We start from the raw sequence: 53,556 nt of genomic DNA on the forward strand, positions 1-53,556 counted from the left end.
CACGCACTCAGAACTACAGAAATTTAAAATATGTGGAGCTATCAGTTTTACCAGGCATCACAAACAATTCCTATGCTTGATTTCAACAGAAAGCAACTTTGAATCATAGATTGCAGAAAGAGTATCAAAGCTCAGTGATTTTGTCAGAAAAAATATTGTTTGAGGAGGTATCATCTACTGGTTGTATATGCCTTCCTATTTTGCCCAATCTCTATTTCTTAATGTCAAGAAAAAAATCAAGCACTTGCTCTTGAGTTTCTACTTGTACAGTTATGCCAACAACAATAACAGCAATTTATTTAAATAATGAATGACATAAAATAGCATGCAAAAATGTTTGCTGTTATCTAGTTGGCAAGAATTCAATACAAAACATATCTAAATTAGATGATTTTGTTTCTGTGGCATTTCTGGGCTACTAAATATTAATTCAACTCCTGCACACTCTCTTTTCCACAGAAAAGTATGATGATTATTATCACAGGCTGTTCCACAGAGAAATAATTGGTCTTGTATTAAGGAGATGGTCTCATTAAAGGCTCGCAGTGACCTTGTTCTGAATTCCAGAATTACAGCATCATTAATGGTGTTGTTAGCATCATCTACCAAATTGTATTAAGTTCTGAAAACTGCCTTATGAATGTAACCCATACAAATTCTAGAACATCATAGCTTTGACCACTATTAACCAAAAGCCATATTCTCTGTTGCTTGGTATTGTGTAAAATTTCTAGTTATCCAAATGTTTTCAGTAACCAAAAGATGATGATCATGATGATCATGATGATCATGATCATGATGATGATGTACAAGCAACAAATTTGTTTCCACTTTTCTTCTGGTAAATTTTAACCAGTATATTTGGCAAAGCTGGTAGCATAAGAAAGAGCAAGGCTAATGGCAGATTTTGAATATGAAATTTAAATTACATGCTGATTTTTGTAAACATCCTGTCTACTGTAATGATTCAGAATTATTTGGAAAAGAAACCAAAAACATGACACTGCCCCATCAGATACTGTTCTCAGCAAGCATTTTGACAAAACAGGAACTACTAAATCACAGTTGAGACTTTCAACAGAGAGACTATTAATTGTTTTCACAAATCAGGATAATTCAAGTAAGCATCTACTATCTTTCTCAATCCCATCACACACGTATTTGATGATGCCCCTCCCCATCAGCTGATCATATCAGCTGTGCACTAGTAGATCTTTATTCAGATTAAGACCTTACCTGACTGCAGCAGGGAATTTTACTGTTGACTCAGTACAGAAATATATATGAGAACTAGGTACAGATGTACCAGAGGACTTAGGAACTCAGCACCACAGAAAGTACCTTATTTATCTGCTGTGATAAAGCATGACAAAAAACTGCAGCTATGGTCCCTCTGTGAGTGCAATCATCTGCAGTCCAACAAAAAGAACAATGACTAAATTCTCCTGATTTCTCATCTGAATGGCATATTGAGAGGAAAGAAATACATGCTTGGGACATTAAAAATCTGTCTGGCAGAAAGATGCACCCAGAACAAGATGAGGAAATGGGCTGGAGGAAACAGAATTTCAAGGACTGTAAAAATAAATTCATGCCTTTAGATAAAAAGTTACCAAACTCAAGTAAAACTGCACAAACCTGCTGAATTGTATGTGATTTATCAGTTGCTATCTTTGGTTTGTACCTGTTGGACAGAAAATAAAAGATGAAAATAATTAAATCGTGGATGTGAAGATTTTAAGTGTTTGAATCAATATTAGGACATTAAGCTTAGTTCTCAAGAGTCATTAGGAAAAAATCCTTACCTTGTCACACCTGTTGTGAAAAACTAGAGCATTAAGAATGATTGCTTTCCATGGTGAAGATATGAATAAATCTACTAGCCATACCTATCTATGAAGTAGTCAAACATGATCCCTATTTATAACCTTTATTTTATTGAATCAAATCTGCTACAGAAACATTTTTTAATTATCTGACCTCCTGCCATACAAATATTGCAATGTTCAAAGAGAAATTGCCAAAAGAATTCAGTGTTGGCACAGGAAGACAAATCCTCCAGCTGCTCCACTGGGCAATGATGTTTTCCAATACAATATCAAATCTCTAGAATCAAAAAGTGTTTCTCTTAAGAAATTACACAAAGTATTTTATAAAATCTTCACATCTTACTTTACACCCATGTGAATTAGAGTTGTGGACAGGCAGTATCTTCTATAAAAATAGCCTGGAAAAAGAAACTATGTTAAGCTGTTTCACTCCATCTCCTGTGGCTGCACAACACAGCTCTTTAAAGTACAGTTCAGTTCTCAAGATCTGGAGCTAAAAGTGATGCTTGAAAATAATTTGTCTTGGAAATTACTTTTGAGAACCACAGGCTGCTCTGTGTTCCTGTGCCCACCAGCTACTGGTGAGGTAGCTGGTGGGCACAGGAACTGGTAGCTACTGGTGACTATACTCTGACTAGAGTCTCCATGAAGATGTTCCCTGTTTTATTGCAGCCAGCTCTCAAATTATTTGTTTTCATTAGTATGAAAGGAAATGCTCTTAGCTTAGGCTCCTAACACAAATGGTCTGTGTAAGGCAAACCCACAGTTTTGTCATGGAGAGTTCACAGGTGCTCTGGCTGACAAGGGGCAGAGTGGATTTGTAGTACTGGGACACCAGTTAAAATTAGTTATCCACTGTGTGCAGTGCTGTGTAATCACAAAGCTGCTCCCCTCTGTCCTTGAGGTAGAACAAAGCCAGTGCTGGTTTAACTGAGTGCTGTGCTGCATGATGAAGCAATTCAGGAGCTGCTTCAGCCATCAGTGATAGTTCTGGAGATATCCTCACTGATCCATCCTGTGCAAGACATTCCTCTTGTTCAGAACAGCCAAGTATCACATATGCACAGATTAATCCAGACTGGATGGGGCCCTGAGCAACCTGGCACAGGGGGAGGTGTGCCTGCCCATGGTGGGGGACTAGAACTGGATGGTTTTAAGATCCCTCCCAACCCAACCTAATCTATGCTTCTAAAAATGTTTCAGGCTTTAACGGTCTATGAAATTATGAACTACAGACTACTTTGTCTCAAACTCTTACCTCACTTTGAATTGCTAATGCTAAGGGCATTTCTTTCCCTTTCCCTTTCCCTTTCCCTTTCCCTTTCCCTTTCCCTTTCCCTTTCCCTTTCCCTTCCCTTTTAAGGTTCAAAGTTGATAGGTCTAAAGCTATCAGGTGCATTTATTTCAGTAGGCATGAAATAATACCTGTTAGACAGAAACTATTCAATTTATTTTGCATTCTGCAGTAGAATAGGGGATTGTGTCCATAGGAATTTCGCAGGTACTTTAAAGCAAAAAAAAATCCCTCAAACCTTGAAACAATTTTTTGATATTATGCCCTTTTATGGTCTCCTCCTTCACTGACTAAGCCTTTTATTTCCTGTAATTTAGGTAAACTCACTTTCATGGATAGAATTTTAAATCTGTAAAGGGCTCCCAACATAAGAGCTAACGCTGAACAGCTGTTCTCCAGGAGATTTTCCTCATGTTTAACTTCTAAATTTTTACAGAGGATGCAAGCATGACTATAATCTAAAAATGGGTAGCATAAGCCTGAAACTAGTATTTTTATGGAACTGCATTCTAGAATAATATTCAAGCCACACCTCTCAAGTTCCTCCATTTCCTTTGCTTTTCTTTGATACTTATTTCTCCTTGGAATGCCACAGCTTTGGAGGGCCCTCTCTTAGATGTAATTCCAGCTGAGATTTGCCTAACAGAGTAAACACAGAGAGGTAAATGCTGCAAACTCACAGCAGATAAGAAAAACCTATCATTTGTTTTGCCATAGATCAACACTGTAAGACAACTGGTGAAAAGGCATGTACAACTATTATTTTTTGCATCATAATCTAGTAAAGGCATATTTCTAGAACACTTGTGCTTTACCTATGTTTTCATGTGAATAGTGATTTAAGGACAAATTTAATTTGTTTTAAGAATCAAAATCACACCTTTCCAAAAATACCAAGTATTTTTGGTAACCAGGTTAAATACTGCAAACAAATTCTGAACCTTAACAGAGTATTTTGACCTCATTTCTATTTAAATAAAGCAAGACTGTTTTATACTGTAATTGGAACATAAAAAACACCCAAACCAATAAAATAGTGTAACATCCTGCTATTATGTGTTTTAAACAGAGCAAAGATGATTTTTTTTATTATCTTGTTTGGATTTCAGTTTAAAATATCACACATATCACCTATCTTCATAATTCCCACTACTTGAGTTTCTCCCTATCTTGAGAGTTTTTTATACAATAATATTAGTAAGGTAATGAAACCAATTTTCCTTCATACTTTCACAACCAATGCTACACATGTCTGTAATGTGCCAGTCTCTGTATGTCTCGTCCTGTGTCTCAGATTTCTTCTTTATTCTGACTCTTTACTTCCTCCAGAAGCAATCTCCTAACCTGCAGAAGTGCTAAATGGACCATCTATTTCATCTTTTCCCATGGATTTCTTCTTTCATGCATTCTAGTCTGTACTTTAAATTCTCAGGTAGGCTTGGAGGCTCATTCTGGAAACATTCCTGCACTCTGTGAAAGCACCCCTTCACTTTGAGTTACAGAGGCACATAAACACTTGCAGAACCACATTTCATCCCAGCACTCCTTTGCTGTCCTTAGCTCATCTCTATGCACAACAATCTAGAGATGAAAACTACTCAGAATATATCTAATATCCCATTTTCTTTCCCTGAGGCTCAAACACTTATCCAATCAATTCATGTTCTGATTGTAGTATCTTCAAACTGGTAAAATTCACAACCTCTCCTTGACAAAATCAACATCTTAGCTGATTTTAGGTCTGAGCTTCTGATGAACTGCAATTGGCTACAATTTCCCTGAAGCCCTGCAAACCCCTCTAACTTAGGAGTTTTTGATAGTGCTGTTCAGGCTAGTTTTACTTTTCATTATGCAACATGTCTTCTATGGTAATATCTGAATAATCACATATCTCCTTCAATAACAGATCAGAGTTGAAGATATTAATTATTAGACATATTGTTAATTAATCTCAAGATAAACGTATTTACTATGTGTAGAAAAAGATGCCTATGATATTAAATCACTAATTGAACTTGAATATCTTAATTACTGTATTATTAACAGATTCTATTTGGTATTTACTTGACAAATTATATTTAATCAGTAGTATTGTTTATGAGAGAATTTTTTTCCTGTCTAAGCTTTTTGCATGAACTTAGATATTCTTGTGTGATGACTGATGTTTAACTTTTTCCAGCATTTTTTTATACCTGCCCTGTTGAGGTCCAGCCCTGCCCTCCCCTGAGCACCCCTGAGCTGTGACTGCTGACACTGTGGCAGCTGAAGGGCTCTGAGCAGCGTGGGGACACCGTGCACTCCCATGGAGACTGCAGGGCACTCTGCTCTGGCCCCTGCTTCAGCTCCATACCAGCTCTGAGCACAACCAAGCAGGGGCAGAATGTGTATCAGAGTCTGTGCTACCTCCTGAACCATTCTGAAGTGGGACTCTTTAATCCTGAATGCCTTTGCTTTAAAATACAACCACTCTGTGTAACACAGTCCACAACAATTTAACTCCATGGGAACAAGGATAAACTTTGCCTCTCTGCCTTGGGCAAAACACCTGCTCAAGTTACCCAAGTCAGAACTGGGGCTGGCAGCTCACTCAGAACTGATGGAACTGTTCATCCATCTTCTGCATTTTAGAAAATTCTTATTTCTGTTTTCTTAAGATAAACTTTCCAGCAGGAAAACACAGACTGTGAATTTTATTTTCATTCCTTTTTCAGTTGCACTTCCAATTTCCATAAAAACTTAATAAAATTCAAGTCTGTATTTTTATGGTACACTAACTGAATGTAGAAGCAAAAATAAAATAATGTTACAAAACCTGGTCACCAACTGGTTTATTTAAACATGTCCATTTTAGTTTTCTTTATTTCAGTGAGGATATGACACTAGGAAAAGTACTTGTGTTCACAACTGTTTGAATACAATTCCACTCCATTGCTTCTGAAGACCACCATTGGTTTACAGTCTGTATATTTATATTAAATTCATGTTGGTCTATGGAACTACTTGAGTTTTCAACCAATAAGGTGTAGAATAAACCATATTTACATAATTTCTCAATGATTTGATAAATTTGTTAGACTGGGAACCAATGCAGAAAAAAATCATTATCAGATCTCAATATGCTGTTACTGTCTGTAAGTCCTTTTAGATGCTGGGGACATCCCAAAGTCATCAATGTCAGTGCATAAACTCAAATTCAGCTGCATGCAGGGCTGGATACACTTCCTGTAATTCTTCACTTTTATGTCCAAACGAAGTTCTTTCCAACCTTCATCAGGCATCAGTCAACACAGACGGCTTCCATCAAAAAGTAGGGTTGTTAGAATGATGGAAAATCTAAACGTAAGGGGCAGATAAGCCCCGAGCTGAGATGAAAGACAAAGGAATTGAGGAAACAGAACAAGTGAAAGCCAGCATGCACTACTGGCATCAGCTCCTGCTCTGTGCCCACAAATGCCAACGCTGAGAGGCTGCCCAGGGCTGTTTTCTCTCACTTGCTCTGCAAGTCAAACACTGTAAATAACAAACACCTCCTCCTCCTTTGCTTAGTTTCTTAATGTAATGCCACACGGTATGGAATATCGCTTTGGTTAATGTGGGTCAGCTATCCCAGTAGTATCCTCTCCCAGGACCTTGCCCACTGACAGGGACAATGTCGCAGGGCCAGCGCAGATGCCGTGCACACCCCGGAGTGTCACCAACACCTCCGCAGGCACCGATGCAAAGCCGTGAGGGAAAGTGAGCTCCGTGTCAGCTCCGTGGCAGCCTGACCAGACACAGGCACAGGGCCCAAGAACTGGCACTGACCGCGGCCTGGGAAGGAAACTCGGGGCCCAGGAAGCATCTGCTTAAAAGCCGCGCTCCCAGGCAGCCGCACAGAATGATTCTGTTGTGCTAAATTTGTGACAGAACGCCAGCGGTAAAAGCGAACCCCGTTACTCTCTCGTTACTGAAGCGTTTCCACAATGCGCTTTCATCTTGCCACCACAAAAGACTTTTATTCTCCCGCGCAATCTCCTGATCGCTGCCAGTGGAGCCTCTCAGAAGAACCCACTGGAGCAGGCAGGTGAGGGAAATTTAACCAGAGGAGGGGCAACGGCCCTCAGCGCCCCGGCGCCCTCAGCCCCACGAGGAGAGGGAAACGCCACGACTGCCTCAACCCCCGGCCCCGCGGAGCCCTCAGGCAGTCCCGACCCCGCCCCTCAGCCCCGGCCCCGCCCCTCAGTCCCGGCCCCGCCCCTCAGCCCCGCGGCGCCCTCAGGCAGTCCCGATCCCGCCCCTCAGTCCCGGCCCCGCCCCTCAGTCCCGGCCCCGCCCCTCAGCCCCGGCCCCGCCCCTCGGCCCTCCCGCCCCACTGCGCACGCGCTTCACCCTAACGCCCCGAGCGCTGCCCGGCGCCCCGGCCTGTGACGTCATGCCGCCACCTGCCCTCGCTCTACGCGCCACCCGGAAGCGTCCGCCCGGGCAGCAGAGCCATTGGGAGAAAGGTTCCGGGCCGGTTGGGTTCCGGGGCTGCCGCGCTGAGGCGCGGCGCGGCCCGCGATGATCCCGGTGCCGGTGGTGGTGACCGTGCTGGGCGGCTGGTGCGCCGTGTACCTGGCGGACACGCTGCTCAAGGTGAGGGCCGAGGGCGCAGAGCCGGACGGGGCCGGGAGGAGGCGGCGGCAGCCCCGTTCCCCCCGCGCCGGGCGGCCCCGGGCCCCGCTGCCGAGCCCGGGCTGGCGGAGCGGCCACGGCCGGGCCGGGCCCGCTGCGCCCCGCGGGCTCTGAGGCGATCCCGGGCCCCGGAGCCCCTCCCGCCCCGCAGCCGGGCCCGCCAGGCCCCGCTCCCCTTCCCCCGGGGCTGCGCTCCGAACGCCGCCCGGGACAGTGCACGGGCTCCGGTCTGTGCTAAAGGACCGGAGCCGCGGAAAGTTGGGGAAAACAGCATTTAATAGATTGCCTAAGCGGCTCCGTGGCAGCTTAACGTGGTGTCTGGAGTTTATCATTAACTAAACCTAACATACAACCTTGTAAGTCTGCGGTATGTGCCTTATAATGATGATTTTCCTAAAAAATGTAAAAAGCGATGCATATTTATTACTTTTGAATGTCTTTAGTTCTACTGGAGAAAATTTGAGACAGAACTGTATACAAATACTTTTTTTTAAGAAATAAACTTTGCTCCTCGGAGAGTATTAGGAGAGTCATCCTTTTCCTTCTGATACAGAGAAGTTTTAAAAAGAAAATACACCATATCTGGTGTATTATATCTGGGATGCAGCTGTGCATTGCTCAAGTTTCATTAAGTGGTGTGGCATTGTTTTGCGTTTGTTCTTTTTTTACAGATTCAGAGGTATGATTTCTAAGATATGACCAAAATTGCAAAGAATGCATACAAAGTAGGCTGTGTGCTGGTTAAATATGAGGGAAAATGAAATGAGAGGTTTGATCTGTAATTTTTAATTTTACAGTCCAGGGGCTGCATCTGTTTCTGCCAAGGCAGATAAAGCTTAGTGATATGAAAGTACAAAATGTGCATTTTGTCACTTCTGTAAAATACAGGAAGAAATACAAGAAAATTCAGGTGCTTAGAAAACTTGGAAAAGTGTCTCCCCCTGCAGCTAATTGGAGAGCAAATGTAGCTCTGTTAGTGATGAAAGCTGATAACTGCAAAATACAGTCTGTACAATAATTACAATAACAAATAAAGTCATTTACCTGAAGACTTCTCAAATTTTCTTGCAGCAAGTCTATGTTAAGTATTAAAAAAACAAAACAAAACAAAACAGCATTGTTTTGAAACACATGAGGTTAGCCAGGTACCAGAGGAACGTGCTCTGACTGAAGGTCAGCCAGGAGGCTGCTGCTTCTCTTTTGGCAGCAGATTTGTGCCTGGTGGAGACTCCTGGGCTGTGAAGCAAGAACTGAGCTCAGGTGCCGGACCTGTTGTGCCATGGTGCTGAGACCATTTGCATCTCTGAGACTCTGAAGATCTCTTTCTGCATTAGACCATAAAATCATTTATTAGACCATAAAATTACTTCTGTAAATAAGGAGAGCCACTGCATTTCTTGCAGCAGCAAGGGAAGGAAAAAAAAAAAAAAACAAACTTTGCACTGGAGCCTTCTTAATCTGGAGCCTACTTAATGCCTGGTTTATGTTGATAAAGAAGTGGGGATGCCTAGAATTCTATAGCAAGCATGAGAATCCAGCAGTTAAACTTTAATTCTGATATTTTAACTAAAAGTTGACCTAGGTTATTAATCCTGAGGAATTATGTGGGAGCTGTTGAGTTTCGGTGGTAGATTTCCTGTACATCTCAGTTGTAAGTTTCACTGTGAGTACCACAGCTGAAATAGAGTTTGGATTAAATAACCAGATTTATATCATTAGAAAGCTCAGGTTGCTTGTTTTTCTGCTGGTACTGTAAATCTCCACCACAGTCACAACCCAAGGCTGCCAGCAACCACAGCAACATTGTACTGTTTAATTAATTGTACTGTTTGAATCTCAAATCGCTTTCAGTGTAATTACACCAAGAGGATGTACAGAGCATGAGTGAAAAATAACATAGGAGCACTTTTCTGTGTGTGATCCTGTTGATATTTTTGGCAAGAGCAGGATGTGTGCTGTAACTTGCAGTTAATGTTTATTCTGTAAACCTGTTCAATGTGCAATATTTTTTTGCTCAATTTGTTCCCTTACTGGTTTTGTTGAGATTTTAACTATTTTAATTTGGCAGTCTCACTCCTAGACTACAACATAGAAAGTAAAACTGAGTATAATGTGTTTTTTCCCAGCTAAATCCACATTTTATAATATTCCTAGAACTAAAAGATACATTTGTGTCAAGAAACTAAAGCTATGCCAAATCAAGCTGGAATTTTGGATGTTAAGTCCCCCTTGTTGCTCCTCCTTGTACCACTGCCACCAACATTTTCATTGAAGCCTGAATTCTGTAAGAGGGACTCACTCAGACCCCTGAATTCCTTCTCCCCAGCATCCTAAGTCTTCACATTCCATTTTGCCTGAAGGATCAGGAGTGAGTGAAGTGCAGGAGGTTGTCCCTCCTTCTGCTGTGGGAAATAAAGGATGCATTAGACACGTTCAGTCAAGGTTGGTTCTCATTTTTTAAGGTCAGGAAGCTGAAATGATTCAGAGCTCCTGAGCAGATTCTGCCAGCAGAGAAGGATGTTAAGGACTCCTGCTTGCTGGCAGGTTCCTGTGGAGCTCCTGGGGTGTTTAGCAGGTGTCCAGCATTTTAAAGGCTGCATAAATAAATAAGTGCTGCTTTTATAGTAAAACTAATCTAACAAAGATCTCTTAGATCTCAAAGAAGCAGGGCCAAGGCCTGTGTGAAGCAGCTTGAAATGAAACAAGGGCATGAGGGTGTTTGTTTAATGTGGTGATCCCACTGGGATCAGGACAGAAGGAGCAAAAATTTGCAAAGAGCTTTTTAAGTTATTTTGCAAAAGTTTGCAGCCATTTAGTGATTATGAATAACATTTACACAACTTGTGAGGAAAATACAAAAGGAGAAGTTTTGGTACCTTTTCCATATTTGACAGCTGTATGGTCAGTGATTCCATATTCCTCATGGAAAACTTTATACTTGTTTGTCTTGCTGGGACAGTGGGGCTGTGATGTTGGAATGAATTCAAAAGGATGAATTTGTGGCAATTCTAGGGAAAAAAAGTGGGGTTTGCATGAGATAGAAGGAGCACATTTTCAAGTGTCTAATCAGTGTATCTGATTAACTTTATTAGAATAATGTATTTGGGTTGTTCTGAGGTTTTTTTGACTGTGAATGAATAGGACTTTTTTTTTTTTTAATTCACAGAAGACAGTTTCTCACATCAGGGGTTCTTAATGATATATGTATTTTTGTTCTTAATTATCTGGTAGATTATGTGAGGTCTTTTTCTTTGTTTCCTTGGCTTATGTATCACTAATTGTGTACAAGTCCAATCATCTTTTTGATCTCCTCTGTTAAAATTAGCAAAAGCTGATGTGATTGTGAGCACTAAACTTAATGGTGCCATAGGGAGTGAGTGGTGTTGATGGGAGTGCATTACAGTGAAAATTTCTGTTGGTGCCCTCAGCTGACAGAACGAAAATGTGGCTGAAATCAGTAGGGTGAAGAAGAAGGAATATACAGAAATATATAGGCAGAAAGGATAAATGGTGTAATAGGTGATATGTGAACAATGGCTCAAGTAAATGGGTCTCACAGCTGAGCAAATTTGTTATTTGAAATAAACTTTTAAGTGTTCAAGATTTAATTCATTTGACAAAATGAGAAAATCTGACAAAATGAGAAGTGTGCAGCATGAGATCCTCAACCCCCAGCACCACTGTGGTGCAGGGCAGGAGGAATGCAAGGCATTGGCAAGTTCTAAGTTTGTTCAAAGGACCACAGACAAGAGCCAGAAACTGTGGAGTTCCTTGTTGGGGAGAGAAGGGAGCCTGTTGTGAACTGCACACTTGGATGTCTTCAGTAGGTGCTGCTGCTTGTGGGGATCCTTGGGAACAGTGCTCCAGCTCAGACAGCTCCAAAGACTTGTCTGGGTTTTATCAGAGACACTCCTGCCTTGGGAGCTGCCCAATGTCAGAAGGCTCAAAGCTCATCTGTGCTTTTCCTGGGCTCTGAGTTCCTCCAAGGAAAGCATTCCTTCATCTGGGAATGACACAAGCTTCCATGAAGCAAGTGACTAAAGCCTATTGAGAATGCAAACACCATAAAGTAAAGTTAGCAGCTGCAAAACCCATGTCTATAATTCCAGATAATGCTGCAGATAGGTATTCATAGGTCACATTAATAGGTCACATCTCTCATCAAGAGAAATCTTTGGAACTACTAGAAGTACCTTGAAATGCTGGAAAGTTACCATAGTGAAACTGCTATTGCAATACAGGTTGATAATTTTAAATTTCTTGTGGTGTTTTGTCAGCCTGATCAGATATTCCAGACTCTCTTTAGGCATAGTATTTGTGTTTGAAAAATAGACCCTGTTTTTGTCCTTACTAGCAGGTATCTGCAATAGTGAGCCATATCTCATCTGTATTAGAAAGTTTTATTCAGCTGGAGACAAAGAAGCATTTTTCATTATTGTAGTTTTTAAAATGTTTATTGGAATATAATTGCATGTTGAAAGACTACCATCAACAGTCTCTAGTGTTCTAACCAGAAGGTAGAACTACTGAAAGGGATTTAACACTAGGAAAGGTGATGCAAGACCTTGTTTGTCAGATAACTGGATACCCAGTCTCTCTCCCAAACCTACAATTGTTGGAAATAACATCAAAACAGTGACATAACTTTTATGACATTACATGTGACATAACTTTGTCACATTACAAGTCACACCTATATGTCAAAATGCAAGTAAGGTGTAGGACATTTACTTGAAATTATATATCTGTTTTTATACAAACAGATCACATTTGCTGCTTGGTCACATTACAAAATCTTCCCAGAATGTTTTGGTCAAGCTGCTTTTCTGTTGTTTTGCAGTCCTCCAACTCTCTGAAGGCGTCCTACGAGGACTGGCTGCTGACGTACGGCCTGAGCGTCTCTCCCTTCCACCTGCGCTGGCAAACCGCGCTCTTCAACCGCCAGTTCTACAGCTGGGGCAGATGGAAACCCAAATTCCTCTACTTATGGTACCAGTTCAGCCTCCTTTCTCTTCATCAGAGTCAACAGCTGAACCACCTTGGTGCCTTTCAGCATTAGAAGGGCAGTGGGTAGACATGGATATTTTAATAGGCTAATGATAAACCCAATTGGAGTGGTTGCTCTAAGCCAGTATAAGTATTTAACCTCTTCTAAAAAATACATAAATGTAATACAAGTTGCATATTGAGTTTCTATAAAACCAGAAATCCTTAAACTATTTTTATCTGTGGTTTGAAGTATGCATAGTTCTGAAGAGTACAGCTGTTACATGCAATACTGTATACAGAAGTAGGTCTGAAGGCGTTTGCTCAGATCCTAGGTCATTCCCAAAGCTGTAGACTTAGCTCTCCCAATCACTAGAATTTACAAAGTATTCAGGGCCAGCTCTGTACCTGTAGTTAATAACTGCCCAGACATTCAGCAATACCTGCTCAGGAGCACCTTGCTTACCTTCTGTCTTTTATCTGCCTACATCTTTCCATGCAGAGGTTGCAGAGTCCTGGGAATGGGTAGATAGTAGGGTGGTCTAATATGGGTGCTCCTGGACTGGTTTAGAAAACTATTCTTCAATTGCCTCCATAGCATTACTTTGTATCTGAAAATATAAAATGAGTAAGGTTTGAATTTCTTTTCATTTCCTGTATTGCTACCCTCAGTGAGAGAGTAATAAAAGAGAGGTCTGCTTCAAATTGGTTTCTCTAGTATGTAATGATTTTGTAATAATCAGTCTGAAATAGCTCTATATCAATTACAGTTTTTAATGTGTATAATTTATTACAGTATAATGTTTCCACTAGTCTCTTTAATTAACATTACAAGTACATGTTGCTTAAAATAAATCTACTAATTCCCAGTGAGCTTCATTAAGGCTGATAAGAGAACAGTTGAGCTGTTATGAGAGGAGGAAGGATTGGTAGTGAGGTGTATGTGCTGGATTTACATCATGGAAGTTTTTTTTTGTTAGAAAAAAGAGTTATCACATCCTTCAGCTATAGGACAGTGTAAAATAAGAATAATAATATTAATCCTGAATAAAAATTTGTCATTAAGTGGAGTGACATGAATTGAAATTATTTTCAAAATTGATTTTAATGAAAAATTGGTGAGAAGAACAATGTAGCTTAAGAAATCGGTGTTAATGTGGTCTTGCAGTTGTACTTTTTAGTTACTCTTTAAAAAAGATTGAGTCTCATTTATTGTTCCTTAGCCCATTTTATTGTTTGTGAGAATGCTGAAAAATGTACAAAAGAAGCTTATATATAAAAGTGCATTAGCTGCCCCATAATTTGATCCAGGTCTCTAAATATGTGATGCTGTTGTGCAACATGGCCAATTATGCATTGTTAGTTAAGTTTCTGTATTCTTATAAACTTATATATTCATTGCTACAGGCAAGTTACATGTATTGGGTAACAGAATAAAAGTATTTGAAAGTTGATCAGGAGAATATAAGGAGAATAACAAGGAGAATTAAGGTATTTGTGTATATTGTTGTTCTTAGTTTCCTTTAGCATTTTTGTACTGGATTGTTGGTGAATTGTGGTAGCATCAGGTAAGTTTTGCCCTGTGTTTTGTGCAGTAACTTGTGCTGTAAAGCAGAGATTTGCATAGCCAGAGATGACACCCTTTTTCTCTTGGCTGTGCATTGCTGAACTCTTTGCTTCTCTGTGTAGGTTCAGTGTAGGAATGGTGTTTGGAATCATTGCCATGTTTGGCTCTGTTATCCTGCTTGGGAAGACCCTGCTGCAGACACTGACCCAGATGCTCACCGAGGCTCCGAAAGCCCAGAATGATCGAATGCTGCAGGTTGTGGTGAGTGTTCCCCCCTCAGGTCTTTGTTTGAGAGCTGTGTACAGATCTAAAGCAGCTTCTTAATGGGGTATGGGGTGCTAAAATATTCCTATGCAAGAATAACCCAACTCCTGGTGTTCATCTACATGAAAATGTGCTGGTTTTTTACCAGCCTTAAAAATGGGAGAGTGGGTATAGAAAAAGGGAAAATGAAGGCAAACATGTGGAAGAGTTTATGTTGAAAATCCTCAGGAGTGGGAATTGGATAATCATTTTGAAAAGCCCTAAATTATAGTACTAAGAATAAAATTATAGTACTGAGCATATAAAACTGAGTTAAGAACTCGTTTCCTGTAAGCTGTGCAGTAGCTCTGGTGACCTTACAGTTTGCAGAGCTCATACCTATGTGACAAGAGGAGACAAGTTCTGTTTCTTTTAATACAATAGAAAACAGCAGTGGAAAAGGAAAGAAGGGCAAAAAACTTTGTGTGATAGTAAAAGCAAAGAGTCAGTGAGGAGTTATTTTTTGATTCTTCAAGGACTTAGGACTTAATTTACTATGTGAAATTTCAAGTGCTGTTTCTGGCAGTATCAAAGTCCAATGATATATTTAATTGTTCTGTGCATTTCTGGTGCTGGACAATATATTGTATGGTTTCAGAATGTAATATTTCACAGGATGGGGGAGATTTCAAATACTGTCTTTTTAATCTCTTTGCAAGGCAGTAATGGAAGAACTGACATTGCCTTGCAACAGTTTTAACCTGGAAGGATTCCTAGTCACCTTTTTTATACCAGGAGGGCAATGTGGCCAAAATGTATGGTCATTTTCCTGAAATTCAGAAAGTGTTATGGGGTTGCTCTGCCTTCTGCTACATGGCTTAGAGCAGAGGTGCCCAGCCATGTTACTCTATTTCAGTACTCAGCTATTCAAGTGACCAGATGTTGAGAATTGTGTGCAGACACAATAGACCTTCCTGTAAGCACTAAACTGACTGCATGCAGCTAGGCTGGCATGAGTGCAGGAAGCCTGTTTTAGCATCTGCCATAAACACAGTGCCTTTGGATGTGTCTGTTTCACACAGGCAGAGTGAATATACAGAGTTCAGTGTGTGTTGGAAAAAGCAGGCAGTGAGACCTGAGGGGGAACCACTGTCACTGCCACTGCCGTCCCCTGTCCAGAGCCTGCTCCTGAATTACCTCCAGGGGCAGGCAGGAGTGGGCAGTCTGTGCATCTGGGAGGGCATGAGCTGAACACGAGACAGAAAATTTTGTAATTTACATTCCAACAGGATCTGTCCTAACTTTTCTGGAGTTCTTTTACATCTTCATTTTCTGAGGTCATTGTATGGATCCATCCACTTTTGTGACACCAGAGTACAGTGGTCATTGACAATATATTGCTCTTTGGAGAAAATAACACAGACACAAGCAAAGTAAAGATGAGCCTTTGGAATCAATCTGGTGTGAACTGGAACAGCGAAAGCAGAAATGTAGGATAATGTTCACAATTTCAATGTGGACTTGTTTCCTCAGTGACTGCCTCCTGGCAATATCACTGCATTCAAACCAAGGATTGACTGGCTCTGAAAACAGCTTAATAGATAGGGATAAAGTAATGTCATGTGTGGGGATGAGGTTACTTCTCCTAAGTGGAGTTGTGGTTCTCTTTCTTTCTTACCTCATTCTTTCAGTTTTGAATGGTCACAGTTGTATAATTCTGCCTTTAGCAAGTTTCAGTATTCTTTATAAGGGGAATGTGCTAGTGTAAATTGACACCAGAAACAGATTTATGTGGTTGCAAAGAGGTGAAGAATGACTTAGGAGGACCTTCCCATTAAAATTGTTTCCTTGTATTTGACTGCCTGGAAGAGAGCAAATTAGTTTTAAAAAAACCCAACAAAATCCCACTTTTTCTTTTTAAACTTAATTTTAGCCTGTGGCATAAAGCTGTTTAGCCTTTACCCTCTGGGTGTGGAGAGAGGGAGAAACAGTTGTATTTATATTTTATTAAGGTTTTTGTATGCTTCCTCTTTTGTTCAGTCATGTACTTGATGTAAAATACCTGTCTATAGGTAACTGGGCTGTTTCTCTTCAGCTGCCCCCTCCTGTGTTGGTTGCCTACTTACAAAAGTAGGGAAGAGGCAGATTAGTTACAAGCAAAGGATCTTCTTTTACTAAAGGCATTTCCAGAAGGCCATAAAATACAAGCCAGCATGCTTTTTAACAAAATCCTGCTATTGATTGCAGAGCCCTTCATGAGAGATAACTTCTGTTTTAGGTGAATCTTAAAATAGCTCCATTGACGTAAAGTCTGAAAGCATCTGGTGCTGTGTTCTAGCAGGCTGCAGTCATGGTGGAATGGAGATGGCAGCTCTTGCTGCTGCCATCTGTCCTCCCACTGCAGAGAGAGGCAGCACCACTGAAGTGATGCATTAGTGCCACCAGCTGATGCTGTAATGCAAGCAATGGTGTTTCAGAAGTGAAGTGTGGCTGTCTTTCATACTGTGAGGTACCACAGCTGAGCTAGTTAAGGTAAATTCCTTGGTCACCATCACGCTGGACAGAATTTGTGAGGTGATTAACATTAATAAATCCTTTTGAAGGATTTAATTCAGCTAGATTGTGTCAACCAACTCTTGTAGAATTCTGCTACATGGGTAGGTAAATGCATATAAGTGAAGAATGTGCAGGACTGAACAAAGGTAGAATCCAACCTACCTAGCTGGATGTGCAGCATTTTGTTTTTCATGATGCTGGGTTTTACAGAGTTCTATAGACAGGCCAGGAGTTTTTGCCCACAGCATCTGTTTTGTGAGGCTGGATTGCAATTCATGTTGTGTTCACATCAATTGTTTGTGAGCATACTGGAGTGCAGCCTGCTATGGGTAGAAAAAGCTGCAGATCTGACAGGAGGAATGTCCCAGAGCAATCCCACTGCAGCCCAGCAGCTGAGGGTGATGCAGCTGAGCAGGATGAAGGTCCATCAGGAGGAAGGAGGGGATGGCTCCTCATGCTTTCATTAGTGACCACTTTGAAGCCTGTTTGGAAGCAGTTGGTGTCTCATGACAAGCACAGTGAAGGACCTGGGAGTGGTGGGAATCCACAGCAATGGGAAGAATACGAGAGGCCTGCATATTATGTCTTAGGTAAATTAAAAATCATTTCAAGATGGGTTTTTTTTAAGGTTAAATTGCCATATGTAGACTACCAAAGCCTGAAGAATAGATGAAAATTACTTTTTTTTTTTTTTTTGACACTGTAAACTGAAATAATTTTGTGATTTCTATAGGAAGGGAGAAGGAAGAGACTGACTGTTCAGCTGTCAAGTCATTTTTGAATTTTTCATGTTCATACTTTTTGGAGTGCCTTACAATTGTTACTATTTTCTTTTGAAAGGTGGATCTTTTCTGTAGCTACGTGAGTGGTGGCAGGAAATTGTAAACTAATGCTCACAGTGCCAAGGCTGTTTCATTTGAATGGAAGTCTGTGTACATTTTTATAAACTTGTTGAGCTTAATATAGAGTAGGATTTGTTTGGTCAGAGCTGTGGAGAATATATAGGGCAGGGAGAGGGCTTTTGTGCCTGGAGAGATTTTTCAAGTTCCACAAAATAATATATATTTAACATACTTTAAAATACACTGAATAAGTTGGTAAAAGAGGTGCAAACTGATCGTGCTGCATTGAGAACAGCCCCTGGTCTGCTATGGATGTGAAGGAGTGAGTGAGAGCAGCAAATTTAGGAGCAGAATGATTTGTCTTTGTACCTCTTGTTTTCCTCCTGTGTTTTGTTTTGTTGTCATGCCCACATCAACAGGTGCCTGGTGTCAATTTGCCCATCAGCCAGCTGACCTATTTCTTCTCTGCAATCCTCATCAGCGGTGTGATACATGAAGTCGGCCATGGGGTGGCAGCTATTCGGTAATTTCTGTTTTGCTTTTCTGCTACTCTTGACAACAAAGCCAAATACTCCAGAGCAGTTACCTGGCCATGAATGTTGTTAGCTCTGCTTTGTTTTATCTAGAGAGTCTGTAATTCATAGCTTCCTTAGATTTGAAGTTTGGAAGGGTGTACAAATTAGGGATAGAGTTTTAATGCAGTATCTATTATACAGATCATGAGAAGGGACTTCTGCTGTGCAAATATAGCATCAGGTTTAAAACAATTTTTTTTTAAGTGGCCCAGTTTTTTACACAGCAGTTTAATTTCTGTGCTTGTGGCACTTGAACTCATACTATTGCACAGTGAAAATAGATTTTTAATTGATTTGTTTAAACATAGCTCATGAAATATGATACAAACAGATTGAAGCAATAACTTGGTCAAATGTGATTTGTCCCTGTTAACCTCAATGATTTATTAGCTTTGATCAAAAATTATATTTTTAATGTCCTTAACTATGATGATTACTTCACCAAAATTATTTGACAGATTAGTCATTACTGTTAAATGCCACTTTAGCATAAAAAGGTTAAGCAGTGATTAGTGGACTGATGATCAGGGGTCCTCCACATTTCTCCTGGGCAGTATCATTTTCTCTTCTTTGAACATAAAGCCCTAAGTTGTTTCTGTGATTTTCCTGAGTGTAGGGAGTCATGACTGCATTTGAACCCATATGCTACCACAAAGGAGTGTTTTGAGAACTTCTGTCATATGCTCTACTTGTCTTTCAGCTTTCTTGTCTCAAATATTCACAGGGAATTTTCTGTGGAGGGTGAACCTTTTGCTTATCCCATCACAGGAAGAAGCAACAAAATTTTCTTTCTAGTGCATGTTGCTGGCAGACTGCAGAGAAGCTAGGAGTTACTACAGAGCTCTTTTTATGCAGAAAGGAAGAATAATTCTTGTATCGTAATTGTGTGATATCTTTATTCAAGGTCTAGAGCAAAGGCTTTGAATATTCAATTTTGGATTATATTTTCATCAAAAAATTATTTTCCAGTATTTCCAAAGGAGAAATTAGTTGGTCCAATGTACATTGGCAGCTGATGTTGCTGCTGCTGTTTTCTGCTTGACTTTTTTATTCTCCTTCTAGCACAGGTTGGGTCTATAGCACTGTTACTGTAAATTCTCAGGGTTTCAGCTTCACTAAAAAGCTGTGCTGTGGGCAGATTTTATTATTCTGGCAAGCCACTTAGCCTTCCTGAAATCTAATACACTTTTTGCCAACTTAAGTTCTAGAAAGCATTAGCTGTGAGCTATAAGAGCTTAAATATTTGAGCCTTAGTTTAGTCAAGGTTTATACCAAACAAGTCTTTTTCTTCCTCCCTGTGTGTCTTCTACCCAAGTCATGAAATCCTGAACAGGCATTAAACTACCTGTTATTAATTGGTAGCATGGGCTGAGTTAACTCCACAGTATTAGTGTGAGAATTAATTCTGAATAGTTTTGTATAATTGTCTTCTTTTGGTGTATGTACACATTAAATAGATAAATGTAAATAAGGAAAAGGTTAGACCCAGTATATTGTCCAAGTAAAGATAGGGGATTAGCTGATCTGTGCCTGGTTTGTCTTGGAATATGATTTTGCCATGCTCCTCTTAAGTCCCTTGTAAAATTTCTAGCTTAAAAAAACCTTAATGTGTTTGTTAAAAAAAATCCATTTAAAAGTAATTGCAAAACCCTTGGGAAAAATATTATCTGTGTAATAGTGTCAGCTACTAATATATTTCAATAGAATCATGGAGTGTTAAGGTTTGGAAAGGCATTAGCATTTGTCCTTTTAACCTCTTGACTTGTTTTCATTTTTTCAGATGATATTTTTCACTCATTTTGTTAGTTTACAATGTACTCTAAGGTCCATTTATGAGAAACAGAGGAATTAAAAATTCCAGAACTGTGGAAGTATTTCATTAAATGGAAAGCAATTGATTCTTGCAAGTATTTTTGCATAGATGAGTTTGAAACTGCTTACAACAAGCTGCCATTTTTTTACTTAAAAGAGCTATTACCCTAAATGTTGAAATATATGTTAACATTGAAGTTAGGTAGGTTTTTAAAAAGTATTTTATGTGTAACTGTTACCAGGAGACAGAAAAGAAGTTTATATTTCTACCAAACTTAAAAATGTATACTGCTTAGAAGTGACAACTACTGCAGAAAACATCCTTTAGTTTCAATACCTTTCAATTACTGAAAATATAAAAAATAAATTAGTTTTATAATTAAAATTTAGTCATTCTTGTTGTCAATAACTGTGTGCTTTGTAGACTCTCTCAGTTTTTCTTTTGTTTGTTTGCAGTTACACCACTTCACTTTTCTTTTCTTCTTTTTAAGAGAACAAGTACGATTTAATGGATTTGGAATTTTTATCTTCATTGTCTATCCTGGAGCCTTTGTTGACCTCTTCACAACTCACTTGCAGTTGATATCTCCTGTTCAGCAGTTAAGGATATTTTGTGCAGGTAATAGTTTGTGGTTTTTTTATTAAATCTTTGCTTAGCACCATTCCAAGGCATCATTGTGAATCTTTGATTGACTATTTAACGTTTAGAATGAATAAGTACCAAAGCTTCTCTTTACCTAATGGTGATCCTCCTGTTCTGGACCTGTGTTGGCATTTGATCATTACTGCCCTCATTGAGCTGCTTTCTGGGCTAGAGATGTCACTTTCTAGGATCTTAAACAAGTGCAAATTTCCTGTCTTGAAGAACTTTATTCTATTCTAGATCCAATTCAGAATAGTTGTGCATAAGAAATTCCAGTTGTGTGGTTGGCAAAAACTGATTTCTGATGTTCCTCTCATTAGAAAGAGCTCTTGCACTAGGTGCAGAAGTTCCTCTGTCTTTTTTGTTTGTTTGTTTGGGATGTTTCTGCACATTGTATGGCCTAAGTAGTAAAACCTTGGAGCACACAAGCTGGGAAATACTGAGCCAGAATGGTGCTATGAGGAAAGCTACTTCCTGTCAACACAGGTCAACATCCTCGAACAATTCATTACTGTTTTCTGCAATAGGAACAATCTATTTTTCAAAAGTATTGTGATTTTCACTGACCTGTGAGTTGTGTTATTGTACAGGTCACTGTGTTTTGATGTTCAGGAGGAAATAAAGAAACTGTTGTAATGTTTAGTTATTAACATTGTTTCTTGAATATTGTATCTAAAACATCGTATAGAGGGTGAACATACAGAAGCCTTTAGCATGCGTGTTTTCAAGCTTTCATAAATCAAGTAAATAATTACAAATATTAGGTAAGTAAATATATCTGTATTCCAAATACCCAAATCAACAAAAGTCATTCACATACAATAGGCTAACTTCTAGGAAGCCCTGTTTCTCAAATTAATCTGTTTCCATTTCCATCTACTGGGAACAGAACTGAAAGAAAAGGCATACTGAATTTCAAAATTGTTTGCTTACATAGATTCCTAAGACATTATCTAGAAATATAGAATTCTCAGCTGTAATAGAAAATAATTGCTTGCTTGTTTTGATGACAAGCAAACACCTGTAATAATTTCTCATGTTTCTCAGGAAACCTGAGATAGGGGAATACAAGGCAGGAGCAAACATGTTGCAAGACTGGTCAGCATGAATGGCTTGCTTTCAGTTAGGTATAATAAAGAAATGCGTTTTTTCACAGTTTATAATAAATATGCTTCAGAACTAGGATGCTTGATAATGATAAAATGCAATATTCAATAAACAACCAATTTCTTTTACTTTTATTTGTCAGAACAGTTGAATGAACCTGTTCCTGGTGTTCAGAAATCTGAATTTAGGGAGATATGCTCATATTTTTGTATAGCAGCTAAGTAACAGAGCTAGACTAGAGCCCAATACCAAATATTCTTTTTGTAGTCCAGCTATAGTCTGGAGATTAAAAAATATATTTTTTGTACAGCAGATGGCATCATATGTTCAAGAATAGAAAATGAGTGTTCTTGTAAGACTTGTGATATTTATAGCATAATTCCATGCCTACTAGATAGATGAAAAGGGATTCTGTGCAGCACCTTCTTGTAATTAGTTCAAGTATTTGTATTACTTTCTGAGATAATTTTTAATACATTTCATCTTGTCTTTAACAGGAGTTAAATGTTTTTGGTTTTCTTTTTTTTAATTAAATAATAGTTAATAAATTATTTTAAGGTGTTTTAGGGTTGTGTAAAGTGTCTCTTCTCAGATGTAAGGAATTAGGTATCCAAGGATGAGGTTTTTTTAGCAAAATGAAGTGGAAGGTAGACTGAGCAGTGTGCCTCTACAGGTATTCTGATTTAGAGCATGTCTATTTTTCTGTGGATCACCTGGGATGAGTTTATAAACCTTTCTGTTTTAGACTTCTTGCTGTATTCCACACAGCAAATGGTGTCAATTTTGGTAGCAAGGCCCTTTTTTCCTAACTGAAAATATTCCTTGTCACTCTCTAGCAGTTCCATTACCTCTTATTATTATGGTTGGGATTTTTTCAGTTTACTCTTTGTGGCTGCCACACTGTTGAAAAGAATTTTGTTTCCATTTTCCATTTTTTGTGTTTTGTTAAGCTGAAAAAATATTTTTAAGATAAAAAAGTTAAAACAATAAAGTTAAAATATTTGCTCACTACTTCTAGATTTGTTGCAAATAAATGTGTGTATGTGAGATAAGTAGGAGGGATTACAAAACATTTCCTCTATCTGAGTGCCTTTCCATGAGATAAAATTAAAACTATTGAAAAAAATTACTGTAAGAAGCATGTACCAGTGGAAATGGCAATTTACTTCAAGGACTCCAAAAATGTCTCTCCTTTCTGCAGCAATATAAATGTGAAAGAAGGTGAGGTGAGGTGTGGAGATAGACAGGGGACATAAGTCTGCCATATGCTATGATTTCTGTGTTATATAGACTGCAGGAAAGATAGGTTTAATACATTTGTGAATATATTTGATTGAATTCCTGTGCTGTAACTGCACTGTGAGTACAGAATTGAATCCAACTCCTCACAATAGGATGAAGCACTGTAAGAAGGAAATAAAGACTCTTCAACGCTGAAAAGTTTTCCTGCATTGTTCATACAAAACTGTTTGTGCAAGAACACAAACGAATGAGAAAATTTGTGTAGTGCTGAATGTGGAAAGCCACAAAGCTTTGATGATGAACACCAGCTGTGCCTTATAATAGTGGTTCATTGCTCTTATGGAGAACCACATACTTTAAAGATGGCAATTGCAAATATGTTCCCCAAAACAACGTGTCAGGAAGTGCTGCTATTTGGTTTCTTGATGGGCTTTTAGGTCCATATTTTCTTGTAGAAGAAGCCATTTTTTTCAAATAATTTCCTAAATTCATTTGGCACATATACATGTAATAATTTTAATTGAAATAATGTAGGTTACCATCATAAATACTGAATTGCAAGTAAATTTCAGACATCTTGCTCTCTAGGACAAACAGTATTTTTTCAAAAATAAGCCCATGTATTGAAATTCTTAATTTCAACAGTTTATTGTGTTAGAAGGTAACACGTAATGTATTTCATTCCACTGATTTTTTTTTTTTAATATTTATGATTGAAGACAACTCTGTAGATAGAAACTGTATTTTAATAATTGATTCAGAAGCCCAGTTTCTCTTCTGGGTACATGACCCTCTCATAGTTAGAAAAGTAGTGGTACATGAAATCTTACTCTGGTGGAATGACACCTTAGAAATGGACTTACTGCTCTCCTGTCTTTCTTGATAGTATAATTCTCAGGGGCTTAGAGTTTTCTCTAAAACTCCCTTACAAAAGGGCATTATAGAAGCTGAAGTTTGTAATCTATGTACTCTTCTTTTATGCCTATGTTCACAAATTAACTTTTCATTTATTCTTGCAGTAATAATTTCAAGAAAGTTAATTAGAAGGCAGCTGTAGGATCATTTAAAAAACAGCTTTTTGTTATTAATGTTTATTTAGAAACTTTTTTTGCCTTCTTTTTAGGGGTGTGGCATAATTTTGTTCTTGGTGTTGCCAGTTTCATGGTGTTGTTTCTGCTGCCAGCCATTCTTTTTCCTTTCTATTACACGGGTGTTGGGGCACTTGTCACTGAGGTAGCAGAGGTAAGAAGGATATTTGCTGTTTCCATATTATATGCTTTGTGATCTGAAATGTACCTGTATCTCTGATTATCACAATCAGAATTGGTCAGTGCAGGTCCTTGCAGAATCCAATATAGCGAACTTCTTGCTGAAAATTTTCCTTTCAGTCTCATGTATCTTAGTATTAGTAAATAAAGGAACATGGTGTGAGCAATAATAGACTAATTAGCATACTATAAAACTGTTGAGACATTTGAGATGAGTTTGCAGGTTTCTTTCTGGTTTTAACTGTTTTTTAGTATTAGCACAAAGCAAATCTACTGGAAATTGTGTTATCACCCAGTTACTGCTATCTTTTTTCAATGTTAAAGATTATTTTGAGCTGATTTCCTTGTTTGGTCAGCTGGAAGCAAAGTAGAGATAGATTTCTGGGATTCTGGAAAGGAATTATTTTTTTCTGACTTAATCAATTAGAGCACAGTTGAACAGCAGAGCTGAAAGGATTCAATCTTTCTTGCACCTAAAAGTCAATTGATAAAACTCAGGAGAGAGTGACATTTATAATGCTTTATTACTTTTGAAAATATAGGTACACCTGCTTTCTTGAAAAGTTCAGGGTATTAGTTTAAGTTACTTGAACTTAATATGTTGTGGATTTTCTTAGCATTTTGACCCATATGAAAATGATTACTCAAATCTGAAGATGTGTCCAGGACACTTGAAGAGTTCCCTTTCCCTCCCCTTCCCCCACATTTTTTAGTGTCTTAACCTAAAGATTTCATAGTATTCAGTGAACTGTAAACTAATCCTTGTTTATCCTCCTATAGTAATACGATTGACTTCACTGTTCTTCTCAGGATTCTCCTGCCAATGGACCAAGAGGTCTTTTTGTGGGAGACCTTGTCACTAACCTACAAGACTGCCCAGTCTATAATGTGGAAGACTGGAATTCCTGTCTGGGAGACATTTCAGAGAAGTCACAGGTCGGCTACTGTGTAAGTGCAGCCACCCTACAGCAATTAAGCTTTCCAGCTAGAGGTATGACTTAAGGTGCTCTCCTCATTATTTTGTATGTTAATTAATTTCTATTTTAATCCAATCATGTCTTAAAAGACTTTTTGGATTTAGAATTTGTTGTTGGGGTCAGATTTCTTGTAAGTCAAATCTGCTGTCCTGTCTTAAGCAATTACCAATGTGCCATGCTGTTCTGTGAAATCTGAAAGTGAGAGAGGGCTACACATAGGAATTTCTCTTGTCTTTCAGTCATCTTGTACAAATATCCTGTATGATCTGAATAATAAAATTTGCTTCTTCAGGATATTGCAGAACTTGGTTCTTAGCAGTAGTACAGTTATCTCCTCTATTTAAGTTCTGTAAAATAGATCAACTCAGTGATCTTTTGCAGATGTAAATTTCATATTACCTCACAGCTTTGATCAGCATGACACTGCAAATTGTATTATTTAACCCAATGATGTGCTTCATTATGGTCATTTCTTCATATGTGTCTCCCTATAGGGTTTTATGTCATTGCCCATGAACTCAGTTTTGTCTGGATTGCACATACTGCTTCTGGAAGTCAGTGTGCTTCCTTCTGTTTCCATTTATACATTAGAGTGCTTGTTGCTATATGAGCTTATGCCCAAGAAACCGAGAAAAAAACCCAAAAAACTGAACTGAGTTAGAACAATAAACAAAAATTGAGTGGAACAAAAAAGAACAGTCAAGTTAAATTGGCTGAGTGTCTTGTGACATGCCCTGAAGCTCTCTAAAGTTTCTTTCATGCAAGCACTCATGGAAACTGAATTCCAGAGGTAAGGGGCTGCTGCTGAGCAAAGCTTGTGGGATGTTAGTCAGAGCTTTAAAATTGTCACTGCATTTTTCCATCATCCTGGAAATAAACAGGAGGTCAGGCAACTCGACTGTCCGTGGTTTTGATGCACTACAGAATTTCTGTGACACTGGAAAAGTTGGTTTTTTTAATTATGTAAAGAAAGTGATCTTATAGCTGATACTGAGATAAATATTTAAACTGGAAACTAGTGGAGTATGGGTAAGAACCTGTTTTTAGAGGTCTGACACTTTGGGTTATGCCTCTGAAGAGGAATGCAACTTTGGCCCATGCTTTCAGCTGGGCAGGGATGGCAAGAGCCAAATCTCAGATTTTGTAGGTATATATATCCTCAGATTGTGCTGTTCTCTGAAGTGCAATTTTGGAGTCATGGGTAATAAAACTGCATATTTTGCAGATGAACTGGTCCTGTTTAGATTGGAATACTAGAGGCTTACTGCTGGAGATTCAATATTGCTTCCAAGCCTGCTTGCTGTATTGTGTTAGCAGCCCATTGTCCCCATTGCTGCCTTCTAATCAGACCAGTCTGTCTGCATTTTCAGAGTCATAAGCCTCCAGCAGTGAGAAATATTCCTCTGAAATTAAATGAACTCTCTTTGGTGTTGAGCAGCTGTCATTTTTCAAAATCTTGACAGTTCACAACTTGACATAAATGCAGAGTATTGATAAAAATGTATATAGCAAATGGACTCCATCTAGTTGACTATAAAACAAATGGAGAGTGAACTATCTGAGTATTGAAGCTAGAGAGAAAACAATGCCCTAAGGAACTTTTTGAAATTAAAAAAAAGTGGTTTCAATGTAGTTTATAAGAATACTAATTTCATGGTCATTTGCTATTCAAAAATATCTGTGGTTTCTTAGCCTCAGGGTACTTGAAAAAAGGTTTGTACGGTACAGTGCTTGCACCTGTAAGCCCCAGGCATAGAGCTCCATGTCAGTGATTGCAGGTTGTGCAGTGATAAATCAGCAGGCAGTATCACAGGCTGGATCTGCCTGGGAAGGGACTGCCCTTGCTGTGATACAGATCCTTACCCTGACCATTCTTCTGCACCTGTGTGTGTTTCAGCTGGACAGCAAGTTAGGCTTAATTCATTTCAAGAGCACATATACAAAGGTTCTTTACCAGACTAGTTAAATCAAGGTTTAAAACATCATTTGTTCACTGCTGCAGCCTTCAAGGCTTGGAAGACTTTCATGATGTAAAAAGTATGTTTTGAGTCTTGGCCATTTCCATAGCCAGCCAGTGAAATCACTACAGTAGTAGCTAACAAATTTCCATGCCAAATATTGGTGCAAGTTAGGGGAAATGGATATAGAAGTGTTTTGCAACTTGTAATAGTCAAAACAATGCAATGTTAGATCTCCAGTATCTCAAGGAGGTTTATAAAGGTGAAAAAATCAGTATGGCACGTGACTGAAATCATGGGACATTCACATGGTTGTGGTAAAGCTTTATTTTAGTTGTGACTGAGCCTCAGCTAGACTGAATTAGTGTAATTCTTGAATGCTGCAGGACAATTAATAATACAAATAATTGTTTTACTTCATTCAGAGACTAATTTTTCCAGCAAATAATATTGATTATTTGCTCTATGCCTATGTTCTTTAGTTTACAGAAGACTTGATGGCACAGTAGAATGTTGTAGTAACAACAGCCTCACAGACATTTGCTTTTCATACAGCAATAAGTTGGACAGCCACCTGGTAAGTTACTTAAACTGCGGATTCTCTTTGGTAAATCTAATTTTTTTCTTGTATTAATTTAGTAATATTTGCCCACACCTATACAGCATACTCAAGTGTTTAAGGGTATCTACAGTTTGTAATAAAGGTGTGCATGTATACAATTTTCCCAATTACAGCTTAAAAAACTACAAAATGCTAGTTACAATTTTTCCCATAATCAAACAGGAAGTCTCTGGAAGAATCATAAAAAATCTTAGACACCTCATTCCTTTAGGCAGAAAGACACCTCAGTCATTTTCAGTATTCTGGATGCACAATACTTGTGAGAAAAAACAACTTTTGAGAAGAAGTCAAAATTGCTTATTTTGGTGTTTCAGTCTTCTAAAAGTATTCAGCCCTACAGGGAAAGCAAAGCCCTGGACTGTCTGTTCAGTTATTTTGTCTGAAGCCAGCAGTGCTGCTCCCTAAATTTAAATAAAAACATGCAGGAGAAGGTCCCAGTTTCTCAAAATAAGGGCCTATACTTTAATTTTTTTTTACTATGTTGAATTTCTTGTCACATAGAAACAAAGTTTATCAGTAGGATTTTGCCTTACTCCCTTAGAAAAGGGTTTAGCAGCATTCCAGTGCTTAAAGGGGCTACAAGGAAGCTGAGGAGAGACTTTTCACAGGGGCATATAGTGATAGACAAGGGGGGATGGCTTTAAACTGAAAGAGGGCAGGTTTAGATTAGATGTTTGGAAGAAATTCTTTACTGTGAGGGTGCTGAGCCACTGGCACAGGTTACCCAGAGGAGCTGTGGATGCCCCATCCCTGGAAAGGTTCAGGGCCAGGCTGGATGGAGCTCTGAGTAACTGGTCCAGGGGAAGGTCCCTGCCCATCACAGGGGTTGGAATGGGATATCTTAAGGTCCCTTCCAACCCAAGCCATTGGGTAGCCATTCTATGAAAATACATCAGTGTTTTTTAAAATATGTTTTCCATACTGACAGTGATGGAATATTTCTGTTGGCTCTTTATAAGCAGCAGAACACACGAATCAACTGTGTAAACTTCTACACATACCAGTTTGTTATTGTTCTGACTCTAGTGATAAATACCTGAAGAAATTAAAATAAATTTTTTCCAAATCTGCTATGTTTACAGTTTCTGCAGTGGTAAACTTCCCACTCCAGGGTATTTAACCACTAAGAGCTGAACATGTTCCAGTGGTTCATTTGAAATATGACAGTGGCAGCAAGATTTGATAAATCACTATCCCATTGAGCCTGGGCATTCTTAAGCTTGTAGTTGCTACTTATAAACAAGGAAGAAATAAATGCATCAGGAAGCTTGAGACCTTGTGACTTTCAGGTGTCTTTAGACTGGCTGTGATTTTTGAACTTTTTTTTAATGGTCTTTGCAGTGCTATGCAGCAGTTTTTGAAAGTGCGTCTTCTCCCTCATTAGAGTAGAAGGAATTTATATCAAGGTTAATGGTGAGGGTCTGACACTCATGTGTTATGGGGAGTGCAATGATCAGGCTGAGAAGGCAGAAATTACTTTTGCTTTTCCTCCTAAGGCAAATAGTAGATTATGATTCCTTACTACTATTTTTAGAACAAAAGGAAAAGTGTCACTGAGATTTTTCCAAGAGACAAAGAGACATGAAGGGGAAAACTAATTTCCTGTTCCCTCCTGCTGTACTGTCTTTGGCCCATGGGGAGCAAGAAAGCTCTGGTCTGTCAGAGAGTGAAAGAGTGTTACAGGCAGGGATTGGGGCACAGCAGTGCACTGAGTCCTGTGTTCATCTTAGTTGAGAATGATTTCTTAGCCACCACACACCAAGCATGTTTGTTGGTTTATTTGCTAAAACTTCATCTTGAACAGGTAAGTCACTAGGCTGTTAATACAGGCTCTGTCCATTAGAAATCACTGACCTATGTTTAGATGCCATGATGTTTTGTTGTGCATATGTGTACTTTGCTAGAAAAAGTTTGCTTTTATCTTGGAATATGTACATACTCTCTCTTCCACACTTCAAAATATGGAATGACAGGTTGAATATGCATCAGGTAGAGATTTGTCAGGATTTCAGAACAAAAAACCAGGGGGAAAAATTAGATTTTAGCTCTTCATGGACTTATATCAGTGAGGCATTTCTTTGCTTAAAAAATGAACCTTTTGTTCCTTTTAATTTGATGTGCTGGAAAATAGCTTACCTTTACCTTTCATGATGAATTTGAATGCCCTTTGCAGTATGCCTGTCTGCCAGCACGAAAAGTTATTGAAGCCAGCAAAGTTTGTCGAACCAACATGGACTGCCAGAAGGACTTTGTTCCAAGCTTTTGTGTGACTCCTTCTTTGGAGAACCAAACAAGGCTCATCAGGGTAAAGCATCCTCCCCATATTGACATGCTCTATGTAGGACACCCCATGCATCTTCAGTACACAGGTTGGTATCATTTATTGGAAATTTAGCAAAAGCAATCTCTAATATGGTTTCCTTTGCCTGCCTGCTTAAACCAGGTCTTAGAGTGCTTCTCAGTTAATTTGTTTAAAGCAGAATCCATTTCTTGTTACAGCCAATGGAGAGACATGGACTACTCAGACCTAAAATAAAATGTTCACAGTGCAATGAGTTATGAAGGTAATAGAAACCATATGTGATATGAGATGGTTGTTTTTTCAGAAAACTATGAAAGGGCTATTTCTGGAACAGATCCTATTCAGGTTAGTCATAGGAACCAGGTGCATGCATTTTCCTAGCACACAAATGTCTCAAAATGCTATGGTAAAATCTCTAGGGCACCTTGCTGCAATGCCTTGCCTGGAATATTAGCATGACAGCTTAAATCACGCCTAATATCCAAATATCTGTGACAGATTCCCATAACTGCTGAGCCACAAGTATTATCACAACATTTATTTTTTTTTATCTGACTGCCCTAAATTAAGTAACATATAAAATTTTAGTTCCTTTCTTTGAAGTTCACTGTGACTCTCCTTTGGGCATCTCATATAAATAAAAAGTTATTCTGCTTCTGAAGTGAGTATGGAAAGAATGAACAAATTCATCAACATCTGACTTGATAGCTTGAGTGGCATGGTGAAAATTAGCTGCAGATGGGCTTTAAGAAATTTGAAGTGTTAAATTACTATCCCTTCTTGTGAGGAAGGTATCTGTTCCTCACAGACAGCTGAAACTCTTGAGGTGAGTTTAGAAGTACTACCTTGGAATTATCTCCTTAGGAAAGCATTGTACTTTTCTGAATAAGCAATGGAATTAGTTGCAAAAGAGTTTTAGAAACAGTGATGAAATCTGCTGGGGTAAATCCAATAACATTCTTGGATATCATATTTTTAATTAAGTCTTTATTTTTCCATACTGGTAATTTGATACTCTGTGAGGAGTTACTTATTTCAACTTTTTTTTATAATTTAAACTTTTTTTATAATTTATAACTCTAATTTAAGCCCAAAATATAATCTTCATTTGTTACTTCTGGCCTTGTGCCATTTAAGAGGAAAACATTTTTCACTTGTGTGTTACCAACACACACTACTGTATCTGATGATATTTATTTCAAATGCGGCAACATATTTTAAGAATAGTGTTTTATAATTATTCAGAATTCCTTTTCTTGGTCTTTAACAATACAAACTATTGGTACTGAAGATCAATTGATGTTGTTTCCTTTTCAATACATTGGAGCAATGGAGTTTTCATTGGTGTGATAATTGAACCTGGCAGTCTTTCAGAATAAGAACAGAAGTCAGAAAAGAATGTTATTGCATTTAAAGGGGTAGTTCTTCTTTAAGAAGTTATTTGTAAAAAACTGTTTGCATACACACATAGGAGTAGAATTTTAAAGTGATTTACCCTTGGAATCGTGCACTTAATGTATTAATTTGAAAGCTAGAAGTTTAATTTTATTAACAGCTTTGCTGCAAATGTAATCTGTGCTCTTATGTTCCCTTTGGAAAAACACTAGACCAAAATGATAGGATGCTGGCTTGGGTAGCAGGCAGTCTGCTGTGCCATTGTAGAGTTTCATTCCAGTGAAACAACTTCTAAATATTTCAGGCTTAGCATTGCACTGTACAAGACTGGCTGGGGCCAACAGGTTTGGTGTGGGTTTTTGATTTATTTTTTTCCCCCAAATGTGATTGATCAAAATGTGGTAACTGTTTTTTACAGTTAAAAAAAAGAAAATAATTTCTTCCTGTACTGTGTGAGCTTTGAAATAGGAATATGTTTTAATGAAATGCCTATTCTGTAGTGTGATCTTTCTATCTTCAGGAAATGTTACTTTTTAGAGTGGTGCTATATTTAACAACATAATATGGGAGTTGTAGTACTAGTGTGTACTATGACTATACTTTCTCTAGAAATGTCACTGAAGCAATGTTTGAATAACATTCTAAAATTATGCATGCATTATTTTCTGCTTAGGCTTGTATTGTTGTCATGGTAGTCCTGGTTTATGGAAAAGCAGTAATTATTTCATATTTTCATTTGAAGGTAACTTCAGATGACATGTATTTTTTTAAAAAGTATATCTGTATTAGCTACTTAGAAGAAATAGTCTTAACAGTTTATTTCTATTAAATCTTTCTGTTGCCTCAAATTTAAATATCCTAGCAAAAATACTTTTGTTGTTATGGAGGCAATAGATACCACTTGTTTCCAGTATTTAAAAATAGCAAAATTTTCAAGGATTATAATCCTAAATTAACTTACAGGGATGGAGATTTGGCCAAAACTAAAACAGAAGCATGATTAGGAGTGCATATTGTTTGGGGCAGGCACGTTAATGCTTTTAATTAGCATTCTTTCTGTAAAAAGTATCTAATGTTATCCAATATAAATTCATACTGCCAGTTCAAAACACATGGTATTAAGTCCTTTAAACTCTTCCTATTGCAGGCCAGTTATGTTCTAAAGTCCCTTCCTCTGTTGGACAGTTGCTCTGTAAGGTTGAAATGGAGAGCCCTGTCAGTACTGCCATGCAAAATTGCAGTGTTTCTTCTTTATTATATATGAGGGATTTTATTTCCTCATGTCATTTCTAATAGTGCAACATTTTTGCTTCCTTTTCTGGCCCTTGTTGGTTGGGAAGAATCTGGTGACTAAGATTTATATTAGGAATTCACACTACTTGAGGAAACATCATATCCCTGAATGTTACTCTTACCCATCACAGACCAAAACTGTAAGATTTTCTTCACAAAAAGAAGGAACTTACCTAGAGATCATTTCCTCAAGCTTGACCAGCCACCTACTTCTGTTGTATCCAAGTCTTTTAAAATGAAAAAGGCACTTCCTGGCTTTGGGCGTGTTTATGAGCAACGACAATCCATGGTGAAGGTCTTTCTGGTACAGCCTGCTCTCTCAGTATTTCCATGCTTGTTTACCCTTATAACTGAGGATGATCCTTCATTGCTTTTAACCCAGGCTTAAAGGATTACACATACAGTTCTTCAGGAGACCACACAGAAGTATCTCATGCCGTGCTGTCTGTCTCTTCTGTGGCATACATGCCCTTTCCCCCATGAAGAAGTTTTGAAAAGCTCTTTGGTCAACCTAGTCTACAAGTCACTTCCAATTAAAATTGTATCTGTTGTGAATCCTTCTCGATATTTGCCAACACCATCTAGCATGAGTCAACAAAAGAAATGTTATTTCCAGGTCAAAGGATTGTTTAATTAGAGTGGGAAAACAATGACTGTTTTCTCTCACCCAGGCTCATTGCTGTTCACCTCTTCCCAGCAGTGTCTTTGATTATGCCTGTGGAGCATAATTTCTGTAATTCTTTTGTTATTCCTCAGAGGACAGGTTTGACTTCTACCATTAGGTTTGATCCATTACAACCACAAAATTCATTGCTTAATATTACAGTCTCTAAAGGTCAGTCCAGCAACTTCCTGAAGAGTTTCTCTGTGTTTGGAGCTTGCTTCAGCAGCAAGGTTTGGAGTTTAGATCCATGCAGGTGGCTGTCAGTGACAACAGTTTATTGTAACAGGAGGGAAGAAGGGCAATGATCCATTCTCAATGTAGACATAATTTCAGGTTCAGGGTGGTAGTAGCCATTAAGTGTTTGTCAGGAGACAGTCAAGCTTTGAAACTCAAGTTTTGCAGTGTGTGTCTTTTGAAACCTTTGAATACACTGGCTGTCTGAGCCATTTTGCTATTTTGGCTCATGAACAGGAGTTTTGATCAGATGTTCTGATACCAGTCTTCAACTTGACAAGTGGTTTGCATTGGATATCACTTGACCTCTGCATACAGACAAACTGTGTAATGCAAGGTTGTAGAGCAGCCCCGCAGGAACACATCTGGGTGTCTTGGTGAGAGGCAAGCTGAACTTGAGCCAGCAGTGCCCTGGCAGCCAGGAGGGCCACCTGTGTCCTGGGGCCATCAGGAACAGCATTGCCAGCTGGGCAAGGGAGGAGAGGATTGTCCCTCTGCTCTGCACTGGGGCAGCCTCACCTCAGGTGCTGAGGGCAGTTTTGGGCACCACAATATAAGAAAGATATAAAGACATTAGAGTGCATCCAGAGGAGGGCTACAAAGAGGGGGAAGAGTCTAGAATGGAAACTATTTGAGGAGCAGCTGAGATCACTTCCTCAGCCTGGAGGAAACTTCATCATGGTCTACAAACTCATGAGGGGAAGTGGAGGGGCAGGCATTAATCTCTTCTCTTGGTGACCAGTGACAGAACCCCAAGAAATGGCCTGAAACTGTGCCAGGGGAGGTTTAGGTCAGATATCAGGAAAAGGTTCTTCACCCAGAAGGTGGTCAGGCAGTGGAACAGTCTCCCCAGGGAAGCAGTCTTGACAGAGACTGTCAAAACACCAAGCTTGACAGAGTTCAAGCAGCATTTGGACAATGCTCTCAGGCACATGGTGTCTCTCCTGGGATGTCTTGTGCAGGGCCAGGAGTTAGACTTGATGATCTTTGTGAGTCCCTTCCAACTCTGGATATTCTGATACTATACAAATACTTGTGTGAAGACTGTCCCTTTTATTGAGACAAAAAGCCAATCCCTGAAGCTGTTGGTTGTGTTTCTGTCAGTTCAACCCCTACACTGGCAGGCTCACCTTCAGCTTTGTCCAGAGGGCTGGGCCAGCAGGTTTGGGGGTGGAGGGGGCTGTTTCTGTTGTGGCTGGGGCTGGACAGTTCCCACACCTGCTTGAGGGCAGCCAAGAGGGGGCAGGGGAACAGGGACAGCTCAGGGATTAGATGTGTGAGTTTCTTAGGGCTACTGCTGGGCAGGTTCAGGTATACTGGTCTGGCTGTCTGAGTGTGTGATCAGGCGGGCGCGTTCCTGCTGGTCCCCAGAGAGTTGCCTGTGGAGAGAGGAGGTGGCTGAGCTGCGGGTGAGGCACAGGGACTCTCCTCCACAGCAGGGCCCAGAGCTGGCAGGGCTCACTGCTGTGAGTGGAGCTGCTGGCACACCTTGGCAGAGGCATCACCAAGCAGAGGGACTCCTTCAGGCAGGTTCACTGGTCAGCAGGAGGTGCCAATGCATCTCTTGCTTTCTAGAGCAATATTACCCCCACTCTTTCTCATCCTGACTTTGTTTTGCCTCTGCCTGTCGCTCATGAGAGCTGCTCTTATCCAGGCAGGCTCAATTTGAGCAAACACTGGCTCCAGTCCAAGTAGGCCCCCCAAGAGAAGACCCAGAAAATAAGAGGCCAGTTAAAGCTGCCGACAGCTGCAAAAGCCTCAGCAGAGTTTTTCAACCAGCCACTAACTTGCTCCTGCACAGCAGTCTGAGTAGAAGCACTTTGTGGCTGTGAGCTGCCTTTGAGGGAAGCAGGAGCTGTTAGGGGATTGATGACTCACCGTTTTTTCTCACACCAGCAGATTGCGAGAGAGCACACCAGTATCCCAACTGTCATAGCAAGCACGACTAGCACTATGGCTACTGTGCAGGCTGTTCCACGACAGAAAACACTTCCCATGTGGTACTGGCCATTAGGAGCTTCTTTGGTTGTTTCTACAGCCGTTTCTGCAGAGCAGTTCAAAGTGTTAGCCTGTCTGCTGCCTATTTACCACTTGTGAACTTGCAGCATGTTCGATATCACCAGAATGTTCTTCTTTTCCCCCAGTGCTGGTCCTGGAGGCATACTCTGGAGGCATACTCCCACCCATTGGGGATGGTTGTCCCTCTGAACAGGGCTCAAATGATCAGGAGTGGGGGGCATTGCTGCTTGGCCAGTCACTTATTTGGCAAAAACTCATCAGGAAGTTCCACGTGGAATTCTCCCTCTCTGGGCCAGCTCCCACGCCCCAAGGGGATGGAGTCAGGCCTTCAAAAGAGATCCTCTCCCTGTCTGTCTTTTCCCCAGCATGTGCACCCCTTGCAGCCACTCTCAGGTTTCAGGATGTGTTTCCCCATAAGGGACCCCAGCAGGACTGCTCAGTACCTGCATGCTTTTGGTCTGCTTGAGGAGATTCACCAGCTTTCACATTCTTTTTTTTTCTCCAGACTTTGGTAGTACTGCCAAAAAGCAGATACAGGTAGAGCCTCAGCATGGCACAGGCACTGAGGATATAGGAGGATGAGGAGGTTCCCTCTATCTTCCTTGCCCAATATACAAGTCAGAACACTAATGTGGACCTCAGCTCATGAGAGTGATCCTGCCTGGGGCTACTTTGGTAGCTTTGGTCACCTAGGTACTCAGGACAAGCTCTGGGATGGAGCTGCAGGGGAAGCGGTAAATGTACTTTTTTCTAGCTAACTTACCTGTGGGATTATGCATATGCTTGGTGGCTGCAGATTTCTGTGAGCCATCAGCCTCAGCATCTTAAAGAAAATTGCTCATTAGTAAGCTATTGACACATTAGTGATAATTGTTCTTTTAAAAGAAGGGACATTGAGAACTTACATGGTCCAAGCTCGCCCAAGGGCTCCAAACCATCTTTCCTCCAAGCTGCCAGAGAATCTGCTAGAGAATCAGCTAGAAGCAAACACAGAGAAGTGTTTCCATTGTGTGTTGGGATCTTCTGCTCTTATGTACAGAAGCCCTGGATGGGGGTCAGGTAACAACGTGGGAGCCAGATGTCAGTGGATTGCCAGAGCTGCAGAGGACCTGGGGACCTCTGAGCTGGCAGTTCAACACTCTTCAAGCACAATGTGCAGCCCCCCTGCAGGAGAGATGAACCCTTGGGACTCTCTTAACAGGAGAGTGCTCACACAGAGGAAACCCTCACTAAAGCACTGGAGGGAAGACCCCACTAGCCCATGAAAGGCTGGACCAGTGCTGGCAGCTTACCCGCTTCCTGTGATTTCTGTGGAGCATAGTTGGCAGCCCGAGAATGCAGGACCATCAAGAGAACAAGGAGGGAGAGGAAAAGACGCTGGACGAGGGCCATGGTCCCCCTTCCGCCACACTGCTGCTGCTGCAGTTGGGGTTGGGGGCTGAGCAGTTGGTTGTTATGGCCAGTGCAGTGCCATGGAGTTCTGTGACCTCATGGTCTTCTGCAGCCAGGGCAGGGCTGTGTGGGGGTGGAACTTGGGGTGCTCCTGGGAAGCTGCCCTCCCAAGCAGGGAAGCACATCCCATAGGGCAGCTCCATCCAAGGGCTGGGACACGGCCTTCCCACTGCAAAATCAAGTACACCTTCTACAAGTCTGCAGACAATGCCAAGCTGAGTGGTACAGTTGGCACACCTGAAGGATGGGAAGTCATCCAATGGGACCTGAACAAACTTGAACCCTCATGAGGTTCAATAAGACCAAGTTCAAGATCTTGCACCTGCTCTGGGGCAATCCCCTGTATCAAGCTGCAGAAGGCTGTAGTGTCTGCTTGGTTAACAATAATTTTTAAAATAAGACTAAAAGAGTATTTTAATAAAATATTGCATTTAGTTGAGTAATTCTGTATGTAGAATAGGTAAAAGAAAAAAAAATGTATCTTTGGGGCTTTTTTGTGGTTCAACTATTTTTTTATTTGATACTAAAAACTGCTCAAAAACCACGTAGAATGTTTCAAAGAACTTCCCAGTTGTATCTCTGATAATCAGTAGCTTATCATACAGGCTTTCTTCTAGAAAGAGATTAGATACAATGAAGAAATTTTTCACTAAAGCGGTGAGGCACTGAAACATGTTGCCCATAGAAATGGTGGCTGCCCCATCCCTGGTAGTGTTCAAGGCAAGGCTGGATGGGGTTTTGAGCAACCTGGTCTAGTAGATGCTCCTGCCGGTGCTAGGGAGGTTGGAACAGAATGATGTTTAAGGTCCCTTCCTACCCAAATCATTCTGTGATTCTGTGATTGACTTGACTTTCTGACTTTCTGAGCTGGGTAGTATCCAGGATTTCTGTCTGTTGTGGTCTTCACTCTGTCATCCAACAGACTTATTTTCTCTCAGTTCCCCTAAGTCAAAGGTCAGTCTTAAGCTTTGAGCAAAAACATGACTTTCAAGCACACTGGCAGTTTGGATACTGAATAGCTCTCTGCTTGCTGCCACACCAAGCCCATTCTTTTTTTGGTTCTCCTTGCTGTCCATATCTTTCCAACCCATGGTGTGTTTGTTGGCTGGACCTCTCAGAAGAGCATCTATTAACAGAAGAAAATGTCTATGTGGCTGAATGGACAATATTCTCTGCCTTATGTGACTTTAGAACTGCTTTCCCCTGTCTTTGTTACTGTGTCCTTGAATTCTTTAGTGAACCTGAAGAAATCTGATCTCACTCTTAAGGAAGACATACTTAGCAGTACTTTTGGTATGTTATGTTCCCAGTGTTCTCTTAGCCTATGGTTAAAATTTCTCCAAGGGTGGGTTAAACTGTCCTTGGAAGTTCCTTTCCCAAGGGGTGTTTATATTGAGTGGATTTGAACTCTTGCCTTCAAATATCTCTCTGTGAGGTATATATTTCTTATGGTTATAACTATTCTCCACATAGGTAGGGAAAATTCAGGCCATTGTGGCTGGCAACTCACATCTGAAGTCATTCTTTAAAGACAGAGAGTATTGGTGATACTCTGCAAGTTTATTCTCAAGGTGGTTTTCTAATTCTGCATTAATTTACCCTAACCTCTTCCTTCTAGGGATAAGAGCCTGCTGTGCCTTCCTTTTAGTAGGAAAGGCATTCTTCTTGCAGCTATCACAGAATGGTTCTCAAATGGTCCCTTGTGCTGGGAGACCCTGAATGGGTGGAACATCCCTGTACTAACATAGTGCCTTCTGGCAGGTCTCAAACTACTGCAATTGCCCTGAAGAATGTCTCAGAAACATTTGACATGCAGTCTACTGAAGGTTCATGTACACCTTCAAAGAACAGTGTGCAGAGTAATATTCAAGATTATGTGATCCTTGACACTGCAATTTTCCAGTCACTATTTTTATGGATGCCAAGTCCCACCTCCCAGGTTTTTGAGTTGCACCAAGATATATCTTGAAGTCACTTATCATCTGAACAGAAGAGAAGCTACTTATGTACTGACTATGATGCCCTGTGAAGGCTGATCTAGAACAGAGGCTAGACAGAGTTAAAGAATAAAGTAGGGATTTATTAAAAGGCCTCAATGGATACACCTTGGGCAGTACAAGAGCCCAGCCAGGACTACAACCAAGATGAACCTAAAAGGGTCACATAATGGATGACAGGTCACAAGGTCTCTCACTTTTATGAGTTCTGGTCCATTGGCATATTGGAGTTAATTGTCCAATTATAGCTTTAGATTATGAAGTCCTATACTGCTTGTTTTTCTCTCTTCATTCCACCATTGGTTATGCTCTTGGGCCTGAAATTTGGGTCTGTTGTCCTTGGTCCCCAGCTAGAGAAGGAATTGTTTTGTCTACCTACTCTGTGAAGAGAGCTTACTATCCCCTGATATGAACCCTAGACCCAGACCCGTACACTAAAGCAGTACAGAATTTGAAAAATATAAAAGCTAAAACCTGAGGCATCAGCTAACTGGTGGTGTGTGATGCAGCTGTGAATCCCCTTGTAGCCTTTGCTTTCTCAGAGGGACTTTGGAATTCTGCTCTCCATCTCCCCCTCTGCTGGTACACTGTGAGCTTGGCCTCATGGGCTGGGGGGATCTTCTGCAGGTACTGCTAGAGAAAATTTTTTCTGGCCAAAAAATACACTCACTATGTGCACCCACTGTATGCATGTGGACTGCATATGTTGAAAAAGTCTGGTAACTATAATGTCTTTTCTTTGAAAAATACTGGAGTCATACAGTTGGGTCTTTATGACTAAGGATGCCTCTGAAAATATGTACTTTAGATCTAGTTTTACTGAAATGCTGATTGTGCTTTGTGTAGTGACTTTACTGTGACAGTGGACACATTTAAGAAAAATATAATAGCTGCACTCTTGTAAAAACAAAAAAACCTAATCAAACCCTTATTGAGATTGATTATTTGTCCTGGAAGAGGGTCATTTCACATGTGATTTTTCTGAAAAATTGTAATCTAAAATTCATAATTTTATAACCCTGGAATGACTTTTCCTGCTTTGTGTATTTTCATTTCAGTAAGTCTCAGCAGTTTTGTACCACGACAAAACTTTCTAAGTATCGATCTGCCTGTGGTGATAGAGACATTTTGCAAGTATCCTTTGAAGTATGCTTGTTCTTTTAAGGTAAGAAGGGAGCTGTTCAGAATTCAGTGACCTAAAAGCTTCAGTTGGATGTCATTTTAGACAGGATGCCCTAAAATATTTCTGTAGAGATTTGACATCTTTATCCCATCTCTGCATTGATTATTGTCCATGTGCCAAGCTAAAAATGAAATCTCTCACTTTCTTGTGCTTAAGAGCATATTTTTGGTCAGTGTTTTTTTTAACTCTTGAGGGTGAGCCTTAACAGATGTGACAAGAAAGCCAAAGTAAGCCTGAATTTAAGTCAGGAAAAAAGCTATGTGCTTGCTAGCTTTGCAATATCAGAGTTTTATTATTTTTGTGTCATTATACTGAACTAAATAAGAGGATATGGCAGTTTTGTTTTTTTCTTCAAAAGAAAATAGAATAGCTGTTCAAAAAACAGGATAATTCAATTAACTCTTGCTTATTAATGAACAAGATTATATATATACACATACTTATAGATTAGTAGACTTGAATGTGGGTAATCTAGGAATCCTTAGCCTTAGGAACTGAAATGTTTATGTATGGCCATAGAATAACTAAACTGTATAGTTCAGTTTGATAAAAGTCCATAGAAGCAGAGGAAAGGTACCACATAAGCTGCTGTTTTCTGAGAGCACATCAAGGTTCACTCTGCCCCAGCTGCTTTCTGGCTGTGTTCTTGCCAGGCTGTTCAGGATGGAGGTGGGTACTGCAGTTAGCAAGCCTTTAACCAGCAGTGAAAATTGCCTGCCCGTGCCTCATTCCCACGTGCACACACATGTACAGAAATCCACTCAGCTTTTCTGGCCAACAGGTAGGTAAGAGAGATAGGTCAGATTTCTGATGATATTCTAGTCATTTACTAGGGAGTGTTTTGGAAAATATTCCTAATCATGATTTCATACTTGGGTCTAGAATACCTTCTTAGTTCAGGCATGGCATCAGAGCTATAAACTTCCTCCAAAACCACACAAAGCAATCAAAGAAGATGGTGGTTTTGCTGTCTCCTGCTTTCACTCAAGTTGTGAGGAGTGCAGGTTTAAGTATCCCAACTTAGCTCTTAAAAAACAAAACAAAATCTGTAAAGGCAATTCCCTGAGTGGGTATGTTATGGCATAAAACTAATTTTACTCATATAATTTCTGTGAAAAAGAATGGTAGCTAGAAAAATAATCTTTTCATGTCACTTTCTGAATACTAGAAATACAATACATATATCTCTATTTTTTATTATTGTTTTTTAGCATTTTCTCAGATACTTTCAATGAACCTTAACTAATTCAACCAGGTACCTCATCTCACTATCAGGAGCACTGGCAGTTATCAATGCTGTGCCCTGCTTCGCTTTGGATGGTCAGTGGATATTAAATTCCTTCCTGGAAGCCACACTGAGCTCCCTAATTGTAGAAAAACAAAACAGAGAGCTTGTTGGCTTTTTGATTTTGCTTGCTGGGAGTGCACTTTTGGCTGCCAATGTTGCACTGGGACTTTGGATGGTGACGGCGCGATAGAACATCGGATATTCTTCCATCAGTTCTCAAAGTACACAGAAATAATGAATACATTACATTTCAAAATGTGTCCAGTACTGAGATTGAAATAATTCCCTTAATATGACACCGAAAGAACAATCAACTGCTGGTTGCTGTTTTAATTTAAAACTTTATAACACCATGCCTGTGGTCATGGGAAATGTAGTAGGAAAAAGTAGGGGCCTTTTTATTTACTCTTTAAGCTCTGTATTTATTCTGGAGAAATTTCATTTTAAGATTTCATAGGAAAAAATCAGACTTCATTAATTCAGATCTCAAAATAAGGGAATTATTTTGCCTCAAACATTTGTAAAGTGGGAGAAAAAACCAGTTTTGTTTTATAATTTAAATAATTGTCTGTGTAGGCTTTGATAATTTCTTAATCAGCATAGTCTTCAGTGGCTTGTTTTGGTTTTTTTTTTTAGTCTGGTATTCTACCAAACTGGATTTTAAGAAGCCCTAAAGTCTGTTTTCAAAATGGGGAAAAGCTAGGTAAATGCTTACCATGTGTTAATGGGGAGAGAGCAGCCATTTGGGTTAATGGCTTTCCTTTCCACCTGGCCAAAATGACTGGAGGAATGTTGTCCTCAGGATGTAGATGAGAGGTGCCAATGTCTGCTAAAAATGAAGCATGTGGGGGGATAACAAAGCCCACAAGCCCACATGTTCGTGTTGCTTACACTTTCAGTTGTATGTTATCAAACACAGCTGAAGTTTTTTTAAAGGCAATATTTGTCAGCAATAGCTACAAGATAACTGAAATTTAGTTTCTGAGTGCTGAAGTATGCTGTGCACAGTTTTCCTAAGTGATATGTAATGTTTGTGGTGTTTTACTCAGAAAATAATACTGTATTCTACCTGTTCACAGTTGAAAGTGAAACCTGTTGTTTTTATGGTGTCTATCTTCTAATGCTATGCATGCAATATGTACAGTAACTCACTGATGGTTTTCTGTATTTCAAAGGGTAATTTTCCTTTGCTAGGATTCATTCTGTTCAAAGATAGCTAACAAAGATATTTAGCTTGTCTTAGACATGAATTATTTAGAGGAAGAATATGATTGAGACTTGTACTATTTAAACATTTGCTTTGCTTTCTGAGATGAATACAGACCATTTCCTTGTTCTTAAATCAACAGTGGAAGGATAGTCAGTGTTTTACTGACTGGAGTATGTCTGATGTGCTTTGAAGTTCTTTAGGTTTGCAATGTTTTGTACCCAATAGGATTATATATTTCATGTCTTTTCCTCCTGTGATATATTGCCTAGTTTATCTAAACCAGGTTCAGTCAGAGCCTTGCCTCAATATAGGCTGATGTCTAAACAAAAATGCTCTGGTTTGGGAGCCTAAATATTTGGAATAGAAAATTTTAGAAAAATACCCTGCAACTTCTGCCTCATACAGTGTTCCCCATAGGAACTGCTGCAGCTCAGAGTTCCTTTACAGAATGGCCTTTCCACCAGGAACTGAAGTGGAACCAAAGCTCACAGATCCTGGCTTGCAGGGAGCACTGAAACATCCAGGACCAGGTAAAATAGATTCTTTTGGCACTTGAGGTGAAAGCCTGGATATTTTCAAAGGGGGCTGAGCCCAATTCCTGGTGTTGCTGCACAAATTTATAACTCTATGATGTTTGCATTTGCCCACTGATGTGTACTTTTGCACAGTAACTTTCACACTTCAGATGCACTCCTTTCCTACAATGATGCAAGCAGTAATGATTAAATAAACCATGTTTATTTCTTTGTTGTTGGCTAGTTTGCATCCACTTCCAGCACTGCCACAGGCTGGGTGGCCCCTTGAAGTTCACCTCTGTGGGGTGGCTGGCCTGTGCCTCTCCTTTTCAGTCATTTCAACCCAGGCAAACTGGGACAGGTCCTTGTAGGAGAGAGTGAACCCTTCAGTCCAGTGTGAGCTGGCCCCTTTGGGGACCATTAAAAGTAAAACAAAGTGCAAGAAAGGAAAAGCAAACTACACTCGTTAAGTCTAACTTGTCATCACTCCTGGAAACACAGAGAGGATTCAGGGTAGCAGATGGGCCACTCTGCCATCCCTCAGTGGGCAGGAGGACAGGAGCAGCCTGGTCCTTGCACAAGGCCTGGCTCTGAGACTGTTCCAGACTGCCCTCTCACCTCAGTGGCTGTTTACTGACCTGAGCTCTTCCTTTCAGTGGCTCTATAACACTTTCCTCTGTATCATCCAATCTACAGTGCAAAATAATTTGGACTTAGAAGCTTTAATGTAGTTTAGTAAGACAGGATATTGACTTTCAAAACATGTCAAGTTTGATATTTATTTATTCATGTTGACTACAATGGCTTGGAACAATCCTTTAGCATAGTGCCTCTCATGGAAATGTAGGCAACAGATTTGGGAAAACCCAAAGCTTCTGAATTGGCATGCACAAATTTCATCTGCTATAATGAGGCTGGCTGGCTGTTCCTGGTTATTTAGTGTGTTACCAAAACATGAAGTTTTATCAAATGAAGCAAAAGCCAGTGTACTTTACACAGTCAGTGAAAGCCACAGTTCTACTGAGTAGAACTTCAGTCTGTGTCTGACCTCATGAGGAAGAAGAGGGTGGAGAAGCCATTGGTCATGGCTTTAGCAAAACAAACCCACTAGTGCCCTGTAAAGACCCTAGATACCATGTATGGAAGAGAGAGGACTAGAAGTGCTTAAAAATAATTCATGAGTCCATTCCTCCACATGCTAAAATTTGACTGAGTAAGGGTTGATTTAGGTATGTACAGGATCTTTACATAAAGACTTTAGGCAAACTGAGTATGAATGGTGACCCAGCACATCTTAGATTAGTGTAGACAAAAGTAATAGTCAGGTTGGACTACTCTCTTAAGAAGAAGTTGTTCAGTGGGTCCATTTCATTCTCTATAATCCTGACATATGGATTACATTCTGATAAGCATGTGCCATATGTACACTCACTGGGATGATTTTTCCTTGGGTTTTAGTCATTTATTTAGCAAGAGAAAACACAAAAGTACAGAGTGATTTTTGTGTGTTGGATTTTTACATCAGTATTTCTGATGTGTGTTTTGTTTTTGTAAAATTAGAAAGTCCTTAAATTAAATCCTTCTACATCTTATTCTAATTAGCCCCTCAGAATCTTTACTACAGAATCCATCAATATAATTTTAGGGCATATTGACTGGACTATAAAACACAGCACTCTTAAAGATTGGATGGCTGCTATTATTTATGTATATACTATGCATTTTAAATCTGTATCAGATGGAAAAAGTAATGTCTAATATTCAGAAATGTTATACTTAGCTTTTGTTTGAAAATTTCCAGAAGAATTCCATAATTATAATCATTGTTCTACTTTTTTTAAATGAAGTTGTTTTTTTTATATCAGCAAATATTTACATAGCATTTTCTGATAGTGCATGATATGACATGAAAATGGCAAACTCCTTAGCATGGGGGACGTTACATGCTCTTTGCTAACTTGGGAATTTAAAAACAGCTTGCTTCTGTACAAATTAAATTATAGAGGCTTCTGTAGAAAAAGTATAGGCAAACTTGCAGATTAGTCATCCCAAATTATGAGCCACGGTGGAAAATGTGTTAACTCATCCTTTTTATTTAGAATGAAACAACCATGTTATTAGTTTCTGTGACAACCATGTTAATAGTTAATGTGATAATTTTACATTTGTGGATATGTGTGTACACATACATTTGTGTAACAGATACACACATAGCCATAGGGTGGATTAGTGCTTTTTTAGGGATAGCTTACAGCAATCCTCCATATCCTGCAATGTAGGCTTTTGTTTTTCTTTTTCCACCTCTCTGTGAATTCTCTCTATGGTTTTCTCTGGATTTAAAAAGAGAAACTTATGTTTTCTTCCCAAAAGCAATTCTTAACTTCTTTATTAACAGAAGACAAGTGATGGGTTCATGATGTAACCACAGCTGCATGAGTTTTGTTCAGCTGATGTTTAAAGCATGTTTTTTATTTCTGTGAAGCCTCAGCTACAAGCATGGTAAACACAGATTTTTCAGGGCAACTAAAAAAGGTCAGCCTTCACTCTTTACTGCTGCTGTTTGTGCTGTTCTGGAGAAATGGGATGAACAAGGCTCTGTAGAGCATAGTGAAGAAATAAAGTTTTCAGGACAGAACTCTCCATGGCAGTCAGGGTGTTTCAGCTTTCTTTTAATGAGGATATGTTTTCTTCAGTTTAGCACATCAGCAATCCCAGCATTCCCATACTTCCCATACATTTTACGTGATGCCAAAGGGTGACCTGTAGGAATATTTTTTAAATAAATTATGTATGTTTTACAAATTCAGAGCTTTCATACACATCTGGATATCACTAATGACCGATGAAGAAGGCTTATAAAGGTTTATATAGCCTTGTCTGTATTTAACTGTTTTTAAAATATGTCAGTTAAACTCTAGATATAAGTACTTATTTGTAAAATATGCTTTCTGTACACCTGCATTCAGACCAATTTCCACAACCAGTCTTGCCTCAGCTTTGTTCTTGTAATTTTGTGAGTAAGGTATCTTGAACCTTAACACAGGTAAGACCCAATATTGGCAAATATTTTATACCCTCTTGATCCTGAATTTCATGTGACATGTTCTGTTGATTAGTTATTTAATGTGACTGAGTTACCTGGGATACACACCCTGCACAGTGCAGCATTTGGGAGCATTGCACTGGGGACTGCCACAAAACAGCAGCTCTGTGACTCCCGGGCCTTGGGCTCATCCACTCCATCATGTGAAGAGCAGATGGCAGCGTTTAAGGGCAGTGAAGGACTTGAGTTCATGGCAGCTTTATGAAACTTTCACACTGCTGACCTGGTGTGAAAGGACAGGAACAAAGAGCAGGATATGACACTGCAATTCCTTTCATTCCATTTACATTGCCATGAAACCCGAAAAGAACTTGTAATTAACATTTCAGAGCAGGAAGATATGTTTTCCAGCCTTTCACTGAATCATTCAGTGACCGGTGGTCAAACTTTTTTCTTAACACTTTGTCATTCCTTCAATAAATATGTGCTGATAAGTAGCATGAGTAGTTGAAGCATATTTTGTAAAATGGACTTGGGTATTTCTCACCTCTGGATGTTCATCCTGGGATGGTTTTTGTAGCATCATAGTATAATTGATCTTCATTGATACTGGTTGAAAGTTTGGAGGCTATTTCCAAGCCTATTTGGAAAATCTATTTCCAAGTTGTTTGTTAATATTTTAAATTCATCTTTTCCTTACATTACTTTGTTTTTAAATTGCATATACTCAGTTGATCTTATCTGAAGCCTGTCAATGGAATATGTATTGTTTAAAAATTCACTGTGGGATTTTTTTTTCCTTCTACATGGCCTTATTTTTCACGCTGACTCACAGCTGTGGAATGTTAGATTTCTAGACCCTTTGTTCCCACTATGCATTGTTCATGATCATGGGTTTTTTAAAAAACAGGAAAAAAAGAAAGCTTCATTTTGAAAATGTCAGCTAACAAATATATGGAACACTGAATAATGTATTGTGGTTTTGTTTTGCTTTTTCTCTATTTAATTAACCAAACAATAAGTATTGTTTTCTATGTATGATAAATGTATCCTGCAAATAAATTCATTGTCTGATTGTTGATGTGCTTAAGTCTGTTTTTAAAAATAAGGTAGAGTGACATAATTCCTTACTAGTGGTAATTGCCATATTCTGTCATATATTCTGTTCTCTTCATACGTGATGCATATATTCTCTCTGGGTACCAACAAGATACACCATCCTTTTCAGTATCTGACCACCTAAAAATAATAACTATAACTTTACTGTCCCTTATTTATCAGCTTATCACAGTAAGTAGTAGTTGAAATATTGCATGCTGGATGTCATGGTCAAGGTAAGCAAAACCACTGCTCTGGCCAGTCCTGTGTGAAGAACTTAGAACGTCAGCTCTTCCAAGGTGAACTCACATAGGACAACCTCTGATTTGTTTATCCAGGCCAGCCCAGAGCTGGGCACATCCCCTGGGTCTGGACAGGTTTCCTTGGATGTCCAGGTGGTGTCTGGGCTGTGCTGGCACCCAGCTCCATGTGGGAGGGAAGTGTGGTTGCTGTTCCTTGAGCAAGCTCATCTGGAGCCAGCCAGGTTATTTGTTCTGAGAACTGAGCCAGCCTTTGTTGCCTATTGGACACACTGTTACTTTATACAAGCAGAGCTGTTTCAGCAATTGTGCCTTTGTTCCCAGATAAAAGATTGCCATGACAAATGGACACAAAGCACAGATTGGACACATTGGTAGGATTTCCCAGATAGGTTGCTATGCAGTTTTTACAATTTTCTGAATTGCATTTCTCTGGCATGAGGAGATGAGATCCCTTTCCTCCTACCCATGTTAAAGCTAGATACAATAGCATTTTTTTTCTGAAGCATGTAAGCTTTTAGGAGAGTTCTGAGGTTTTTCAGTTGGTTTTGCAAAGCTTTTCCTTTATTGTGATGAGGTCGGTTCCTCTTGTAATCTGGAAAAACAATCAATTATATCCTAATGTCATCCTGAGGAATGTTGCCTTATTCACTAATGTAATTTCAGGGTAAAATTTAAAAAGAAACCCTGTATCTACAAGTCTTATTGCTGGTAACTTTATAAAGAAAGCTAAATATAATTCTTCCTGTGATCATACCAGTTTGAACCACCAAGCAGAAGCATTCATAAGTATCTGCAGTAGATCTGTATGCACTGAACTCAAATATTTTTAAAGTATTTTTATGATCTTCTGATGTGACCTACACAATAAAATAAAATTTAAGGTTTGATTCTAATCTTATGGTGGTAAACAGATAATTCACAACATTTATGAGGACTTAGCTGATAAATGTCTTGTAGCTGGACCAAAATTTCCCCCTTTTTTTTACCTCAGAGAGATGTGGGTCTGATGTTTGCTTTCATACTTTTAAGGCTCTGCTGTTGTTGAAATATAGTTGGATATTAATACCAATTATCTAGCATATTATTTACATCTATGATTAGTTCTACCTCTTTTTAATTCTTTGCAAGTATTTTAGTGGCTGCATTCTATATCACTGCCACTTCTGCCTGTCTTGAAAACACATGGTCCTACATCCTTTTTTATTTCCCCCTCAAAGCAATTTTCCAAACTGAAAATAAATACTTTTTTCCCTTTTTTTCTTTTTAATGTCATCCTTTTAACTTGCTATTTCATTACAAAAGTTCCTGTCCTTTTACCTTTTATGGCTCTTTGAGGACATCTATTAAAATATTACCGGATATTTTTTTTTTATTTCCCCAAACCGACTGAATATGATTCAGTTGCCCACGCAGGCATCTGTTGTGGTCTGAGATATCCTAAGGTGTTCTTAGGTTAAAAATCTGACTTGAAAGAACATTTTGAAACTCATCCCCCACTTGTCTCCTTTTGTCTCCTGGTGGATGAGTCCCAGGGTTTCTGAGATCTCCACATGGGGCTTCCAGATGTGGGTGAGACCCTACAGGAGATCAAAGACATTCTGGACCAGCTGCTGGATACTTGGAGAGGTACCTGAAGGCATTTTGTATCACACCAGATGCTTGCACGTGGGCAACAAATCAAGCCAAACAGATTCCTTTCCTTCCTTGCATTTTTTTTCTTTTTGGCTTATGAATTACAGTAGACTATGAGGCTTTTTGAGCAAGTATATCTGACATAAAATTCATCTAAGCTTTTCTGTTTATGCAGGGCAGTGTGATCCAGACTGTTACAAATGTCAGGCTGGCAGAATACATTTATTCTCCTCCTGCACTCACCTGAGGCCTGGAAGCAGCAGAAATTAGTGCTGCTGCCTCACCTACAGCAAGGAAAAGGAAGGCTGATGTTATGAGGAAAGTCCCATCAGTCTCAGGCTGTGGAGGCACCAGGTAGAGACAAGGCATTGAGGGGGCTGTGATCATCTCTGCCAAGTGCCACAACTGTGCATTTGACTGGATTTAACTTGCAGGAGAAAAGAAGGGAGACTTATAATTAAAAATATGATAAAGTCAGGGAAGGCAGTGATAGGTGTTTTTTTCATTTACAGAATCCTTAATAACTCCACAGTAAGCATTTTTACTGCTTTTTTTTTTTTTTCCATTGAAGCCTTCATAGAGCTGAACTGCAACTAGAACTAACTTCAGTCATTGGTAGAAACACATTGGTAGCAGGATCAGAGGGGCAATAAAAGCCTGTCCTAGACAGCAGTTCAGGGTGTTCAGACTTCAGAGATTTGTCCCTCTCCATGACTGAGGATCAGGACCAATCTGACTTTCAGTTAGTCTGGATGCAAAGTCAGAACTTCTCTCCTCCTGTTTCCAGTCCCCCTTCAGCATGAGTTAACCTTACAAATGCAATTATTAAGAAAATAAATTTTTAAATGTTTTGCCCCTTGGCTCTGTTTTCATTCCTGTAGCTATTTGAATAACTAGCAGATACTTGGCCAAACTACCTGTATCTCTACCACTGCTGCAAAATCAACAAAGATTATGAATGTGCATTATAAACCACAAGTTCCTGGGTACTTGCCAGTGGTTATACCAACATTTTTTTTCCCCTTCACTTTGACTGTTTACTGCTCTTTATTAGATGCTTGAATTTATTCCCTGGAAATGTTCTGGCACTTGCAGTGCTAAATGTGCTGCAGTGTTGAAGGAAGGAAAAAATGGGGAACCCAAACTTGCATAGTGTGCTTTTTACAATGAAATTCACTGTTGTGTTTAGTGAACCAACACAGATAAGATTATTTTATCATAGATAAAAGCTCTGGTTATTTTTCCAGCATTTATATTCAAGGGTACTCCTAAGGAGAGCATTTCAGTAGTTAATCTAACTGGCCTCTGTGTACCACTGACCTCTGCAATTAAATGGAACTGAACCAGAAGTTAGATCAGAAGTTAAAATATTACTGCCATTGTTGTGAAAACTTCAGCATATTATCAAATGGTAATTTTTCATCAAAATATAGAAATATATTGTTCAGTTGAGATTTCAACTAACTGGAACTGCACCATTTTTTTAACCTCCTTTTTTTTTTCATTTTGATTGAAAATACCAAAAGCCATTCTGAAGAGAATATTTTAGCTTTCACTTACAGGGTTACTTTAGAGGGGTTCTCTTTTAACATGTGCAAATGATGGTATAAAAATAAAAGTGCATAATTTAACAAAGTGATGCTAAATGTGACACTAAATGTATAAATCACTCTGTTCTTATATATGTGGTCATGAAACAAACCCTGTCATGTTTTGATGTAAAATAGCAAAAATAACCCAGAAAATTAATGGTTACGCAAGTTTAAAAGATAATTATTTTTATTATTAATCACATGTAAGTAAATAAATTGAGGGGGAAAGCCCCTTAAATGAAGGCACTCTTCTAGATCAAAAAGGAGTTAAAAGGCAAAATGAACCTCTTGTCTTCTGACATGGGTTTGTGCATACACAGCGTTGTGAATTTGATAAGCACTTGGTTAACTTCTGCTGGCCTGCACTAGCATCAGGTGAGATAAAAGTAACGATTGTTGGTGTCCTAGGAAGGCTGTGAACCATCCAGGCTGTGCTGCAGTGAAGTGGCCCTGTCAGATCCATAAAACACAACTTGCACTGAAGAGAAGTGGTTGAGCAGCTCTGTCTGGGCGCGGGATGTGAGGCCACCGTGCAGGACAGGAATCCATCCTGCTGTGCTCCCCTGTGAGACCCACAGCCCCAGCCCCAGAGAGGCACCTGAGTCCTTAGCAGGGACTTAGGCCAGTGCATCTCACTAAGCTCTACCATTAAGACCTTTCTTGCCCTGAGGTCAACAACCCTCCAGAACTAGCTCAGATTTTTACCCAAAATAGCCCCAAGCCCTTGTGCACATGGCCAGCCCTGGCAGGAGAAGAGCTCACATCCAACATCCAGGCTGGGGTCTGGCAATGACATGTGCTGCTCCTCTTGCTTGAGGCTCAGCATAGCACTCGGGCTCAGTGTGAAATTCTATAATCCAGCATCCCACAAAAAGCAGCAGGGGTTAGTTCTGTCTTTGTAAATGCTGTGTGCAGGGGTGGGAGCAGGATACAGCAGATGGGAAACAGCCTGTACAATCCAGTGTCTGTTTAGTGAACCACTGAACAGTTTATGTAACACTGTAGGTGAGTTCAGTATCCTGAGTGGCCAGGACCTACTTAAAATCTCTGGGACAGAGCCACAAAGTTTCCAGGAGTGTTTTAAATTGTGTCTTGGTTGATGGTTTTTTTAATGTTTGCTGTATCTGCAGATGCATACAAACCATGTAAGAGTGAGGTGTTTTCTTGTTGGAGAGGAGTGTTAAAGAGATGCTGCCAATTTTAAGCTTTGGAGAAAAAGGCTTTTATTTTAAAGAATAAAATTGCTTTGATATTTGAAAAGATGTTCTGCTTTTTCTGAATTTGCTGAAATACCTTTTCAATGATTAAAAAATATTTTAACTTTCTTCCAAGTCTAGGGAGTGTGCAGCTTGGGCCATGGAAGCTTATGAGCAAAGGAGCTTTGAAATGGGCTGTCTCCTCTTCAGCTGCTCCAAATGTTTAACCTTGTATCAGCAGTATCAGCACCAAAAACTTGCTGTGTGTAGCTGTAAGGCAAGTCAGCTGTTAACTTATTAGTCAGTTGGGCATCTGAAACCAGAAATTTTTGCTTGTGCATCCCAGGCTTTGGAATGCTGTCCTATGAAATCTAACACTGCAGCCAGACTATTCGACCTGATACCAGGAAATTGTAGGTCCAAATTAAATTGATTTCTTGAAGTAGACCCTGAATATCATGTGCATGTGAAAACAGAGCTATATTGTGCACGAGCAGTAAGACTCTTATCAATATGGAAAAGTGAAGGAATCCTTCCTTCCGTCCCCGTTCACCACAGACATGGTCTGGCTACACTGACCTTAGTGGGAAACATCCTGGCCCTCTGTGGAGGGGAGTATGGAGTGTTAAAGTGATAGCAGAATAAGGAGGCCTAAAGAACAGGGTCAGAACTGGACTACTGAAGGAAGAGAATAGTTGCTTCAATGTACAGAATGAAGCAAGGAGCTTCTCTTGTAGTTAATGCTTTTTGCAAAGCTCTTTACTTCTGTAGTGTAAGGCATAGCCCTATTCTTCAAGCACATCTTGCAAAAGTTATTTTGTATTGAAGCATAAGGATGTAGCAATCAAATGGAATTTAGAAGGTTTTTTTTGCTTTGGGCTGTAATAAGCTTTCAAGGCTGCTTGTTTGATTGAACATGCTACTGCTGTGAGGGGAGGAATTCAGGGACTGAACCCCACCTAGCTTGAGTCACTTGCTTTAGGCATTTGGAAAGTCACCCTGGCCT

The 53,556-nt window shown here is 39.5% G+C and overlaps 1 protein-coding gene across 1 annotated transcript; it reads left to right on the forward strand.

Moving 5' to 3' along the window:
* Positions 1-7,609: 7,609 nt before the first annotated feature.
* On the forward strand, positions 7,610-47,820 carry MBTPS2 (membrane bound transcription factor peptidase, site 2). The gene is made up of 11 exons (XM_058018512.1): positions 7,610-7,737; positions 12,617-12,765; positions 14,452-14,590; positions 18,390-18,493; positions 20,849-20,976; positions 24,473-24,591; positions 25,428-25,608; positions 28,035-28,129; positions 30,348-30,543; positions 40,589-40,664; positions 41,969-47,820. Exons 1-11 carry the CDS (start codon positions 7,663-7,665, stop codon positions 42,189-42,191), a joined length of 1,485 nt encoding a protein of 494 aa, XP_057874495.1. The 5' UTR covers positions 7,610-7,662; the 3' UTR covers positions 42,192-47,820.
* The last annotated feature ends 5,736 nt before the right edge of the window (positions 47,821-53,556 follow it).

This window comes from Melospiza georgiana, chromosome 2, assembly GCF_028018845.1.
Source record: "Melospiza georgiana isolate bMelGeo1 chromosome 2, bMelGeo1.pri, whole genome shotgun sequence".
Classification (NCBI taxonomy): Eukaryota; Metazoa; Chordata; class Aves; order Passeriformes; family Passerellidae; genus Melospiza; species Melospiza georgiana.

Bases quoted from the DNA above. Each gene is read 5' to 3' on its own strand.
- MBTPS2 (XM_058018512.1), top strand. From the start codon at position 7,663: ATGATCCCGGTGCCGGTGGTGGTGACCGTGCTGGGCGGCTGGTGCGCC. The intron at 7,738-12,616 runs GTGAGGGCCGAG...GTTGTTTTGCAG, and splicing joins TGGCGGACACGCTGCTCAAG to TCCTCCAACTCTCTGAAGGC. The intron at 25,609-28,034 runs GTATGACTTAAG...TATGTTCTTTAG, and splicing joins ATTAAGCTTTCCAGCTAGAG to TTTACAGAAGACTTGATGGC.